The sequence below is a fragment of the Erpetoichthys calabaricus genome, chromosome 13, assembly GCF_900747795.2.
Source record: "Erpetoichthys calabaricus chromosome 13, fErpCal1.3, whole genome shotgun sequence".
Lineage (NCBI taxonomy): Eukaryota > Metazoa > Chordata > Cladistia > Polypteriformes > Polypteridae > Erpetoichthys > Erpetoichthys calabaricus.
Window position 1 is genome coordinate 37,994,494 of NC_041406.2, and position 72,089 is coordinate 38,066,582.

The 72,089-nt window shown below is 38.6% G+C and overlaps 1 protein-coding gene across 2 annotated transcripts; it reads right to left on the reverse strand.

Moving 5' to 3' along the window:
* Nucleotides 1–319: 319 nt before the first annotated feature.
* Nucleotides 320–52,245, reverse strand: LOC114664116 (fatty acid 2-hydroxylase-like). 2 transcript variants are annotated; one of them, XM_028818091.2, is made up of 6 exons: nucleotides 51,777–52,245; nucleotides 17,356–17,498; nucleotides 14,404–14,510; nucleotides 9,730–9,902; nucleotides 5,367–5,619; nucleotides 320–744 (listed from the first exon to the last, which is right to left on the reverse strand). In XM_028818091.2, the coding sequence occupies exons 1-6, from the start codon at nucleotides 52,230–52,232 to the stop codon at nucleotides 680–682; spliced, it is 1,197 nt and encodes a 398-aa protein (XP_028673924.1). In that variant the 5' UTR covers nucleotides 52,233–52,245; the 3' UTR covers nucleotides 320–679. The 2 variants fall into 2 exon arrangements, with proteins under 2 accessions (XP_028673924.1, XP_051791922.1); XM_051935962.1 differs by having other exon boundaries at nucleotides 51,756–52,245.
* Nucleotides 52,246–72,089: the final 19,844 nt, after the last annotated feature.

A 72,089-nucleotide genomic window follows, 5' to 3' on the forward strand; every position in this document is an offset into this window, starting at 1 on the left:
GATTAAGTGGAATAAGTTTTGAAATGTCCAAATCAATAATATGTAATACAACAAAGAGTATTCTGAATCAGATATTAAAAGTACACTGGATAAAGAGGTATCCTTTTTAATCATTCAAGTAGAACTGACATGACCCTCGTCTTCCTGAATATTCCCGTGCATTGTGCTGACAGCTGTCACCTTTCATATTCGGTTAAATTAGATTTTCTTCTTCTTAATTCTTCTCTTTGATTAAGAAAAAGTACAGTAATTGAAAACCTGAATAAATGGTGTAATGTTTCTCATTTAAAACAAAAAGTAAAAATATGTACAGACTCAATTATTTGTAAACATATTAATTTATTTCTTGGAGCATCTAACATTATTAGTAATGCACCTGTGGCCACTAGTTAAATAATATGATATTAAGAAGTTTTTCATCCCATAACATCTTTACAAAAAGTCTTTATGGCTTACATGTTTTAAGGTCAAACTTCCCTTCATGTAGAATGCTATTCATCCACTAATTTGAAATAATAAATATTGTTTTTTAATACAACTTTTTTTAAATATATAAATTAAGTTTTAAACAGTTAGCTTGAAAAAAAATTACCACTTCAGGAATCAAATTTGGATTTTGTGCCAAGGTGGAGTAGGTTAGTGATTTAAGATCAGTCTGACAAGGCCTCTCGTGAACTGCTCAGGATGTTTCGGGTATCAGAGTGTTGAAGGGGTAGTCCCAAAACCGACTTGTTATTCCAAATCCTAATGGTGAAAATAGAAATATAAAGAAACAACTGTTTAGATTTAGTGGCATCTGTTTCTTTATTACATATGTCTTATTTCTTTACAGAAAATACAGAGATTGACTGTATTTACTTAGAAGACTGTGAAATGACAGAGAAGAGGACTGCTTGCTTCTACTGCTGACCTGCCTGTTCAGGGTTTTGTTAACTTCAGGAGGTATGTTTCAATAAATGTTTGCTTAATTTCAGAGGGGATCCTTTTCAGAACATAAAACAAGTGGATGTGTACTTTGAGTGGAAACCTAGGCCTGTCTTCACTTTTCTAGAGGTAAAGCTGTGTGCATAGCTTACTAATGCAGTACTAGGGTGTTGTACCGTGTTAGCCATTATGAATGTAGAGAAAAGCCAAGCAAAATGACACCTTTTATTGGCTAACTAGAAAGATTACAATATGCAAGCTTTCGAGGCAACTCAGGCCCCTTCTTCAGGCAATTGCCTCGAAAGCTTGCATATTGTAATCTTTTTAGTTAGCCAATAAAAGGTGTCATTTTTCTTTACTAATGCAGTAAATTAAAGGCTTTTTCTTGGTGAATTATGCTTAGTCCTTACAGGTGGCGCAGTGGTAGTGCTTCTACTTTGCAGTAAGGAGACTGTGGAAGATTGTGGGTTTGCTTCCCGGTTCCTCCCTGTGTGGATAGCGCTTTGAGTACTGAGAAAAGCGCTATATAAATGTAATGAATTATTATTATGTAAATATGAACTTCACTGCCTTTGATATGCTCTTCTCAATGGCTCCATCTAGTGCCATTTACACTTAACTCCAAAGGAATATTTTTTGAAGTATTAATATTCTGGAAAAGTAGGACAAAAAAGAACAAAACATTTAAAATTTCAATTGCTTATACAGTAAGTAGGCCTGGGAAAGTTAACATGTTAATTTTTGTGATTAATGTGGCCAGCTTAACGTGTTAAAAATATTGTTGCATCCAGGGCAGGCAACGAGGCAGTCACCTCATACTGGTGTTCATTTTCTTGATTTATATATAATAACACAGATGCACGGGAATGGGAAGAAAGGGGGCAGGCAGGGGGTGGGGGTGTTGCGGATATGGCAGTCCTGGTGTAATGCTAGATAAAAGTTGTGAAGATAAAAATTGTGCTCTTTTTTTTTTATTTCACGTTTCTGTAAGAAGATTTAATCAATGTTATGCTACCTAAGTGCAAAGTTATCATTGAGTGGAACTAAAACAAAATAAGTCTCTAGTACCTCTGTATTTAACTTGCCAGCCTGTCAGGTAGCTGACTGTCCCAATATAATGACAAAATTCTACAAAACAGAAGTACAATGATTATCCCTACCCATTATTGCAGTTTGCAGTATCTTCTCTAATTTATGCAAAGTATGCAACATAACCACCCAAGTAATATACGGTATCAGTTTTCAGGTAGCAGCTACAGAGATCTTTTCGCGTGCCACAATCAAACATGTACAACAGTGTTTTCCAACCTTTTTTCTGTGGTGGCACACTTTTTGCAACCTAAAAAAATCCCATGGCACACCACAATTTTACCAACTACTTTAAAACATTAAATGTCATACATGTGCTAAACTGTCTGAAGGGTCTTGACTACTGGAGATGCCATCAAATAAATCAATATGGAGTGTAGATTTCGCAGGTACAGCACTTAGTGAGCACTTGTTTGCCCACTGTCCCTGGCAGCTTGACCCCCGACACGTCTCCTGCCTGCAAAACTGTGATTGTGTCCCATCATTCTCAGACAGGTCTCGACCACCTGAGGAATGTGTTTCTCTCAGTTCAAGATGCAAGGGTACCACATTAGAACTTCCACAGCATACCAACTGAAAAACACTTGTGTACTAAGTTGTTGATGATGATGAACAATTGAAGATGGTATTTGTGCAGTTTTAACACAATTTTAATGTATGCCCATTTAGGAGATGCTTATACTTTCAATTAAATCAGTTGCTTCGACCGTTTAGTTTTACTTCGACATGTCTGTGTTTTATATACTATGCCATTTTGAGAATTGACACTAGATTTTTTGTTGTTATTTTTGTAGGTGGTTATAATACACTGATCTCGTTTTCTTCCTGCCTTCTTTTCAAATTACCCTTTAGGAATGCAGGTGGGTTGGCACCCTGCCCGGGATTGGTTCCTGCCTTGTGCCCTGTGTTGGCTGGGATTGGCTCCAGCAGACCCCCGTGACCCTGTGTTCGGATTCAGTGGGTTGGAAAATGGATGGATGGATGGATGGAATGCAATCAAACTCAGATTGTACTTGCTCTAGTAGTATTTTGTTAAACGTTCAGGTTTAATGTCATTGTTTAAGTTTAAGCTATGTCATTAAAGTTTTTTAAGTTCCTTTGTGTTGATTCTACATTATGTTTTTGATTCAGTGTGTATTTACTTCATGATTTAAATACTTATTTTATGATTACGTACTTTAATATTAGATGCGATTAATCACGTACAATGATGAGATTAATTTGTTTTTTATCGATTCTGAGCCCTGCTTATAAGACATCCATTTAAAAGCTAGTAAGGTCTGCTAAGAAAGACTACAAGAGCTCTGTCTGATATCCATGCATCTAGAAGGCCAGGCGCACTTTGTAGCTCTACTTTGAGCACAAACCTTTGGCTTTACAGTTTTGCCTGTCTTTCCAATTCTTACAGTGCTTGTTTTGAGCTAATGCTTTAACTTTTAAAAATATCTAGAATGTTACTATCCAAAAACACTTCTGCATTTTTTTTTAATAGTAACTGTTGTTGTTGTGTTTAAAGATGTAAATATATTTTCTTTAGTACAGTAAAAAAACATCAGTATGGAATGATTCATACAGGACTTCTATGTAAATGTCACTTTAGTGATACTGCAGGAAATCACTCAAAAATAGATTTTACAATATAATACAATTGATTGTACCAAGAGAGCGGCGTTTGGGGCTGGCAAGTGGGGCGACCGCCCCAGGCCCTGCGCCTAAGGGAGCCCTGCTTTGGAAGTCTGCATGTCCCGTTCAAGCGGATTTGTCAAGTTATATTATCCAGTATGTATATATTTGAGATGCTTCATTATATCATTATATTTTGATAAAGTCTGCATGTAATGTTGCAAAAATTTCAGCTGAATGCTGTAATGGGAAAATCCGGTGTATGTTAACATTATTTTTATTAAATTTGCATGCAAGTTTATACAGTCCACACATACTAACAGCATTTGACGTAACTGGCTCCATGTGAGGTTGGTCAGCTCTAGGCCTCGCACACCCCTAAGGCCGCCTCTGGATTGTACTATATAATGCTATGCAATGGAATACATTAACTTAAATTTATTATGTTCACTATTAAGTATAGAGTAAAATGAACAGGATGTTGAATGAAGTGAACAGTATAAATAATATTTGACAAGGGGGCTCTGCCCCCTGCTCGCTTTGGGGATGGGTGGAGGGTGCTCCTCCGTTAGAGAAAGCGATTGTATTTAAAGAGATGGTATATATAAGAGTATGCGGGGCGTGGGAGGAAGAAGGTTTGCTCCTTAGTTATTATAGATAGAAAAATCAGTTACTTGAGTATTTCACTATAACTATTTTAAATATCAATGAATAATAAAACATAGTAAAAAGTAAAAATAAAAAAAGTAAAATATAATAAAACAAAATAAAAAGTAAATAGGCGGCACGGTGACGCAGTGGTAGCGCTGCTGCCTCGCAGTTAGGAGACCCGGGTTCGCTTCCCAGGTCCTCCCTGCGTGGAGTGTGCATGTTCTCCCCGTGTCTGCGTGGGTTTCCTCCCACAGTCCAAAGACATGCAGGTTAGGTGGATTGGTGATTCTAAATTGGCCCTAGTGTGTGCTTGGTGTGTGGCTGTGTTTGTGTGTGTCCTGCGGTGGGTTGGCACCCTGCCCAGGATTGGTTCCCTGCCTTGTGCCCTGTGTTGGCTGGGATTGGCTCCAGCAGACCCCCGTGACCCTGTGTTTGGGTTCAGCGGGTTGGAAACTGGATGGATGGATGGATAAAAAGTAAATAAAAAATTAAATGACATTAACGCCTTGTCAAAAATAATGCTATTAATTACTTTATCCTCCAACTTACATTCTATAAACGTTGCTTTTTTACATTTCTGTTTGCATATTGTTCGGGATATTTTTCTCTTTTTTGTTTATCGTTTGATCTTGAATCAATAGACAATTTTTGAAGCCATCGCCAAAACTTCCATTTACAAGTAAGTAATAAAAAAATACACACAATTGGTATGTGAGAAAATATATCCAGCCTTTTTTGTTTTAGGTTTAAGGAATGGTTTTGTTGTACTTGCCAAATTGAAAGACAGATGGATAAAACAACCAAGTGTAATTTGTAAAACTGAAGGAAATTAAAGTGGATTCACAAGCTTGACTTGGATCAAGCAATACAGAAACGTAAAGCTATCAGAATTAAACAGATTTTAAACAGGAAAGAATAGGTTATGTTTTTAAATATGCCTCAAAAGAAAACTTTTTAATACTAAATGAAATGTAAGCATTTTTTACAGCTACCAATACACAACTGCAATATATGTTTGTAAATTCATTAAATTAATTTTAATAAACATAAAAAGCCAAATTATTCCAGGTTTAACATACCTGATTTCTGATATTTAAAGTGATGTTTTATATGGTATATCTTCAGCTTGTAGAAGTAGTTGTCTTTCTTTGGCGAGCCATAGTGCAGGTAATAGTGAGTCAAATCATAAATAATGTAGCCAGACAAGCCTCCAACAAAAATGTTCAGGCCAACTGCCAGTGGAAGGAGCAACCGAAATATGAAGTAGAAGGAAAGAGCAAAAACTGAGGCTGGTACTGGAGGAAAGACGAGCCGGGACCTGTCAAATGGAGCCTGGAATAAAAGTAAAGAAAGAGAATTTTTAATACTCTAATGGTATACAGCAGAAAATTAGGTATCATTCTTTATTGCCTACAACAAATGAAATCAGACCAACTGTAACTCTGTCAAAACATGGAAAGACTGAGGTCTGAATTCTGTCAGATTTAAAAGTTGTAATCTTTCTAAAATAATCGCCAGCCACCTCAAAATGACTTAATGACTTCATGTTTTTAATATATATACTAGTAAATGTAGGGGGCTATACAATAATGTGGCCCCAACTTTTAAAACCCAATCTCCCACCTCTTGCTCGGTAAATTTATATATCAATGAAAGCTAAGAATGATCCAGTGATGAACAACAAATACATTTTTAAACTGAAGATCACATGAGACTCAGTAGTAGGTAAACTGTGGTGCTGATTTTAAAAAAATAAATAAAAATACAACTTTATTATACCTCTGTATCAGTCTTTTTTTCACTTCTTTTTTACTGTACGGAACAGTGTAATTGAGAAGATGTGTGGGATAAAAACAAGCAAAGCATGCTGTCATTTCCAGCTTATGGTTAGGGGAGCTAGATGGCAACATTCATAGCTGTTCATATCCTTATATCTGATAAGTTCACTCTTTCATGAATCCATTTACATATCAGCTACAATTTTTAATTTCTGGATAGTTCAAATTAAATGTTATGTTCAGCAGTGTTTTAGATAATCTAGATATAAAATAGAATGTTTGTCTGTTCCCTCTACAGTCCTACACCCTTTGACCAATCTGGACCAAATTTTGCATAGTTGTGTTCTAGGACCATACAGACAAGACAGACTACTTCGGAACCCAAATTTTGTACCCTATGGGGTTCCCAGGGAGGGTCCCAGTGGGTTTATTTCTTCAATATGTGCTACAGTTTGCACACCAGTGTTACTTGCTGCCTCAGAGCAAGTGAAGTATCCAAACAGTCTGATGACAGACTGGCAGACAAAATGACCAGAGTTTAACCTTATTTAGCATTATGTGCTTTTGCAGGGGACTGGTAAGTAAGGCTTGATCGAGAGTGGAGGTGCAGCACAATACCAAGAAGATGCAAAAGGCTGTTACTTAACTTCTGCTTTTTTGAAATTTTTTTCATAACTGAAGCACTATGAACTGTCCACCTTGAACAGCAAGGACGAGTCAGGCATGACAGTGTTCATGGTTACAACCCAGCAAGGAGTTACCGCAATGCTGGGATTCAATCAGACCCAAAAATAAACAATTATTGACTCATGAGAGCAGAGACATTAATAAAGAGTCAGTATGGATGATGGTTAAGACAGCTAGAAATAACAATATGGTCACTATTTAAAAAAGACAAAAAAACACGTAAAACTTTGCTTTCTTCCCTTAACCCATTCTACAAATATATCTGGGCAATGCTCAGTACTTTGGCTAGTAAAATATATATTTTGGACTGGCTGTAGAATATAACAACTGGATTGCTTTTTGATACAGTATGTGTCTTGGTTTCTATAATATTTTATATATGCAATTTTTTTAGCATGCCACACCCTTAACATCCATCCCATCCATTTTCCATCCATCCATCCATCCATCCATTTTCCAACCCGCTGTATCCGAACACAGGGTCATGGGGGTCTGCTGGAGCCAATCCCAGCCAACACAGGGTACAAGGCAGGAACCAATCCTGGGCAGGGTGCCAACCTACCGCAGACACCCTTAACAAGATTTTTTAAAAATATTTGGTGAATTACTGGAATTTCATTTAAAATTCAAAAATGTGCTCTCACATTGTTTGTGTTTATTTACAATTGTTTAATTGTCAACTGTAAACTTGCACCATGCGAGTGTGGGTAAGTGCCATTGTCTGGCTTCTTGTTCAGAGCTGCATCCTATTTTGTTTTCAGTGTTGCTAGGATAGGCCCCAGTCCTCCCTCAACTCTGAATTAGATTGAGCAAAGTTTCAGAATGTATGTTTATAAATTTTCTTGTTTGTAAAACTAAACTATGTGAATACAATATTTAATTGTAATTTATTAATATATTTTTAATAAAACTAATTAAACTAACTTTTACATAGTACATGTTTACCATCTGAGTGGCGCAGTGGTAGCGCTGCTGCCTCGCAGTTAGGAGACCCGGGTTCACTTCCCGGGTCCTCCCTGCGTGGAGTTTGCATGTTCTCCCCATGTCTGTTTGGGTTTCCTCCCACAGTCCAAAGACATGCAGGTTAGGTGGATTGGCGATTCTAAATTGGCCCTGGTGTGTGGGTGTGTTTGTGTGTGTCCTGCGGTGGGTTGGCACCCTGCCTGGGATTGTTTCCTGCCTTGTGCCCTGTGTTGGCTGGGATTGGCTCCAGCAGACCCCCGTGACCCTGTGTTCGGATTCAGCGGGTTGGATAATGGATGGATGGATGGATGTTTAACATCTACACAGCCTATATAATATATTCATTCCCCTTTGAAGTTTTCATATTGTTATTGTTATACATCTTTTGAACCACATTAGATTCTCAATGGAGATCACCTGTCTGTAGTCAAAGGGTTTCCAATGATGGTAGTATAAATGCTCCTTATCTGAAAGTTCCAAGTTTTGATGAGTCAGTATGATGGCCTAATCTACACAATGAAGACAAAAAAACACTCCTAGCAACTCCATGGTAAGGTGATTAAAAAGAACAACTCATGGGATGAATACAAAAAAATGTCCAAGTCACCGAATATCCCTTGGAGTTCAATTAAACCAGTTATTAAGAAATGGATAGAGTATGACACAGCTATAAATCTGGTAGAACAGGCCGTCCATAATCATGCAAGAAGCAGATTATACCAAGAGACCTATGATAACTCTGAAGGAGTTACAAAGCTATAGTGGCTCAGATGGTACAGATTGTACAGACATCAACTCTTGCCCAGGTGATTCACAAGTGGCAACTTTAGTGGACAGTGGCAAAGGGTAAGCCACTGTTCATAAAAAAAAATGCACATGACATCTCAGCTAGAGTTTGCCAGAAAGCACATGGAAGACTCTAAAGTCAACCAGAAGAAGGTTCTACGGTCTGATGAGGCAAAAATTGAGCCTTTTGGCCATCAGATTGAAATCCCATGTTTGGAGAAAGCTAAACAGTCCACATTATGAAAAACTCCACCTTCCTTACTGTGAACCTTGATGGTGGCAGCATTTTGTTGTGGCAATTCTTTTGTGCAGGAGGCCCTGGAAAGCTTGTGAAGGTAGAGGTTAAAATGAATGCAGCAAAATACAGGGAAATCTTGGTGGAAAATGTGAAAACCTGTTCCTTGGGAGATTTGTTTTCCAGCAAGACAATGACCCTAAGTATAAAGCCAAAGTTCACAGGAATGGTATTTAAAACGGCAATGTTAATGTCCCGGAGCGGCCAACTCATGAGTCCAGATCTTAATCCAACTGAGAATTTGTGGCTGGACTTGAAAGAGGTAATTCACTAATGACCCCTCATGCAACCTGACAAAGCTCGACTAAATTTACAAAGAAGAATGGAAAAAAACTGCAGTGTTCAGATGTGCAATCTTCATAGAGACACAGAATCAAGGTTGTGATGGCTGTCAAAAGTGCATCTACTAAGTAAAGACTTCAAGAGGATAAATTACTTGTGTCATTTTTTTTTTTTGCAAATAATTAAGACCGTTTTGCAGAGATCTGTTTCAACTTTGACTTTAAAGTGTCTTTTCCTGTTTATTGGTGTCAAACAAGCCAAATTCCATCCACTGCGATTCAATGTTGTCTGTCAATAAAGTGTGAAGACTTGTAAGAGGGTTATCAGTTTTTATAGGCACTGTAATCATGATATTCTAAACAACATGGCTCAACATTGTTCACAGCTTTCCAGGTCTAATAGGATTTAAGTACCTTGGTGGACTTCTTTGAAAGTTTTCTTTTTACCTTAGGAAAAACAGTGTAAAAATTGAAGGCAAAACAATGTACTAATTCTCGTACAGTTTATCTACAGTCTGCTCCAAATACGAAATCAAGATAAAATAATATTGGCTTTAAATGCTTCAGGGAAATTTATACTATAAGTGTAAAATACATTTTTGTAAATGTTATACAGTGGTATAAAATGTATATAACATTGTAATTTCCATACCTTGTGGTGCTGGCCATGCAGAAGAAAGTGTAGCGTTATCAGATAGTAGCTGTTTGAAGGTGGCATGGTATGAAATAGAAAGCGGTGGATGAGGTATTCCATTAAGGACCATGTGAACATTCCCAGTAGGAAGAGAAAAGGAAACCAGTATTCCTGCACTGGCACTGACCATGCTGAAACAACAGCAACATCAGGAAAAGTGTTTTCATAAGTTCATACATTAAAAAATACGTTGATATAGGTTTGTCTAAGCTGAGATAAGCCGGATTCATACCACATGCTTTCCAAAATTTACTAATATGTTTCTTATCATACATATAATGAAACGAATTGCTTTTCTAAAACAGGTGTGCCAGTTAACAAATCATATTAAAGATTTTCTTCCTTATTAGTGGATGGATAAATCTCAAAGTTGCCAAGGGTTCACAGTGAGAAGGAAAACTATTGAAAGTAATTAGAACAATATATACATTTAAGAGTAGAGCTGGACTGTTTGCATACTTGTGACTTCTGGAATCCCCTTTCTGCATCAGAACAAACAGAGTAAAAGCTCTGTTAGCAGATTAACAATTGCTGTTCTGTGCTGCCCTAATCCGTTATGTTCTGTGCTTCAGTCACCACCAGGTTCCTCCTTTCCCTTTAGCTTTGTTTCTAATCTCCTCACAGCTATTTTCTGTTTCTCCCTATAAATAGCAGCCCTGAAAACAAGTATGTTTTATAGGTTTTTACTGTTATAATTTTTAATTTTCTTGATAGGACCTTGGTGTGGTATTTAACTTTATTAATTTAACCTGGTTCCTATTACTGTATTCTTGTATTTGTTGACAATTAAACACATCAGTCAGTTCATCCACATGCAGTGCTCCATTTAGAAATTAAAGAATGAACATATGAATCTGTTCAATAAATTTGCTTTCCCTTTAATGCTAATGTCAGTAACAAAGGTCTTCAGTGCACAAAAGCTCTCATGCCAATTTCAGCAGTAATTTTATATTTGTAGGTAAAACAAGCTTTTCAAGAGTCAGTGTGATTCCAACTTTTGGAATTATGTTTTTTGTACTAAACATAAAACTTGGATTGTCAGATAAATGTTGTTTATCATTATTTCAAATTGTGCTTTTAAATAAAAAACAAGACAAAGTCTAACAAAATACTGTGTCGATTATATGAAAACAGAAGATAAGCTCAAATCTAAAGAGACTGCTAATAAAAATATTGAGCTGGGCTTGAGCAGGTGAGACATTCCCAACTTTCAGGATTATTTTTGATTTAGTAGACGGATTACTCATTCTTCAAGATGGACTTTGGGTTGATCATTTAAGCAAATCATTATTATGCCAACACATATTAAATTTCAACAGCCTGCCTGGTGATCCTGTCTTTCACAAAGAGTTAAACATCCCAGAAATTGAGCACAATTTCTAAAATCAATGGAAACATCCAAAACCTTTAGAAAAACATTAAATATTCAGTTCTTATTATTCAAATGTTTAATCCCAAGAATAATGTATCAGTAGAATTTATTTGGAAAGCAGCAAAAAACTGCACCACCACAAGGAAAAACAAATTTTCTTCTTAAAAATATAATGCATAACATACTGTATCCTTCTCATCTTCCTTAAATCCAGTTCTTGGTTGCAACTATGGCCTTAGAAATTCTAGTAAGTCAAAAATATTACATGTATGCATTATGAAAAAAATCATTATCATACTTTTAAAATACTAAACAAGCATTACAAGTGGTGTATAAAAATAAAACCTTGGAGAGAGGAACACTTCTTAATTGGGACATGCGAAGAAGGCCCTTGGTTATGCTGTTAATAGAAGGCTTTACAAACACAAGTAATAGCAGCCACCTATTTGAACAATTTCAACATGCTTTGCCTGTTTAACATCAAATATGAAAGTTTAATAAATATTATTAAAGATAAGTTATAGTCATCAGTGTCACACACACACAACAGAATCACACATGTAGCACCCAGAACATTTGCCTGACTCTACTATATTCAAACAAAGGGATGTTTTTGAAATTCAGCTCAAACTGAAATTGTTGTTTCAGAAGATTACCCTATTGACATATTACATCTGCAATAAGATGCTGTAGATGTTCTATCAGACGGTTGTGGCAAGCGCCCTCTTCTAGGCGGTGGTGTGCTGGGGAGGCAGCATAAAGAAGAAGGACGCCTCACACCTGGACAAACTGGTGAGGAAGGCAGGCTCTATTGTAGGCCCGGAGCTGGACAGTTTGACATCTGTGGCAGAGCGACGGGCGCTAAGCAGGCACCTGTCAATCATGGAGAATCCACTGCATCCACTAAACAGTATCATCTCCAGACAGAGGAGCAGCTTCAGTGACAGACTGCTGTCACCATCCTGCTCCACTGACAGACTGAGGAGATCGTTCCTCCCCCAAACTATGCGACTCTTCAATTCCACACGGGGGGGGGGGGGTAAACGTTAACATTATTCAAAGTTATTGTCTGTTTTTACCTACTTTTTTATTACTCTTTAATTTAATATTTTTTTTGTATCAGTATGCTGCTGATGGAGTATGTGAATTTCCCCTTGGGATTAATAAAGTATCTGTCTATCTATCTATCTACTATTGTTTTGCACACGCAATACACACAGAATAATAGTAAAACACACATATACGTACACTTTTATGTTTTTTCTGCTACACTATCTATCTATCTATCTATCTATCTATCTATCTATCTATCTATTGAGGATCAAACCTTTTGGTTTACTACCTGCACCCATAAAAAAAATCTAGTTGAATATGGGAATGTTTAATATTTTAACTACTAACATTTGTATGGAATTATTGCAACTCAGAACCCAAAAGTAAAAACATTGACAAATCATTTTCCATTAGTTCAAACCTTTTTGGTCAGCGCACAAACCTGATGCCATACAACCAAACACCTGTGATCAGAGTAACAAAAATTGCCTCCTCTCCAAGAATGCTTGCTCCCAAAATAACTGGCTGATTTACATCATGTGTTTTGACATTAATAGTTGCCAGGTTGCCACTATCAAACATTTTGAGGCAATTGGAAACCACTTTTTAGCCCTTTGTTGCCAAGAATGTCAGCCAAGTAAGTGATGCACCGTTTGTTTTTGGTTTTGCTCAATATGCATAATTGGCTGATCGAGACATAACTTGCCAATCACTAGTCTGTTTTATGATAAAAAATAAAATGTTAACATGCGTACTGCGCTTACTGGCTATCTTTTATGGAAGTAAAGCAAGGTGTAACATACTGTTACAACTGGACTCCATACAAAGGTGTGCATGTAACAGGAATGTTAAAAATATGCTGGAGTTACTTTGGAGAGACAAATGTGAAGGGCTGAAAAAATCCCACAGCCACTACAATATGTCTTCTGTGTGGAAGTAAGTTAAATTATGTGAAGGTGAAAGATACACTAACTGCTACAAAGTTGATTTCGGCAGAACAGGCAAACTTTCAATAACTTTCACTCAAACATCGTTCTTCTGACAAATCTGTTCACTTCTTTTTGATTGTTTCTTTAAAGCACTGCAAAGTTAATAGAATAATTAAACACCAGTATACATTTTGTAGTGATTATATTTCTTTTCCATCCATCCTTTATCCAACCTGCTATATCCTAACTACAGGGTCATGGGGGTCTGCTGGAGCCAATCCCAACCAACATAGGGCGCAAGGCCAGCCCACCACAGGGAGCGCACACACACACACACCCACCACACACTAGGGACAATTTAGGATCGCCAATCCACCTAACCTGCATGTCTTTGGACTGTGGGAGGAAACCCACCCAGACACAGGGAGAACATGCAAACTCCACGCAGGGAGGACCCGGGAAGTGAACCCGAGTCTCCTAACTGCGAGGCAGCAGCGCTGCCCAATGCACCCCTATATTTCTTTTCATTCAAATAAAAGATTGAAGGATTAACAAGTAAATGAAGGCTGTATTCCATAGCAACTTGTCGTCTTTTAAAAATAACCACCTTGCACTTGAAACTTAAACTGCTAATTAAGAAATGCTTTTAGCTGTGAAAATATTTTTAAACAATTGCTAAATAAACTGAATTAAACTGCCCGAATCCTTGTTGGGTAGGCTTGAATAACAATGAATGAGTGTGCAGAGCCAACAATTTTAACATATTGAGTGATAACACTTCAGAGTGAAATGTTGTAAAGTAGCAGGTAAAGCAAGCTTACATAAAATTGCGTTGGACCTTAAATTCTTCAAATATAAGCTTTTAAAATTAGCAACCATTTTTTCACTTTTGGCAACCTAGCCTGATTACCAAGCCTGGCAACCACTTTCAAAACTTTATAGCAGCATTTTATAACTGATGTCTCATTTTTGCACAGCAGAGAAGTTCTCCCCACCCCCCCCCCCCCCCCCCACCCCCCCACCCTCACGAGTGTTAGACTTTTCAGTCAATCTAACTTGCACATATTTAGGATGTGGGAGAAAATCCAAACTAAAATGAAGAGAATATGTAAATTCCACAAAGTTAGTGACTGGTATGGGACTTGAGCCCTGGATTCTAGAGCTATAAATTAATAAGCAATATCCAAGACATGCTGTAAAAACAGTTACAAATGTAACACCAGAAAGGCCTTAATGATTCCCAAAATTTTTAATAAAAACAGAAATTGCACTCCTTACCTTCTGTCATGCTTGCAAACAATTTTGTCTCTCTTTTCTCCAGTTCTTTGAAGCAAATGTAGCTACAACAGATGCCTATGGGAATCCAGACAGCTGGTATGACATACCTGAAATTTCAAAGCACAGTTTTTTCATTACTACGATATCCATTTATATTTAAACTGCCAGGTTACTGATAAACAAACTGGTCTTCTTGAAGCATTTTGATATGATTCCATATTACAGTATACAGTATGTAATGGTCAGTAAGACAGTTGGATTTGCTGCCTGGGAATATTTGAAATGGAAGCTTGTACCGGAGTTGTGCTACCTTCCAGATAAAAGTTACCGCGTTCTTACTGTGTTTCTAAAAACTTTTCCAGACATTGTTTTAACATATTAGTGACTGATGCTACAGAAGACTGTCTCAAAGTGCTTATGTGTAAACAAAAGAGTCAATTGTTGCTCTGCTGGACCGTAATTCCAAATTGATTCATCATCATATTTTAAAAATGAATAACTTGTGGGACAGTGGGTTACTCTGCTTTGTAAAGACACTACGCCACTGCAGCACTCCAACAGGAACACGTCACAGACATTTAACAGGATATCCAAAAATGTCAAAGAAAACAAATGTAGCAAATATTCTAAGTATATGGCGGCTCTTAATTGAAATAAAAATATATCTTTTTGTTATCTTGAAAACAATGTCATTTCTGGCATGGATATAAAAAGTATAGTTTTGTGGCGGGCGGCTATGCCCGGCCGGGACACCCCTTCTACACATGTTCCGGGGGAGCAATCATAGACTGCTCAATACCTCCCCCGGGACGCTTGGTGGCAGCCTCCCTGGCTGATGATGGTGCCTCTGTTTCATGCAGGGCTCCAATGGGTGATGAAGTTCTCCACAGCCCTGTTGGGATCTGGGGTGGCTGCCAGGGGGTGCTGCATGGGACCCTGAGCCAGCCTGGACAACTCTACAGCCGGGTGGGCTATAAAAAGGGCCTGCAACCACCACTCGGGGCCAGAATTGGGAAGAAGAGGACGAGTTTGCCTGGGAGGAGTGGTGGTGTCAGAGGAAGAGTGTTGTGTTGTTTGTATTAAGTGCTTTGGGACTGTGTATTGCCTGTGGGGTTCACAGGGAAGACGTGCCCCACAGGTGAAGAAAAATAAAAGTCCTCTTGTGTTTTACACGTGCCTCAGTCTGAGTCTGTGCCGGGTCGGGCGCTATACAGCATCCAAATGACAAGTTATAACTATGAGCCCTAATGAATTAATACCCCCACTTCTAATGCTTCTACATTGCTCTTCTCAGATAGTTTTCAAGAAGCTGATGCACATTAACAAATACAAGTGACTTAAATCACTCAAATTATTTTAAATGATATAACCTAATAGCAACAAACAGTCTTTGTTTTTTTGGCTCATTTACTTCTCTTTTGCATTCAATTAACACCTACTTTTTTGTCTCTATCTTATTCTCCTCAGAACCTCAGTGTTCCTACATGACATTTCAATCAGCCATTTTCCTGAATTCATAGTCTGCTTACACTGTAACGGTATAATCCAATATGACATTTCTGACATGTCTCTGTGTGTACTCATTAAGAGGTACACCAACCCTCGTACACAAGAACAGTACACTCTACATTTTCCTGTCAAGTGAGTGCTCAGGATGTGTTTGTCTTCAGGTAGCATGCTTTATGTTAAAATTACTAATAAAATTGTAACATAACAATCTCAAACCAGCTTAATCCAGTTTACAGTCAAAGAGGTCCAGCGCCTATCCCAGCAGTATTAAGTACAAGGCAGGAGCAAACACTGGATGAGGCACTGGTCCACTGCAGGGCCCACTAATGCACAAACACCCAAAAACACACACTGGGCCAATCTGGAACTGAAAATTGACCAAATTTCCAAGTGTTTTGTATGTGGAAGGAAACGTGGAGTATCTGAGGAAAGACCCACACAAAGAGCATCTAGACATGGGATTTGAATCAAGGACACTGGATCTATGAGGTGGCATATCTAACCACTGGGTTACATTATGCCAAATTGAAAACGTCTCCAGTTGAAAAGCTTGATTGCTTTTTGAACTTGCTTTTCTATCATGCACACATTGATTATCTAGAAATGGTTTATTTAACAATATTTTAGCTAAAATAGACATTTAGGACATCATGAGCATGCATCTGGATACCTGACATTTAGATTATGTAACGTTATTTTGTCATGAACATTCTGATATTGGTTGCTTTTGTTAAAGGTGCAGCTTTCCTTGTGCACGTGTGGTCATGCATGATGGTAAAGTTTGAACCTTGATCAGTCAGTTTCTCTTGTTGTTTTCTAGGAGTAAACACAAACACTCCATTTGCACCAAAGAACAACAACTGCTTTTTATGGGCTGAACATATACCAGGGGCCAAAATCCTCATCATTTTTTTATTGATCGATTTATTTATTCATTTCTGTGTTGATTTATTTTTTGTTACTTATTCATTATTATTTTTACCTAATTTCATTTGCTTTTTATTTCTTGTAATTATGTCTTTGACATTTTCTGAAGCACTTTGACTTGGACCTACATCCTGTGTTTGAAAATGTGCCACAGAAGTAAATGTTCTTTTTGCTTTTCGGCAGAATCATAATATGAACCTGTTCAGTGTTGGTAGTGATGTGGACTGGCATCCCACTCCTTTTTACTTAGCACTTGCCCAACCATTTTTAAACTTCTTAATCTATTTGTAAACATTCTGCTGTGGTAAAGCACTGTCTCTATTTTGTGCAGAAAGCCTTCTGTAAATTTCCTTTATCTTGCAGACTGGATTTCTTTTTTTATTCATTACGTTAGGTTAAAAGTAAATACACTGTAGTACTCTTTAAAGCTACTCCCACTACTGGGACTCCTAAAACCTTTCATTCAAAATGAACAAAAATGACATAAGATTACTACTGAAGATAAATAAAACATACCAGACAGTCTTTGAGCAATATTCCATGAAGTCTGAATGAAAAAGGCGAATATTTTTTTTCGTTGGCTGATGCACCCAATCAGTGTAACGCTCTCCAAGATGGCCAACTTGCCATAACAGTGGTTTATCAAAATCCACAAGATCCTGATGGAAAATGAATGTACATCAGTAGGTTGACTATTAAACTTATTTAAAGAAACATGTCATTCACACTGATACATTTAATTTTTGAACAGTACATTTTGTTGCACCTACCAAAAGAATACGTGCAGAAATGTACTCTTTTTGGTGGCAATGGAGTTGGACAAATACCTTAAAACAGACTGCAATCTATCAAACATCCATGTAATAAAAGAGAAAGCATGATGCTATTGCAAACCCTGTGTCAAATGGAGGTTAAGCAATGCTAAGTTTGAACTGGGTTAACACTTTTCCAGTTTGTAAAAGTACAAATATCTGTCCATCCATCGGTCCATTTCTACCATCCTATTTGTCTATTTCAGGGTCTTCAGGGACTGAAGCCTATCCCAGAAGTATGAGACAGCAACCATGGATAGGGCACAAATTAACTGCATTGGGACACTCACACATACACTTACAGGGCCAACAGAGTCACCAGGTAAGCTATTGTAACAAGTGCATATTCGAGTATATACAAACTCTACAAATTCAGTAGCCAGCCCTAAGTTTTAAACTTAGTCTCCAGGAGCTTTCAGGCAGCACTGCTAATGGTTTATGTCACCATGAACATTATTTTTGGCCTATATTTTAATTTTCAAATAATAAAACAAAATGCCTAGGCAAAGCTAGTTACCACAATATCTTGAAAAAAAAATAATGCAATCAATTGTTATCAGTGTACAGTATATTGATTGGTTTATTTACAAAATGTGTATATCTCCAAATTAATTAATTCAGAATGTCAATAATTCATTAAGCCACCTGCTCACCAGGATGTACAGATACCCTTCCTCAGTTTTAGTACATTAATAAATCAAAGTCTTTGTATTACTTCCTCCACTCCTCCCATATACAGTATCATGGGTTAACAAGCTTTTAGCTAGCATGCTGTAATATCCACTTATTTTCATTCTACTTAATCTCTAAATAAGGCTTTAAATTACATTACTCTATCCAATTAAAAATAAATAAATTAAAAATAAATTACCTTCGTTTGAAAGTATCATCCCCAATGTAGTACTATAAAAGTCAGCTAGTTATCAGAGCCAGCTATCTTTCTGCCCTTAGTCTTTGGGCTGTTACTCGGTCATGGTTCAGTGTTTACACTGAGTTTACCATCTGCAAGCCTCTATTATGTGCTTCAATCCACTTAACAGCAATAAAAGCAGAGTCCTGGCAAAAACACAATTAAACATTAATACTTGCCATTCTTATTTCTGCTTTACATGTAGTCTTCTTTATCTCCTCTTTAGAGTGCAATATCTTGGCCATTCTTATTACTTCCATGTAAATGTAAATTTAGTGATGCTGTCAAAAATTCTACACCGAGTTAAGTTCAGGTTAATATTAGCATCTTGTCTGTATGTGTGTCTGTAATATGCGTCACTGTATTGTGTACCTTTAATTTCCTCTCGCAGTAATACTGGTTTGTATTTCCGTAAAACGCCTCTAACTTTCTCTGACAGTAATATCACGCATCACACCGTGCCCCTCACATGCGCACTTCACCAGAAGACACCCACACACGGACACCTGGACGCACAAAGGGATTTTATTAAAGAGGATAAATCAACTCTTCTTTTATAATAATTATTTGTTCATCATTGTCTTTTCAGGACATTGGTATATGATCATCCTCTCCCCTACAGAGCATTTTTGTGTGTTTTTGAATATTTACACTGTTTTTGGACTTTCAAAGCTAGTGCCCCACTTTGGACCTGAGCAGTCTTTGGGGCCAGGCTCCCGAGGTGAGGACTAATTTGGGGTCACACTCAGTGAAGTCCTGGTTTGGCTGATGGTATTTGGAATCCTTCTCACACTTCACTATTTTGTGTTGCTGCATTATTACACTAACAAATTATTCATGAAGACATTCTAAACAAAATGCCATTTTCATAGAGGTGGATCTGCAAATAAACAGAGATAAGCATGAACAATATTTAAGTAATGTTGCAATTGGTGCGTACTTACTTTACTAACTTTACTAAGAATGCTTCAAGTCCACAACTCATCCCTCTCATTAGAACATCAGAATCTAGATGAGAACAGGCCATTTAGCCCAAAAATGTTTGCCAGCATTATCCACTTAATTCTTCCAAAATATTATGAAGTTTAATTTTGAAGGTTCTTAAAGTCCTACTGTCTACCACACTACTTGGTAACGTATCCCATGTGTCTGTGGTTCTCTGTGTGAAGAAAACCTATGTAATATTTATGGGAAATCTACTCTTAAAAAGTTTCAAATTGTATCTCCGTGTTCTTGATAAACTAATTTTAAAGTAACCATCTTGATCCACTGTACTAATTCAGTTTATAATTTTAAACACTTCAGTAATGTCCTCTTAATCTCCTTTTACTTAAACTGAAAAGGCCTAGTTCTTTTAATCTTTCCTCAGCCCTGGAATCAGCCTAGTCATTGTTCTCTGGACTTTTTCTAGCACTGCTATGTCTTTTTTGTAGCCTGGAGACCAAAAGTGCACACGGTACTGCAGATGAGGCCTCACCGGTGCGTCATAAAGTTTGAGCATAACCTCCTTTGACTTATACTCTACAGACCCGTTCTATTAGCCTTCTTAATGGCTTCTGAACACTGTCTGGCAGTTCATAGTGACAAGTCTGTTATGACTCCTAAATCCTTCTCATAAGGTGTAGTTTCGATTTTCAGACCTCCCATTGTGTATTCAAACCTAACATTTGTACTTCCTATGTATAATACTTTACATTTACTTACATTAAATTTCATCCGCCATAAATCTGCCCAAGCTCGTATGCCCATCTGTAAAGATCCAACAGATTCTAGAGAAACTACTAATCCACCAAGCTTGATATAATCTGCAAACTTAACCAACTTGTTGTTTATATTTCAATCCAAATCATTGACATATATTAAAAATAGCAGTGGAGCACTGGCCCCTTTCCATGAATCATCCACTTAACTTAAACTCCTGTGGCAATTTACAAAGTCTGGACGTGCTCTCTTCTTCAATAAGACTCACGTAGCATTGAAATACATGAATATAGTATGGTTTTCACAAACAGCAATAGAAAAAAGAAGGAAAGCAGACCACTTGTTCAAATGTTACTGAGGTTAATAAACTATCCTGTTAAGGTCATTGGCAAAACAAAACCTGAGCAAACAAAATCAAGCCCTTCAACGCAAATTGTCTTTGATGTCAAAGAACCAATCTGAGCACCACTAGTCCATTCATTTAATATTGAGAAATGTTTGGTATGAAAATCAAATAGATAAGGCAAAGTTTCATTGTAACATTTAAGTCTACTGGTCACTAAGTTTGCCTGTTGTCTTTTCTGGGAACCTTCCTATTGGTATATTCTTTAATCAATTAGTTATGGTGTGTAGAAACTTGTACTTACATTAACCATGAATGACTAGCAGCAAAGGGGGAGATGTTGAGTTAGTAAATTATTTGTTAACATGTAGAACATTCTTAATCAAAATATTACATTTGTGTTCTTTTTCCTCAAAATAAGTAGGGTTTTATTTTCAGACCCCCTTTAACTGCATGCTTTGTAATACTGACTGTAAAAGTGAAAAGGAGGCTAATCAGGAGATTAAATATCAGTTAAGAGCAAGACAACAGACCCAGAAGAGAGCAGACACTTTTAGAATTCATGACAGAAGGTACATTGCTGCTTCACAAGCATCTTAACAATGGTGGCACAAGTTTTACCATTAATTTTTAATGACAGCAGACTGTACACAGTCTACTGTGTCACTATAAGATGCTTTAGTACAGAAAAAGCAGCTGGTGGAAAAGATAAAATATCAGCCAAGATCCACATCAGTAACAAAAGATATAGTCCGTTCAGCATTAGTCATTGATGGCTCTAATGTCAGATTTGTTAGATTTGGAGATAACAAAACTACAGGCTGTTCAAAAAATTTGAAAATATCCTCCTGTGCATTTATTTTAATAAAACAAATAACTCACATAAAAAGGTATTTTCATGATTCAAAGCAGTGATTTTTCACCTTATTTGTTCAAATTGTTATTTGATTATTTGTTCACAATCATATAAACACTGGCCCAGATAACAGGCTTTAAAAATAACTACCTTTGGTTGCCTAAGTCTCTGGCATAGTAATATTTGTATTAATACAAAGTAAAAAACACTGACAGACATTATGGCTAACATTTAATAAAAAGTTTCAAGTTTTCATTATTGTCGTACCTGATTGCAGATGCTGTGGTGGGCTGGCACCCTGTCCGGGGTTTGTTTCCTGCCTTGCGCCCTATGTTGGCTGGGATTGGCTCCAGCAGACCCCCGTGACCCTGTAGTTAGGATTTAGCGGGTTGGATAATGGATGGATGGATGATTGCAGATGTTGTTCACACATCTAGTACTGTATAAAAACACGGGGGGTGCCAGAAAATATCAACAATGACATCTTAGTGTCAGTGATGAGCTCCGGCCCTGGCTCTGTGCAGCATGTGGTGCTGAGGCTGCACACTTCTGAACACAGTCGATCCCATTCTACCACCTGAAAGGTGGAATATCTACTTGTTGGATCATAATGAAGCTGGCAATGTTGTCCGGCTGGAAGGATGTATGAGAAACACATTCACCAATCCTCAAAGCAAGAGTGGTATGGCTAACCACTACCACCCTCACAGAGACCCAGCTCTGCCACTGCCTTCATATTACAGGCTTTACGTTTTTGCTTTCTAAAATTATAATGTTTTATGGAAATAGTTGTGTATGCATCACATTCACCAAATGAAAATCGATGGAGTGTTTTCTTTCTTCTTTAACGTGAGGATATATGCTCAGATTCCCCAAAGAATCCCACATTGTTCTGCCATAACTGTGGTGCGATTTTAAAAAAAAAAGTAATTTGACCTAAAAACATAATTTGTCTTCTCATTTTAGTGATGAAGTAATATCTGTCAGTGCTTAAATATATTCAAAATAATTTATGCTGTTGATTCTGCCAAAACTCTCTCTGACATCTGAATGGTCAAATGTGTGTCATTTTCCAGGAAGAAGGACAGCTACACTAATCACCAGGGCCCAGTTGTTTAAAAGTAATCCAATGGGATTTGGGATAACAGATTGGATTGAGTCTTGAAAATGGGTTGTTCAAAGGGAAAAGAGGGATTCTGGAATCAGATCAGATCACCTAATCCAATCTCAGTTTTAATCAGGATCAAACAGTCTTTTGTGTTGTTCAAAGGTTTGTGTATGAATTGGGACACATTTGATCCCAAAAATCAGGATAATCCTGATCCCAACACAGAGGTGGATTCAGTGTGGATTTCTGGCACACAATCAAATAAAACTTGAAAATTGATCAAAAAAGCTATGTTTGCAGGTGATGTATACATCTATTTATATTTTGTACAATTTTTGAACTAGGACAGTGACAATGTAAATAAAGTAGGGAATAAGACATGAAGCCTTTTGGTATAGTCAAAGGAAAAAAATCTCTGCGAAATATCAGTACTCAAACAAAATCTCAAAGCTCAAAAAGCTCTACTGTCCATTGTATTTTAATGAAAATGACAATTACTATTACTCAAGTCATCAGTCAGAAGTAATGTCTTACAATTGCATCCCTGATCACACGTCCAGTCTGGCCCTCATTTGGAGCGAACACTGGAGGTTGCTCTGGTTGCACTTCATCAGGCTCAGGTCCATCATATATGTCATCAAGAGGAACATTACGCCTGGTGGCAATGTTATGCAAGACAATACAGGCTAGTATTATATTGCATGCCACCTTGGGTTCCACCCACAAGTAGTTAAGACATTCAAAGCGCCTCTTCAGGACTCCATTTAAGCACTCAATTGCGCATCTTGTTTTGCAATGTGCAGAGTTGAAGCCTGCCTGCTCAGGTGTGTTTGCAACTGGAAAAGGGGTCATCAGCCATGGTAGGAGTGGATAAGCACTGTCTCCCAATATTATGCCATTTGGTCGGTTGGACTTGAGCTTTCTGTATAGTGCGCTCTCCCTCAGGATACGTGCATCATGGACAGACCCTGGCCACTTGACAACACAGTTTGTGATGATGAGGTCAGCATTGGCCACAAGTTGGACATTGATGCTGTGCCTCCCTTTTCGGTTCACATACTGCCACTTCCTTTCATGAGGCGCTTGAATGTGCACATGAGTACAATCAATAACACCAATAGTATTAGGCATGTTCCCCAAAAGAAAGAAACTTTGCTTAGTTTGCGCCATCTGGTCATCCTTGGGAAATGAAACAAATTCATTTACCAGACTGGCCAATTCAACTGAGACAGCTTTCACCACATTACTAACAGTTGATTTGTCCACTCCCATATTGTCACCAACAACCTGGTAGAAAGTCCCAGAGGCATAAAAGCGCAGTGCAATTAGGCACTGTTCCTCCACAGACAGAGCATGACTCCTTTTGGTTTTGTGCTGTAACTTTGGCCTGACAAGGTCTGCAATGTACTTGATATCATCCCTCCCAAAGCGAAAACGGGCATACAGTTCCTCTGTAGTGTATTGCGCAAGTGGTTTGGCACGCTCAGCATACATTCTTTCACGGTATTTTCTCCTTCCCAACCTGTGGTAGCGATGAACAACACCTGCCATGCCAATGCCTCTGTAAACCTATGACCGAGGTGTGTAAGAAATTGGTGATTTTATTTGGTCACATACCAATTAAGCAACAACGAGATGACTGGTTTGTCATGTGTTGAATTACCCCAATCAAGCACAGGGCCTATAAAATCAGTGTTAGCTACACAAAAGAGATGGAACCATGGACTCAAAAGGGCCTAATTTCACAGTGGTAGAAAACCATGCACTGTTGGAGGGTGTTAGGTGCCATTATTCCTCCATAGTAGGGTATATCAGTTCATTAAAGGGGAGAGAAGTGACCAAGAAATGCAAACAGAACATCTGGGAGGACATCACCAAGAATGTGAATGCTATAGGGGCTGGTCAGAAAAGGACCACGAAACAAGTCATATTAAGATGGAAGAACCTTAAAGCCAAGGCAACAAAGGACCTGGCTGAGGCCAAAAACCCCAAAACGGGTAACAAGCCTTTCAAGAGGGGTGAGTATACTGACATTGTCCTTGACATTATTGGTGGTGACAAATCAGAAGCTCTGCATGGAATTGATGGTGTTGAAGTCGAAAGTGAGCCCACAGTTACAGTGAAGGGTGGGCCTGATCCTCCTAATGGAGAGGAAATATTTGTCCTCAATCTCAGTCAAGTGGTTGAGGAAGAAGGTGGATCCTCACAGATAGAGCCAGCTGTTGTCACAGAACCTTTAAAAAGAAAGCGTAAGCATTCTCCAAACCTGGATGGTGATGCATATGAGGTGCTTCTTACAAGAGAAACTGAAAGAACAGAAGTGCAGATTCTTCTGGCAAAGGAACAACTCCTCCTTACCCAACTACAACAAACTAAAGTCAGAATGGAAATCCAACTCCTAAAAGCAGAAATTGATAGAGCTGGTCTCTGTACCAATGAGGAACTGTAAATGTTCCTTATTTTGTTGACTATTGGACTTTTTTGTTTTACAATTATATAAAAATAACCACAGTGCATATGTGGGGAAATATTTTATTCTTTCACTCATTCATTCATTTATTCTTGTGAGATTGAAATGGAATCTGGCTGTTTATAAATGAAATGGAAAAATATTTGTTCATTGTGGTGTTTTCTGTTTCTTCCAAGTAACACACATGATGGCTATTTGGCTACTGGTATTTTTGGTCCGCCTGTTGTTCTTTACATAGCCAGTAGGCTACACTGTGGGTTCCATTTAAAGCACTAGTAAACCGGATTTGGTAATCCTTGGTTGTATTTTTGACCAAGGCCCTTCTTGCCTAGTTACTCAAGTTTGGCCGAATAGTAAACTCAAAGAAGTCTTGGTGGTTCCACAACTTCTTCCTTTTCACAATTACTGAGATCACTGTACTCCAAGGAACACTCCAATCTTTAGAGATGGTTTTATACCTTTCAATAATCTATGTCTGCGTCACCACAATTTCTAAATGATGCTTGCTCAATCTAATGTGCTATAAGTGGACTTCAATCATGTTCTCAACACATCTCAAGAAAAATTAAAACAAACTAGGACTGACCTCAGCACAATTTGTAGTGCCAAAGCAAAGGGTTTGAACACTTGCATAAATGAAAGATTTCAGTTTTTGATTTTTAATAAATTTGGAAACTATTCTGAAATCATGTTTTAAGTTTCTTGTTATAGGTTATTGAGTGTAGGTTGATGGGGAGAAAATGGCAAATTATCCAAATTAAAAATAAAATTTACAACACACTAAAGTGAAGGCTTCAGAATAGTTTCTGAATCCACTGTATAGTTACTGCCATGAAGAAATTGTTACAGGTAACTCCACACTAGAACCACTAATCATGTCTTCATGGTATAATACACGCCTGTCTCCTCCACAGTTCAAATCCATCCATCCATTATCCAACCCGCTATATCGTAACTACAGGGTCACGGGGGTCTGCTGAAGCCAATCCCAGCCAACACAGGGCGCAAGGCAGGAAATAAACCCCGGGCAGGGTGCCAGCACACCACAGGGCCAGTTCAAATCCCCTATCCCAATAACTTTATTTTTAATTTGGAAGGACTAAATGGGTATAAACCATATGTGGATATGCCAGCTGTGATACTGTGATATAATTATTAGTTATTTATTGGGTAATAAGTGTGTCACTTTATATTGTTAATTTGTTTTTTTGCCAATGCTATATATTGAATGCTGTAACTACTGTATTTTATGTTACTCATTTTATATTTGCAGCTGAAACAACAAAGCTAATTTCTGGAAACTATTTGCATGGTAATTAAGCTTCCGTTAAGTTAGAAAGTGATGTAAAGATTTGCAGATTCAGATTAGACAGCAGAAATTTAAGAAATTTAGGAAAAGGTCTATCCTGACTAAACTAAAAAGGTCTCACCTGTCAGATCTTGACAGTAGTTTATATTAGCAGGTTGTTGAAAATCAGTTTCACTTTTGTTACAAATGCTGGACTTCTTTTTTAAAATGTCTGCATATCACTATAAATTCAAGTGTATTCATTAAATCCTTATAACTTCTCCACTGTGCTTGTAGCCTTTCATAATGAATTCATACAGTATATTTCGGAAAAAGGCAAAAATCATGCCTGAAAGCACTATTACACAGTTGAAAATGTCGCATTTCCTTATCCTTTTCTGTTGTATACAGTAATGACATTTATTTATGTTTTGTCATAAATAAATGTCAACATAATCATAGTTGTTTTCAAATTTCTAACTGTATAAATCTTTTTAAAATTGTATATTTACATTATAAAATTCTACTGTTGGTAAAATTTAAAGTGTAAACCCCATTTTTCGTAGTTGATGGGACTTTGTTCGTGGTTACATTGCAGACCTGCTTACATGATAGAACAATACAAGGAGATTTTTTTTAACCTCCATGCAGGTCCGTTTAATTGGTGACTAAATGTGACTGAGTGTATTTGGCTGATTCATTGAATCACTGTGCAAGGTTTGTTCCCTCTTTGCACAAAATGTTACCTAGGCTTACCATAGCCCTAAGCTGGGTTAATTAAGTTCAAGGAATGGCAGTCTTCAGGCTGCAAACAGTGTGGTTTTCCAGTCAAATGCAGGCAGTGTGGTGTAGTGATTATGGCCTTGGACCTCAAACCTTGAGGTTGTGGGTTCAAATCTCATTACTGGCAGTATGTGACCAGGATCAAGTTACTTCACCTGCCTGTGCTCTGATTGGAACACCAAAAGAAATGTAATAAATTGTATCTCCCAAATGTTGTAAGTTTCCTTGGAAAAGGGCATCAGCCAAATAATAAGTTTCTTCTTCCTTTCCCAGTTTAGATGCTCATGCAGCCACTATCTGGTTTGTTGGCCCTATAGTCACTAGCTAAGTACCAAAGGCCTCATTCTTCTTTTTAGAAAAAGCCATGTACCATATAGAACTTGAGCCTTTCTCCCTTTACATATATGTCGCAAAAGTCTGTGTCCTCTCTTGAAACACACAGGTACATGAAGAAACCATTACTAGGAGTAAGAATTTAGGATGTCTCAGAGCCTGTAATGCACTCTTTTCAGTTTAGGACTGGAAATGCATCATGAAGTACATATCCCAGAAGGAAGCCAACTCAGCCCAGGAAAATTGCAAAGAAGGCAAGAAGACTATCCCTTTCCGACACTTTTGTCCTGAAAGAATCTAAAAGCAATACAAAGAAGAGAAGGCTTCCAAATGCAATAATACACTAGCTTCTAGGTACATGCAGCATTTGTAAGAGCCCAACTGTTAACTGAAAGCTGATATAAAAAGACAACAAGTCCAAGTTGAGAAACCTACTCTGTGATTTTAAGGCTTGGATTACTGAGCTACCCATGCTGTCACACATTGTTATGTGTTGGATAATATCAGCAAGTCTTAAATGTCTATGTATCCATATGCTGAAGTACACTGCATAATCAGTGTTTTGTGTTGTAAAATTCTAAACATAATTTTAGAGTCCATTTCTTTTGAGTATAAAACAGTTTTATATTAAACGTCTAGTGCAAAATATATGATTATACTGCAGTCTTTTAAAAACAAGTTTAGTTTAACTTTGGCAATACACATAACTTTTGAAAATGACAGATTCAGTCATTCACTTACCTGTCGATCTTTTAAGTAGATAATTAGCTTTGGTTCCACTGGCTGCAACACAAGACACGAGGGTTAGAGGGAGCTCCCATGTCCTGTGTTGCAGCCCAAGGCCCCTAGAATATTCCAGCCCACCGGGTTCCTCATGCTGCTTTTAATCATGAGATATTAAAGAACAAATTGTTCAAAAAATGTATTCTCATAACAATTTGGTGCATAATTTTCATAAATTGTGACACAGTGCATCCATTTTAACTTGCTGAACCCAAATATTCACAGTTATGTTAAATGGTTAGTGAGGTGGTTAGTGTATTGGCGCTTTAAGTGTCTGTGGAAGAAAATGGGATGGACAGAGCTGGAACTGTTACGAGTCAAGAAAACACATTTTATTGACTCCTTTATATTTGAATGTCAATAGCTACCACTGTTAGTATGGAAAAAGACTAGAGGAGAACAGTATGTGGAACACTCTGTCAGAAAAGGTCTTAGGAAGCAGGAGGATTATTGTGGTATTAACTGGTTCATGGAGACAGTTGTGTGTTAAACTCAAGGCCCTTCAGGCAGGTTTTCACTGTTGTCAAGTCGCTGCTAGAAAATAAAACCTAATCCACGTTTCCTTCTAAGCCTAAGTATCATCACCTTAGCATTCACTAGGCATTAACTAATATTCTAGCAGATTAGAAAGAAACAAAACACAAGTTTAAGTAAGGCTGTCAGTGCGCGTCACAACTTTAAAGTCAAAGAAGCATGTCAAACTTAATGACAGCAGTTTCTGGATTTTGTCACCTGAAGGATATCAGATTACATGACTAGAAATGACGAGAAATCAGGAAGACAGATTACACAAATCTTTTAAATGTTTTTTAAGTACTTTAAGCTCCTCTGATTTTGGCAGCCAATTAAAGTGCTGATTGACAGCACTGGAAGATGTACAAATGTTTTACATGTATATGAGTTCAGACATGCCTCAGACTGACTTCTTCCTTTTTCAATTCTGTCATGGCACAAGAGACACAGACAAGAGTTTATTTTATTTGTGTAGTCCAAACTCCCATTTTCCTTGTTTTGGAGCATTGTATGCATTGTACTTCGAGCCGAATGTCCATATATTTAAGGTTTATATTAAATGCATACAGTCAAGTTCTTGTCAGATTGTGAGAGGTGCTCATTTCACGCAGGCATGACTATGGCTCAGCTCTACTTTTACTACTACTAATGAGGTGGGCAACTGTTTTGTCTGTATAACATTGGGTTGTGCTTTAACTGGCTTTGTTAAATGTTCTCAGGGTAACACTGTTTTGAAGTGGAAAGTGTAAGAAAGCAGGCACAACCCAAGAATAAAGCATAATTATTGTAGGCATCTTCTGCAAAAATGCCAGTCTGAATTCAGTTTTTTATCAATCACCAGGAACAAAACATTCAACTGTCAGTAAAATATGAGCTGTTTAGTCAAGGCTAAAAAAGGTGTACCCAGGCAAGATAATGTGTTTTTATTTTAATTAAAGTTTAATATCAGTTAAATGGTAGACTTATAGATTATAATTTAGCATTTGTTGTTTTTAACCATTAAGGTATTAATATCTTTACAGCTTCTTTTGTTATCTTTATTGTTGTGCAGCACTGGTAAGCACAAAAACTAAACTAAAAAGTTCTGATTATACAGCCACTGACATCAAATTTATGATGAGACTTGTATATTTCATAACACATGTTATGTATTTGAACTTCATCCTCTGCGGTGAATAACTTACCACTGAGAAGTCAGCACTGATCTCTTGACTCCAGATCACAGTACGAATGAGTTGATTTATTTTTGATTGGACTGTTGCTTGACCACCATGACAGGCTCACCTTTTGAGGATATGACTACAATGACCATTGTGTCCTCCATGTGCGGGAGTAAAAATCAAACTGAAGTGATCTGTACAACAATGATGGCTTTTGACATTGTTTTGAAAGATGTCACTCATAAACTCAAACATTAGAATGGACTCTTTATATTTTATATGTTTTCTGATAATCTGACATAATCAAACAGTTGTGTCATGTTTGTGATTATTATAATGGCCCTAAAGTTATGCTTAAATTTCCAAATAATAAGTGGGCACTAATTTGTGTGTAAGATTAAAATATAACAAATCATGTCATGTAAAGTGCCCATCCTCCTCTTTGGAGCCACTGGCCACCAAAATGTCTGTGCACGTCACTGATGTTGCACGTCTTTTAACTAAACTATTCTGTCCCAGAAGGTGCTACAAAGTCGCACAAGGCTGATCCAGGCACAGAACTTCATTATCTCAAGTCAGATGAATGCCAAAAACAAATATCTGAAATTACTTTATAGCACACAGGGTTGTTAAGTAGTAGTGCACTTAGTAAGAAAAAAAATATTTTTTTTATAAAGAAACATGATTTTAAAAATTCTCATAAATCAGCAACAGCAATTTCTTTCCCAAGTGCTCAGCTTCAATATAATGTCCCAGTGCCAGCTAAAATCTGTTTCATTTTAATTTATGTACTATTTAAATTATTGTCTTCCAACGGGCATACACTGTGCCCTTAATAACTACAGTTAAAACTTTCACAATTTAGGAATAGTTATTATACATTCCTTTAATCTTTGTTTTCAGGGTGTAGGGATAGAAACAGTTAAAATTACTTATCAGTTAGTAACGAATATTATGAGGTAAGACAAGGCTTATAATTTTTAGTATACAACTGGAAGATTTTCCATTGGCCTGACGGGTAAACTGTTAAATCTGAATAAATTGGGTTATAATATAATTTTGAAAATGCAGCATTGTTACTAAAGTGTGTTTTTCTCCTCAAAAGAGGCTAGAAATGTTAAGTTGTGTTTGAAGACATAATGCAATGCTTGTATCTCCATCCAGTTTGCACCAGTTTAATCAGCAGTGGGAACATCTGCCCACAGGCCTACAGAAGATATACAATAGCCCCATACTGTCTGTTTTTGTAACAATAGACAGTTTCGTTCACTATTTGCCAGTTTAAAACAGAAGAAGGAATTCAAGGCCTCCTACATCCGTACCAGGACAAGCAGAGAATAATGTGCAACTGAGAATCGCCTTTAAAGTCAGGCTGTGCCATTCTCCTAACAAATCAACTGGCATTATTTACTGGCACTTTGACCTACTGGCTAAGGAGCTAGATTACCACCTAAAATGTCTTCAGTTGAATCTGCACCAGCGACTCATTATGTGATCCTGAACAAATGACGTCTAGTATCACAGTCAGTGCTCCAGCTTTAGAAAAAAAAGGAAAACAATCAGAATATTTTTGATAAAAGAGTTGGCTAAGCATATATAAATAATTTTATGATGCTTGAGTAACATTTTATTTTCTTGTTATTCTCACTAAAAAACAAAATATTTACTTTAACATCTATAAATTGTATTTTCCTTATAGCAAGGATACAAAGTGGCACACATATTGGAGTCAGGCCTCATAATTCCAGGAACTCATCTAGGTGGGTCTTGCATGTTCTCCCTGTGATTTTACTAAGCGCTTTCCACTTTCCTCTTCCATCATAAAAAGGCACATATATTTGTGAATTTCCCCTTGGGGATTAATAAAGTATCTATCTATCTATCTATTACATTCATTTTTGATTCAAAATTATACCTGTTTATATCAGTGTTGGTGTGTACATGAGTGTGCACTACAATGGTCTGGCACAGCATCCACAGATGGTTCCTGCCTTGCATGCAGGGTAAGCTCTAACACTCGGTGACCTTGTATATCATTCTGTCTGCATTTTGATTAGGAAGCTTAGGGTCCTGGTTATAGTAACGAAATTTGCTTTCTACATTAAAAGAGGGAAAAATCAACAGAGTGGACAATTTAACAGTGAATGGCCTGAAAGATGCTTTTTTTGTACCAGATGAAATGAAGCTCATGTGTTTATTGAACAATGGCAGCCTGTCAGTGACAAAGGAATATTAACTTCCATTTCAAGACAACAGGTTGAAAACTTTGTTTCTTAGTGTGAAGAGAATTACCTGCATCTTAACATCAGCAAAACCAAGGAAGTGGTTATTGACTTTCACCACACCAAAGAGCCTATATGTCCGATCACAATTCAGGGAGTGAATGTAGAAGTGGTCCACAGTTGGTGGTCCACATTGATGACAGGTTGGACTGGGCTTGGAACATAGATGAACTATATAAGAAATGGCGGAGCAGGCTCTTCTTCCTTAGCAGACTGTGTTCTTTTGATATGGGAAGTGACGTCTCTCTGTGATGGCCAGTGCAGTTTTCTACGCTGTGGCGGGCTGAGCTGGTAACATCCCTTCAAGAAAGACCCACTGAGTCAACAATCTAATTAAAAGGGCTAGCACAGTTATAGGACACACTCTGGACCCCCTGGGGGTAGTAGCAAAGGAGAGAGTTAAAACAAAGCTGAGTGCCATTATGAGCAAACTGCCCATCCGCTCTCTGACACACTAACACTGAGGACTTTCAGCCAACAAGTTATTCAGAAAAAGTGTGTCAATTAACACTACTGAGGCTCCTTTATACCTAATAATAATAATAATAATACATTTTATTTATACAGCACCTTTCCCATGCTCAAGGGAATTATTACCTATGGCAATATGTCTGCATGACTGCCAAGTCAGAAGTTTTCTTTCTTTTCAATTTTCTTTTCTTAACATGTGTTCAGACCAAAGTGGGTATATATATTTATTTATTGACTTACTTATCTACCTATTTATGTATATATAAATTTAAAGAGTTTCTCTAAAAAAACACATTTCCCTCTGGGGATAAGTAAAGTTCTATCTGTAATTTTTATATAGACCTTCCAAAGAGCCCCGATGCTCGCTGAATATTCAGGAGTTAGGCAAGGGGGAAATTTCCTCAATCAAGGAGGTTGGGGCTGTTTACCTTAGTGCTATTTGGTTCAAATTATATACGCAAGCTCTAGCATTCTCACATATGAAAGCCATTAAAACAAGTAATCACGAGTTCTGCACTGGCCAGCACCTGCATTATATTATGATATCTTACAGACCTCCTCTTATTGTTATTATTAGATAAAAAAGGTGAAAAATACAACATTTGTGGCTATGATAAATTAAAAATTACCAATCTGCAAACATTTGAGACCTACGTTGAAATTTATCAGATCAGATTTGATTTTGGTCAACTAGGTTTATGATAGGGGAACCAATATATAAGCAAGGGAAAGGCATTAGTATCTTTGTGAGAAATGGATCAAGTCTACTGTAGTGCTCTAAGGAGCAAATCTGTGACTTGATTGTTTTAGAAGAGTTTTTAAGGAAATTAAATCTACCCAACATCCATTTATTTTTAATATATTTGGAAATATTTCTAAATTCTTGTTTATGCTTTGGTATTAAGTGTTGCTTGACAAGGGAAAAATGGATTTTAGAAACTTTTAGCAGAAGACTGCAGCATAACAAAATTTGTAAAATTAAAGGGGTCTGAATACTTGCTTCAGGGACTGTTAGGCAGTAGGAGGAAACAAAAAGGAGACAGGCTGTACAGAGGTGTATTTCACAACCTTTTTGAAAATGTTTGGCCTTTGGCAATTAAACAGGGTTATCCTTTGGGTCAACAACACATTAAAGATGCAGGTGTATGCTTTTGAAGCATCACTGAATCACAGAATAAAGCCAAAGAAAACATAAAACTAATGAATATGTTTATTAGATAAAATTAAGCATAAGGCAAGGACAAACAAAATGGAGACAAAAAGTAATAACTGAACAGAACAGCTCCTCTGCGTTGTTGGAACTCTATGTATCTGTTCTGCCACAAGTTCAAAATCAACAAGCCACAGGCCAAAAAGAGAGGGAGAGATGAAATTGTTAATTTTGAAAGTAGGAACTGCCTGAGGGCGGCATGGTGGCGCAGTGGTAGCGCTGCTGCCTCACAGTTAGGAGATCCGGGTTCGCTTCCCGGGTCCTCCCTGCGTGGAGTTTGCATGTTCTCTCTGTGTCTGCATGGGTTTCCTCCCACAGTCCAAAGACATGCAGGTCAGGTGAACTGCTGATACCTAAATTGTTCTTGGTGTGTGTGTGCCCTACAGTGGGCTGGTGCCCTGCCCAGGGTTTGTTTCCTGCCTCGCGCCCTGTGTTGGCTGGGATTGGCTCCAGCAGACCCCCGTGACCCTGTAGTTAGGATATAGCGGGTTGGATGATGGATGGATGGAACTGCCTCATATAAAACAGGAATTACATAATGAGACAGCTTGTCATATGTATAGTATGCCCCTATGGCTTCAATTTGGTAGTAAAGCCCTATCACTTTTTAATATACCAAGTAAAAATGGACAATCTTCAAAATGGAAAAAATACTTTTAATGAAGTAAAGTGCAGAGCGTTACATACAGAGAGCTAATATATTAATCTATGTGCAGTAGAAAATTAATAAATTAATGAATAAAAGGTAGACAACAGAGAATTTGCAGGTTTATGTTGCTTTCATCCTCCAAGCAATGTACAGTTCCAAATAAAAACCAGAATAAAATGTTTTAATACATTATAAAACTATTGAATATGAATTAAACAACATCAAGGACAGTGAGCTCAGATTCTACTGTAGAATGTTCCACTGAGACAGTATCAGGAGTAACTGCATTCACTTCTGGTAACCAATGGACAAAAAAGTCATATTAGGCAGATAACAAGTGAAGAAGGATAGGGCAACTGTCAACAGATTTGAAAATATGATGACTACCACTAAATGTTTTCTCAGCAGGTAGAGTTAATTAATAACTCTGACTTGCTCTAATGTTAGTGGGTGTATGTGGGTGTGAAGTTCCATCAAGGCTGTCTCCTGCCATGTGCTCGATTCTGCCAGGAGAGACATAAGTCTCTAACAACCCTGAATTGGAAAAATAGGTTTAGAAAATGGAAAAACTGATAAATAATCATCAACAGAGAAAGCTATAAAACAGGAATCTATTTAAGGTGTACAAAATGCTCAAATACATTAAATGCATTGCCAAATGAACATTTTCATTAAATAGTGAATTACAAAGTACTTTCTTCTTACAAAGGGTTGTGGGACTCTAAAACAAGTTATTGGGTCATCGAAATGAAGCAAAAGCTCTGATTGCCTTATAAAAACGAATTAATAGAGTTCCTGGGTCAACTTAGCAAATAATTAACCAAAATAGCATGATAAGCTTTTCTATGTTCACAGCTGCAGCATAAGTAATTGCATCTACTTCAAGTCAAATATTTAAATGTCTACCTTGGCAGAAATCCCTTGAGGCAAACATTTTTTCTTAGTCTTATATAAACTTGCATATTCAAAGAGAGCAGAATAATGCAAAAAAGAGAAACATAAGTCTGAAATGATTCAGTGATGGAATTTTAATTTCCTGACCTACAAAATGGTAAGAAAGGTAACTTCTTCACCCATAACAATTGATATTTCTCATCTGTAATATAAAAGTATGTAATTACATTGCCAACCATTTCTCACTATAAACACACTTTCAGTTGGCTGGTATTTTTCTTCATAATAATGCATTCATTTAACCCAGCCACAGGGGTTGCACAAACTGGTGTGTTTCTTAGTGCTGGTCCCAAGCCCGGATAAATGGGGAGGGTTACATCAGGAAGGGCATCCAGTGTAAAATTTTGCCAGATCAATATGCAGACAACAATACAGATTTCCATACCAGATCGGTCAAGGCCCGGGGCAACAACAGCCACCACCAGTACTGTTAGCCAACAGGGTGCTGGCGGAAATTGGGCTACTGTTGGCTGAAGAAGGAGAAGAAGAGGCAGGAGGAGAGGAGGAAGGTAAAGAGAGTGGAATTGAGGGTAGGAACTTTGAATGTTGGCAGTATGACTGGTAAGGGGAGAGAGTTAGCCGATATGATGGAGAGAAGGAAGGAAGGTTGATATATTGTGCGTGCAAGAGACTAAATGGAAGGGGAGTACGGCCAGGTGGATCAGCGGTGGATTCAAATTGTTCTGCCATGGTGTGGATGAGAGGAGAAATGGGGTAGGAGTTATTCTGAAGGAACAGTATGTCAAGAGTGTTTTGGAGATGAAAAGAGTGTCAGACAGAGTGATGATTATTAAGCTGGAAATTGAAGGTGTAATGATGAATGTTTTTAGTGCATATGCCCTGCAAGTTGCGTGTGCGATGGATGATAAAGAAGATTTCTGAAGTGAGTTGGATGGAGGAAGTGATGGACAGTGTACCCAAGGTACACAGTGTGGTGATTGGAGCAGAATTCAATGGACATGTTGGTGAAGGGAACACAGGAGATGAGGGGGTGATGGGTAGGTATGGTGTCAAGGAGAGGAATGAAGAAGGTCAGATGATAGTAGATTTTGTGAAAAGGATGGACATGGCTGTGGTGAATATGAATTTTAAGAAGACGGAGGTACATAGGGTGACGTACAAGAGTGGAGGAAGATGCAAAAGGGTAGATTATATCCTATGCAGGAGCATCAGTCTGAAGGAGAATGAAGACTGCAAAGTGTTGGCAGGAGGAGGAAAGTGAGGGCAGAGCCAAGGATCAAATGGTGGAAGTTGAAAAAGAAAGACTGCAAGGTTGAGGGAGGAGGTAAGACAGGCACTGGGTGACAGTGAAGACTTATGAGATAGCTGGGCAACTACAGCAGATGTAGTAAGGGTGACAGCAAGAAGGGTACTTGGCATGACATTTGGACAGAGGAAGGAGGAAAAGGAAACTTGGTGGTGAAATGGGGAAATACAGGAGAGTATACGGAGGAAGAGGATGGCAAAGAAGAAATGAAACAGTAGACAAGAATACAAGGAGATAAGGCACAAGATGAAGACAGAGATGGCGAAAGCTAAAGAAATGGCATATGATGAGTTGTATGAGAGGTTGGACACTAAGGAGGGAGAAAAGGACATACAGAGGGACTGAGGTAAGATAGATGTGTAGCAGGTTAGGGTGATAAAGAATAAAGATGGAAACATACTCACAAGTGAGGAGAGTGTATTGAGCAGATGGAAAGAGTACTTTGAGAGGCTAATAATGAAGAGAATGAGAGAGAGAGAAGGTTGGATGATGTGGCTATACTGAATCATGAAGTGCAACGGATTAGCAAGGAGGAAGTAAGGACAGCTATGAAGAGGATGAAGAACTGAAAGACTGTTGGTCCAGATGACATACCTGTGGAAACAATGAAGTGTTTAGGAGAGATGGCTGTGGAGTTTTTAACCAGATTGTTTAATGGAATCTTGGAAAGTGAGAGGATGCCTGAGGAGTGGAGAAGATGTGTATTGGTACCGATTTTTAAGAATAAGGGGGATGTGCAGAGCTATAGTAACTACTGGGGGATAAAATTGATGAGCCATAGCATGAAGTTATGGGAAAGAGCAGTGGAAGCAAGGTTAAGAAGAGAGGTGATGATTAGTTAGCTTCATGCCAGAAAAGAGCACTACAGATGTGATGTTTTCACTGAGGGCGTTGATAGAGAAGTATGGAGAAGGCCAGAAGGAGTTGCATTGCATCTTTGTGGACCTGGAGAAACCATATGGCAGAGTGCCTCATGAGGACTTGTGATACTGTACGAGGAAGTCAGGAGTAGCAGAGAAGTATTTAAGAGTTGTACAGGATATGTTTGAGGGAAGTGTGACAGTGGTAAGGTCTGCGGTAGGAATGCCAGATGCATTCAGCGAGGAGGTAGGATTATTTGCAATGGCGATGGATAGGTTGACAGATGAGATTAGACAGGAGTCCCCATGGACTATGATGTTTGCTGATGACATTGTGATCTGTAGTGATAGTAGGGAGCAAGCTGAGGAGACCCTGGAGAGGTGGAGATATGCTCTAGAGAGGAGAGGAATGAAGATCAGTAGGAACAAGACAGAATACATGTGTGTAAATGAGAGGGAGGTCAGTGGAATGGTGAGGATGCAGGGAGTAGAGTTGGCGATGGTGGATGAGTATAAATACTTGGGATCAACAGTACATAGTAATGGGGACTGTGGAAGAGAGGTGAAAAAGAGAGTGCAGGCAGGGTGAAATGGGTGAAGAAGAGTGTCAGGAGTGATTTGTGACAGACGGGTATCAGCAAGAGTGAAAGGGAAGGTTTACAGGACGGTAGTGAGACCAGCTATGTTATATGGGTTGGAGACGGTGGCACTGACCAGAAAGCAGGAGACAGAGCTGGAGGTGGCAAAGTTAAAGATGTTAAGATTTGCACTGGGTGTGATGAGGATGGACAAGATTAGAAATGAGGACATTAGAGGGTCAGCTCAAGTTGAATGGTTTGGAAACAAAGTCAGAGAGGCGAGATTGCGTTGGTTTGGACATGTGCAGAGGAGAGATGCTGGGTATATTGGGAAAAGGATGCTAAGGATAGAGCTGCCAGGCAAGAGGAAAACAGGAAGGCCTAAGAGAAGGTTTATGGATGTGGTGAGAGAGGACATGCAGGTGATGGGTGTAACAGAGCAAGATGCAGAGGACAGGAAGATATGGAAAAAGGTGATCCGCTGTGGCAATACATAACAGGAGTAGCCGAAAGAAGAAAAAGAAGAAGAAAAAAGCATTAATTTGTGAGTTTTTTTATATCCAATAAACAAATTATAAAACCAATTGTAACTACATATAACACTTTGTAAAGTGTAATTGTTTTTCTCTTTTGAAAGCAAATTCTTCTTTTTTTTGCACTGAGACCTCTGAGCTACATTATACACTCTTAAACCTTCATGTTCAAAATAACAAAAACCCTAACAACAAATAGAAAAGCACAGTTTCAGGCATTCAGAGAGATGTTTCAAGGTAAGAAAACAAGTATGAAATTTTGAATTTTGGGTGAAATATTCCTTTAACATATTCTCCTTCAAAGTCACTTGGAAGATGATGCTAAGTCGGCTATTTAAATCTCTAATTACAGTGCCAAGTTATTGCACTGTACTTCTTTGCTGAACATGTCAATTTTGAAAAGCAACCTACTCCAGATCCCCTGAAACCACACACAGTAGTAATCTGACCGTGACCTGAAGTGATATAGTCGGCTAGAGTGATTCCATTAAACACTCATAAAATAATAGCAAGATCCTTTAGAATATCAGCATCTTATATCAGAAAATCTGTATCTTTCTTTCACCTGAATAAATAAAAACTGACATACATAAAGCTTCTCACCAAGATTTCTGGGGTTAATTCTTGTGGTATTGTGGGAAATCTATCAATATCAAGCAACCTCCAAAGACACCAACTGCTCATTGAGACTAAAAAGGCCAGTAGGGAAATTTCAAACATGTCATATGAATGAGCACAGCCACAAGACAAATATCTCTCGTCCGACTTATGAACCAGGGATACGGACTGGGAAAACAAACTGCTTGTGTAAATGGATGGAGAGCAAGTCTGTATAGTGAAGCTTTCAGGTATTAAGAACAGAATTGAAACTTTAAAAAGAGACATTCTGTCTACATGATGAATTCAGAGCAATTAGAGAAGTTCTTTATAAGTTGTTAATACTCATTAGGAAACACAATTAAAAATATTTTTTAAAGATATAGTTGCTGAAAAAGACTTTCTGGATTATGTCATCTTTCTGAGAGTAGAACTGGTTAGATCTTTTATGGTCCTATACCATTATGCAATGAAGAATCTTAGAAAAAGTCACATTAAAACTGAAAACAAATAAAACAATGAATGTGTTTGAACTGGCACATTATCAGACATAGTCTCTTCAGCTCTGAAAACGTTACTGCCCCCTTAGTGAGCTCAACCACCTTAAACAGATAAGGTATCTTGTTAATATGTTTAAGGAGACTATTTCTTTTCTTTACTTGAGATACTGGATGCATTATTTTCTTTAATACATAGCAAATCGATCTGCTATTTGTTCACTCTCTGCCTTTTTTATCAACAGTCAGTCAGTCATTTTCCAACCTGCTATATCCTAACACAGGGTCCAACAGTCCTGTGGAAAAGTATTTCCTTCTTCTTGGTTTCCTCTTCAACCAAAACCTAATATTAGATAAAGGGTACTTGAAACTGCACATGACATTTTTTACTTATTTAATTTATCCATTTGACAAAGTTATTCAACTCTAACTGGCATCATGTGAAAAAGTTACTTCACCCTAGTTAAATCACCCCCAGTCAATTACAGTCAGCAGAATGAACACAGCCAGACACTTTATTTTGACACTTAAATTACCATCAGAGTCAAAATGCAAGCACAAGATTCAATAAGCATGTAATGACACAATAAAAATAAATTCTTGAACAGATTAGGGAAAAAAGTTTGAAACCTATTTGTCAGGAAAGACCTACAACAGTATTTCTGAGGCACAGTGACTTCACTGAGTCTCACTGAGACCCATAATCTCCAAACAGAAATACTTATAACAGTAGTGAATCTTCCAAGGAATGATTAGCCGGTAAAAATTACCCCAAAGATGCAAAACAAAATCATCCTGGAAATCACAAAGAATTCTTAAACACATCCAAAGAACTGCAGACTTCTTTTCAGCAAAGTTCAGTGTTCGTGGTTGAACAATAAGAAAGACCTGGGCAAACATGGGCTTAACTGGAGAGCAGTAAGGCAGGGAAACATATAGACACAGGGAACATAAATGCTGTATCATTTACTAGGAAGCACCTAAATATCCCTGAGCCTTTGGGAGTATATTCTATGAATGGATTGGACAACAGTTGAACTTTTTAGTAGGGATGCTCTAAACTCCGATGTCATGTTACTTGATCAGCCGATTCCCATACCAATTTCTTATTTCTTTATCCCTTTAAAAAACATTTTACACTAATCTCCCACATAACCAGACAAATAGAAATTTTATATCCTATACTAAAGTGTATTTTTATGATTAAACTATAGTTCACAGGTGTTAACTGATACTTTCACTAACAAAATGAAATTATGTAGGCTTATTGTTCAGTGACCATAAAATACTAAAATAAATACAATTTCCTTAAAATACATACTTTAACTAATAAAATATGTACAAAAATATTTATCCATAATACAAATGGCATAAAGAAAAAAATATGGATTACCATTTTAATTATGTAGTGGTTGTTTTTTACCAAAATGTATGACACACAGCAACAAATAATGAACACAGTACAAATCTATTGTTTACTAAGAAGCCATTTCAAATTTGTCTTTATCTTTTCCTTTTCCAATTAAAGGTGTCAGCTGCTGCATTTGAAAAAAGCATGATGTCCAAACTCAAGTGGTGTCTGTTTTAATTTAAAGGACAAAAAAAGGTCTGAATTCCTTAAAGTAGATTTTCTTGCCACTTGGCTAGTTGCACAGGACAACTTCTCTGATTTTTTTTTCTTCAGTTTTTTAGTCCATTTTCTGTAACGTATTGGCTAATATACCAATCACCTTTTGTTCACTGATAAAACAAGCTTCCACTTGCTGCTCTTTGTTTACACTGCAGGAAGTTTGCTGTAAAAGAAAAAAAATACAAAACATGTGCACTGGCTCAAGTACTGTACCACTTTGCATAAAAGAGCACTACAAATAAGCTACCATAAAGCTTGGAGAAGCAGAGGCTGAATATACTGATGTTTGTGATTTGCCTTTTTACCGATCAAGTCTTTTGTTTGTGAAAATCATCTGATTTAGATTGGCGACTGATTGACTTTTTGGACAACATGGATTCTATTTTTTCAGTGTAAAGCAAAATATTATTCCACAGTATAATTCCACAGACAATCATGCCAATATTGAAACATGGAATGGGGTTTTGTGTAACTGTGGGGATGCTTTGCTGCCTAAGGACCTAGACATCTTTTTATAACTAAAGGAACAATGAAGTTTGTAACAGAATTCAGTATCAGAAAATCCCTAAAAAGAATGTTCAGTCACCTGTCTGCAAGCTGATGTTGGATCATAGTTAAGCCATGTAGCAAGACAAGGATGCAAAAGACAAATCTAGTCAACAACAGAGTGGATAAAAAGAAGCAAAATTACTGTAACTTTGGACTGTCCTGGTCAAAGTTTACTCCATACCCAATACAGATGCTGTGGCAGAACCTGAAACCGGCAGTTCATCCTTAAAAACCTACCTTTGTTTCCAAAGTAAAGCAGTTCTGCAAGAAAGAGTAAACTAAAGTTCCTCCTTTGCGGTGTGAAATACTTATATTCATTATACTGATTGCAGTCACTGCAGTTAAAGATGATGCAACAAGTTATTTAGTGTAAGGGAGAAATAACTTTCTCACACAGTGCCACTTGGTGTTGGATAATTTTCTTCAAACAACAAATAGCATAGAAGAAGCTCATTCAGGTATATTTATCTAATATTAGACTTTGGTTGAATATCTATCAAAATTTAGTGTCAAACATTTATAGGTAGAGGAAATCTGGAAGGAAACAGATACTTCTTCCTAGTACTGTAATATCAGAGTTGATTTATGAAATTATAAAATGTACTGTGACATGTAAAAATGCAGAATACAACAAAACAGGTTTTCAAGACAATTTAGATTTTAGGCAACAAAAACATTCAACTTTAGTCTTATTTCCACAAACCATTTTAGTATAACGTCATCATAATAAAGTTCTAACTTTAGTAACAACTTTACCTACATAGCAAATGATCATAACTTTTGTCACATAGTGAATGCCCCAACAATCATATCTTATCACGAATAAATTAATATATCCAATCGTTCATCCTTGCTAATTACATTTCAAAGTCTGGGAGCCATGCCTTATTCTGACATTAGGCTCAAGTCTAAATTCAATCCTAATAGGGAGGAGCAGTCCATTACCAGATGTATTCCGTTAAATCAGACCTATGAGGATTCGCTAACCACGCTAATCCACATGTTTTTCTTATGTAGGAGGAAAAATGAAGTACAGAAACAAAAATTCATGCAGACACAAGAAGAATGTGCAAACCTCACACAAACCATGACAATGCCATTATTCAAGCCCAGTCTCCTGCAGCTTTACCTCTATGCCACAATGCAACTCCATACTGAAATGTTATAGAGAAGAAGACTACTGATAAAGCTCCGAATATGTAAATTCACAATTAAAAGGGAAATCAGCACAGGCCGTATACTTCATACTTCATGCTTTGCTGCCATTGTGGAAGTGTGCCAATGAATTTTATTAGTATAACCGCATTAGGCAAGGTAAATCAGATCTGTGGGGAAATTGTGAAATGTTTCTCTTTTGAATTAGGTAGTATGTTTAATGACACAAATCTACATAAACCTTTTAAAATAATGTACCTTCTTCTGGTAGAACTGTATGAATAAGTAGGTAGGATAAAAATAAATAGCTGTGAATGTTTATGTAAATTCATTTTTTACATCATCCAGTGTTGATTGATATCTTTTACCTGAAACTCCAGGAATTGGTTCAATCTCCTTATGATCTTGTAATTGAATTAAGGATGTTCAGTAAATTAAGGATCTATAGCATTTGAGCAGCTACAAATATGACATTCAGAAGGTGGAGGGAAATTAGAGAAACTGGTAAGTGAAATTATTGAAGCTCAAAAAAATCAATAACTCAACAAATAATACTGCATCATAACATAAGCAAAGCTCTATTTGATATTTACATAAGAAAGGTCACAATGAAAATACAGTATAACTTATAAACATACTACTGTGTTGCTTAGCTCCAGTCGGGAAATGGGCCTCCGTTATTGTAACATCAGCTAACTTTAGTTACATCAGTTTTCATCAGTTACATCATACATCAGTTAATGTATCAGAAGTACTATGCAACTAAGTACTTTTCTTTGTACAATATTTGTAGGTTTTAACTTTTTTTTTTTGCTTCCATGGGCTAATATTATTGGAAGACAGTGTGGTGTAGTGGTTAAGGCTTTGGACCTATGACTCCAAAACATGAGGTTGTGGGTTCAAGTCCTGCTATTGGCACTGTGTGACCATGAGAAGCCACTTCACCTGTCTGTGCATCAATTGGAACATCAAAAGAAATGTCATCAATTGTATCTACCAAATGTTATAAGTTGCCTTGGATAAAGATGTCAGTCAAATAATAAATAATAACACCATTTGGTCACTTGACCTGATTACTCTTAAACATGCTATACACAATTGGGAATGATTAAAATATTCCTGCATTAGATCAGTTTCTGCTTTTTCTAGGGACTTGCTTTTGTTGGTTGTCATCTCAAAACACAAGTTTACAGGAAACTGTATTCTTTTGAATTGAAATCGGTAATCAGTACAATTATTATTATAATTATTATTTATGTTTTTCACTTGTTTATGTTGTTCACACAAGTATTTTGTGTTCAAGCTTGTATTATTTTATCTTTGTCACAGCCATAGGCAGACAATAAAGTGCAAATACTAAATAGTGTTGTACTTTAACTTACTACAAACAGCAATGACGTTTACTGGCTGCACATTTAGACAGCCCATGCACTTAACTTTTTTTTTAGGTTGTTTCTGTAGTGATGAAAGTGGAATAAAATAGCTGTCTGTACTATATTTTTAAGGCTTACTAAACGTTCAGACATGCCACTTAAATGTGTTGCATATCACAATGGAGTAGCTTGTGGGGGACCCTTTAAGTTTAACTTAAGCTGTTGATCCTAGCTTGTGTTGGATCCAAAGATACCACTTCTGCCTCTGCTTCTCTCTCCTTCACCTATGCTTCAAGTGAGGCAGCATCAACACTTGCAGCCACAGCGGCTGGCACCCTCACTGGGAGCTTCATAGCACACTTGCCATTAAGGTTTACATCTTCTTTTAGCCTCACCAGACTTTCTCCTTCCATTTCATACCTGACTACAGTAATCCCTCGCTATATTGCACTTCGCCTTTCGCGGCTTCACTCTATCGCGGATTTTATATGTAAGCATATTTAAATATATATCGCAGATTTTTTGCTGGTTCATGGATTTCTGCGGACAATGGGTCTTTTAATTTCTGGTACATGCTTCCTCAGCTGGTTTGCCCAGTTGATTACATACAAGGGACGCTATTGGCAGATGGCTGAGAAGCTACCCAGCTTACTTTTCTCTCTCTCTCTTGCGCTGACTTTCTCTGATCCTGATGTAGGGGGATTCAGCAGGGGGGCTGTTCGCACACCTAGACGATAGGGATGCTAGTCTAAAAATGCTAAAAGATTATCTTCACGTTGCTACCTTCTGTGCAGCTGCTTCCTGAAGCGACATGCTGCACGGTGCTTCGCATACTTAAAAGCTCGAAGGGCACGTATTGATTTTTGATGTTTGTTTTTCTCTGTCTCTCTCTTTCTCTCTCTCTCTCTCTCTTTGTCTGCTCCTGACGGAGGGGGTGTGAGCTGCCGCCTTCAACAGCTTTGTGTCGCGGTGCTTCGCATACTTAAAAGCCAAACAGCCCTATTGATTTGTTTGCTTTCCTCTCTATCTTTCTGACAGTCTCTGCTCCTGACGCACACTCCTTTGAAGAGGAAGATATGTTTGCATTCTTTTAATTGTGAGATGGAACTGTCATCTCTGTCTTGTCATGGAGCACAGTTTAAACTTTTGAAAAAGAGACAAATGTTTGTTTGCAGTGTTTGAATAACGTTCCTGTCTCTCTACAACCTTCTGTGTTTCTGCGCAAATCTGTGACCCAAGCATGACAATATAAAAATAACCATATAGATAGATAGATAGATAGATAGATAGATAGATAGATAGATAGATAGATAGATAGATAGATAGATAGATAGATAGATAGATAGATAGATAGATAGATAGATAGATAGATAGATAGATAGATAGATAGATAGATAGATACTTTATTAATCCCAGGGGGAAATTCACATACTCCAGCAGCAAAAAATATTAAATTAAAGAGTAATAAAAAATGCAGGTAAAAAACAGACAATAACTTGAATAATGTTCAATGTTTACTCCCTCTGGTGGAATTGAAGAGTCGCATAGTTTGGGGGAGGAATGATCTTCTCAGTCTGTCAGATGGAGCAGGACAGTGACAGCAGTCTGTCGCTGAAACTGCTCCTCTGTCTGGAGATGACACTGTTTAATGGATGTAGTGGATTCTCCATAATTGATAGGAGCCTGCTGAGTGCCCGTTGCTCTGCTACGGATGTCAAACCGTCCAGCTCTATGCCAACAATAGAGCCTGCCTTCCTCACCAGTTTGTCCATATAAACCATATAAACATATGGTTTCTACTTCGCGGATTTTCTTATTTCGCGGGTGGCTCTGAGACGCAACCCCCGCGATGGAGGAGGGATTACTGTATACACGGCACATTATAATGACTCTTTTATATTTACAGTCATCCATCCTTTCTATTCGCTAGTGCTGCTATTCACACACCCATCAATCACTTCTTCTGTGTTCTTTGTTTGCATAAGGCCACCTGAAAGTGCAGGACTGAGCATATATGTTGGTGTAATAGCAGTAATTATTGACAAATAACAAAACATGGATTGGCTAATTTTCGATAACCTCACAAACATTCAATTAAATTAATTAAAGCATTTTAGCATATTTAGTTTTTCTATTGGGTAAGGCTAAATATTGATATAGTGAAACGTCCTTTCTTAACGAATACCAACTAACATAAATGCACAATCCTGACAAATTTCAGTTTTCTAACTAAATTGCCATTAACATTGGCAAAATGGTATCCCTTTAACTTTTCCTCCCGCCACTAATGCACAAGCGATGTGTGCACGTCGGCAAAAAGAATCCTCCTAGGAGAGAGACACCCAGAGTAGTTCCTTTCAATTACCTGACATCTCTACATTTCCATTTTTTTTCTGACGATTTCAATAGTTTTCTAGGACCCTGGGCTTTTTACAGCATGGGCTTACACAGCTAGTACGTTATATAAATATATATATATTGTGGAGACTGGCTCGGACACAGACAGGCAGACACGTTCATGTCACCCAACACACGTTTATTATACATAATATTTACAGTTCTCTTGCACAAACCCAGTGCACAAAGCACCAATCACCCCTTAACAGTCCTGGCCACAACACAATGCCTTTTCTCTTCTCGGTCCGCCTCCACTCCTCTCCAACACGCTTGTCTTCTTCCTCCCGACTCTCGCCCTGACTGGAGGGAGGCGGCCCCTTTTATATGTCCCGGATGGGCTCCAGGTGCATCATTAGGGCCTCCGTGGCCACACCCCTGTGTGGCGGAAGCTCCCAAGGTGTTTCCGGAAGTCCACCATGTGCTTTCAGGTTTCTTCCCCCCAGCACTTCCCGGTGTGGTGGAAGTACTGAGGGCCAACACTCCCAAGGCATTGGGGCGCCCCCTGGCGGTGACCACGGGCCCCTACAGGGCTGAGCTTCCAAGCTCCGTACCCGTGGTCCCCAAAGTCACCAGGGAGGACGCCCCCTCGTGTCCTGGAGGAGGCACAAGCCCTCCTCCACTCCTCCTAGGCGTCCCAGCCGGGCATGGATGCCCGCCGGGCACCACATTATATATACATATATATACACTCACACACAGAAATATTAAAATATATACAAGCATCATAAGTGCAGAAAGAGTACAGCTTCTCAAAAATATTTCTACTTCTAAAGATATTTGCAATCATTGATGGAGTATTTTGGAGTATTTTAAACATTTGTAGTACAATATACTAAATCTATTCGATTTCATATTAGAATTTTTTGATTACAATATACACAATATGTTGCCTTAGGAATTTTTTGAGCATCTTTAATAAATGTCTGCTGAAATATGATCACATCTTTCAGATTTTAATTGTAATTATAAACAGATAAAGACTGACTATTTGAAAAAACTGAATAAACTAAAATATACATTGTCATTGGTTTAAATGGGACAGCCTGGTGGCATAATGTTAGAGCCACTGAGTCGCAGCAAGGAGACCAGGGTTTGTGTCCTGGGCGCTCCCTGCTTCGAGCTTGGATGTTCTTCCCATATCCTGATGATATTCCAGTTTTATACTTAACACTTGCCTGGATAGGCTCCAGCTGCCCCATGAGTCTCTAGATAAGCGAGTTTGGAAGATGGAGAGTTCGATATATATTTTTTAAATGTTCAAGGTAAAGGATGGAAAAAGTGTGGAGCTCTTTAGAAAATGGGCTAACTTGCATGGAAAGATTAGTGTTCCATTCAGGTATGGGTTTGAAGTGCCCTTCAAAGAACAAACTACAGTTCTCCAAAAAAAATTAACTTTTGAGGCCCCTCTTCAGTTTTCACGTTTGCTAAACACCACTCAGTGGCACCACAACAATTATGCAACATAATTCTATAGAAGAATCAGACAAGAACTCTTGGGTAAATACACAATATTATGTCTAAATAAAACATGACATTGAATACCAGCACTGAAACCTATTCTCTGCTGTGAAGACTAGTGGAGTTAGCATCATGGTGAGGGGCTGTTTTGCCATTTTGGCCTGGGTAATTTGCTGTCATTAAGAAAACCATAGATTCCTGGTTTTATCAAGAAATTCCAGAGGAGAATAACAGTTTGTCTATAATATGTAGGTAGAAAAAGTGGAAATAAATCAGCAGCAGGGTATTTTAATCAAAACAATTCCACATTTTGAAAATGGCAAAGTCAGAGTCTTGACCTCAGTCCAACTGAAATGCTTTGACATGCCTAAAGCAACAAATTGCAAGATATTTTGAAATTATAAATGAACTGAAACAGTTCTGTAAAAATGAATTAGACAAAACACCTAATAAACGATGTGCAGCTCTGGGTCCTCATTTATAAAACTCTGCATGGATTCAAGTGTTAAAATATGTGCACGCTAAAAAAACAGGAAAATGCGTAAGCCAAAAAATGTTTGATTTATAAAATCTGACATACACACATTTCTACGCAATTTACTGTTTAAAAATAAGATTACCTAGTAAGTATGCATATGTGAACTCATGCCGAGCACGGCCCTGAAACATCCATATAGTTTATGGAGCATGCTAATCAACCTAATACATATGCAATCACAATGCCACAGAACTTCCTGAGGCATCAAGACCACCTCACCTGCATTCAAGAGTTTTAGGCTGTGCTCCACAACTAAGAGCAGAAGATTATGCATGACATTATAAGCACCTTTTCTCTGTGTTCTGGGGTTTGGAGAAAGGCAGAAGGCACCAGTGTCTAAGTGGTTATCCATTATTACCTGGCATATGTAATGACGTGATTGCTGTTACAATGAATAGTACAGACCATATGAAGCACTGAGGGTTCGGCCAGTTACCTTTCCAACAAGCCAGCCATCACATGCAGCACCCTCTCACCTGCCAAAACTACTTGCCACAAAATAAATTAATCAGAGGCTGACCCAGGCCATGAAGACACAGTGTTTCTCAGCCACATCTTGGCATTACAGATAACTTGTGCATTAATACAATGAAACTGCTCACACTTAACAAAAGCAGCTTCATTCTCATTAGGTTCCCTTATTGCAATACGAGAGCACTAAATTGCTCTGATTATGTTAGGAGAACCATACACAGGTACAAATTGCCTTTTTTTGTTGGCAAAAACATGTTATGTCTTATGTATGTGCACCCACACCATGCGGAAACTGGATGCAGCACTTTGTCGGTGGATTAATGGTTTCCAGCATAACAGGAACAATGGAGATGAACATGCTGAGATATTCTTCATGTGTCAGCCAGTCACCTGAGAATTGACAACAGGTAGTCAATATAAACTGACGAATACCCAAAAAAGTTCACTGGTGCAAATACACAGCATTGGCCCCATTTAAAGGGGGGCCCCATTTAAATGCCCATCATATACAACACATTTGAGGTGTAATATGTTTGTCACATCAATGCTCATAATAATAATAACGGCTTTGTGATATGAATTATTATGCATATGAGTTGTCATTTTGCTGGTTTGCTGCATTTGCCTACTTGATCAAGGGTGTCGTCATTTCCCAGTTTATCCCAACATATGCGTGAAAAGTTATATACACACATTTCGCGCCTCTTTTTGTGCATACACAAGTTTTATACATGAGGCCCCTGTTCGGCAACTATAAGAAGTTTTTGGTGAAGGTTATTCTTGCTATTAAAGAACACTTAATCAGTTACTAAATCTAAGAGTCAATGTTGACCTTGAACATTTAAACAATTACATTCAATTGTGACAACTTTCAATTGAGTGTGAGCTACTGGTTCAATCCCCCCAAACATTCCTTATTTATTATTACTCCTTAAAAAAAATCAATCGTATTTTATGGACCACTCATGTATTAATCTTTCTGAGTTCCAGAGAGTTCACAAATTCTTCTTATTGCCTCTGAGGTGAATGTCCTGATCCTATTTGGACTTTAAAAAGGTTGCTCTGATAGCTGTGTATGTCCTGCTGCTATAATCTAAAATTTCACATAGTGCTGTTCCTTGCATATTAGAAGAAGCTTGTTTAGAAAATCAAGGAGCATGTTAAATTAACTCATATTCTGTTAAATTAAACCCATTTTCTTCTTTAGATTTTGCTGTTAAATTTACTTTATTAGATAAGGTGATGGGGCTGGTTGAGCCAAATCCACTCCCTGATCTCAACAAGTGTGTAACTGAGCAAAAGGCAGTGATAAAACAATTCTGTTTCCCAAAAGAGTTAAAACAGGGGACAACATACAATAAATTTAAACTTTACAATCTGCTCAAAAGTATAGAAAGCTGCAGGTAATAGAGACCACTAAACACCATTAATGACTTTGTTTAGGTCTGATATAGGCATTGAACTGGAAGCTACCAGGCAAATTAAACCCTCTGTGTACAGTATGGGAACACTGTTTTCATATTATGAACTGTCAGGTGTTAACATAACACTCTCTGCTCTGTAGTAGTAACCTCCTCATGTCAATGTGGTAACTTTACCTAACCTCAACATCTTGCCATTGAACATATGCGCTCATGTACAAATATTTCGTTTGTGCCGCTTTAATTCAAATTCATAGGCAATTGCACTTGCACACATATCCAAACTATGCGTAATTTTACCGGATGAAAGGCATAATCCCGGCTCAAGAAAAATCTTTGATAACACTTTGGATTAGAACGTTTCAGATATAGTAAGCCACCTAACAGAAAAACATGTATATAATTAAATACAACGAAAGGTGACATTTAAATAATTAACTGGACGCTTTATATTTCAAGTAGCCCGAGTTATTTTATGTAGCATCCAGTATTCTAGCTTTGAAAGGCGCTCGCTGAACGATATTTAAGAAAAAGATTAAATGAACTGCACAGGGCACATGGCAGTCAGTGTATTGGCTGCAAGCAAACTAAATCATTAAGCATTTCCATAAAGTGACCTAAACGCAATGATTTACTGAATTACAGTATACAATTACATTTATAAATTAGCAATCTAGACAAAACAAAAAAGTTAAACAAGGCTATTGCTTCATTTGTTTTAAATATGTTTGGTACTCACTCATTCCTTATCTTTTTTTAGTCTGTATATAAAAATGTAAGAATGTCTGTTATATATTTTTGGAATATGCAAAGTATTTAATAAAAATATTTGCTTAAAAAATAAAGTGACGTCCTTTGTCGCTTACATCACACGAGTACAGAAGCCTGTGCTCTAACACTCAAAAAAGTAAACCAGGCACAAAAAAGAATAGACACGTGCAGGTGCAATACGGAAAACGGTACCGGGTTGTCATCCTTCGTTACCCGCAAGCCTTCAGCCGCAGGGAGACGCCGGTTTCCACTCCGCGTCCTGTGCCCCAAGTTTGACATCAAACGCCGTCCTCCGTCCTGTGCTCCAGCAACCTCCACGCCACAGTTTGGCTCTTCTCCCCGCTGCTCTTGGTCCGTTATATGCATCGCCTTCAGTGGCACCCTTGCCGCCTCTTCCATGGCACGGTGTGGAGAATCGTCCTCACAGTTCTCTTCCAGTTCCCCGATGCAGTAGCTGCCCAGGTAGGTTAGGGCATTGCTGCTCTGATGGCGAGGCGCTCCACTTTGTTGGACGCCACTTACATCCTCTCCAGAAACTTGGAGCCGTACGAAAGGAGTTACGTCAGGCACTTGACGGTGGCACACCAGCTTCCACGTCTCGGATGGATTTTGCCGAGTCACCTCCAAACGGACGCTTTTGACCTGTTCGCCGTCACCTTTGCTGCCCATCTCTCTCTCTCTCTCTCGCTCTCTCTCTCTCTCTCTCTATCTATCTTATCTATCTCCCCGCCCCTCGAGTCACATTCAGTGCGCTTCTCTGCGTCTCATGAGCTTTGCAGCGGGCACTGCGCCCAACTTTTCTTCAGCGGCTGAAGGCATTCGTTTAATTTTATATAGTAGAACACATTGGACACATTGGACACATCCATCCGGAACAGGGGGTTTAGGGTCTGTAAAACCGCTACAAAGTCTACTCCGAGGATTCAAACTTACATTTTACAGATAGGTAATACAAAAATCTGTAATTCGTATTCGGACTGCTATGACTGTAGATATAATAGGTGTGTAGGGTCATTGCTGTCACATGTGCAGAGTAATGAAATTATTACAGTACTTGCAAGTGCTAATGCGAACTGCGATGGATTTGGGGTTATGCCCCGACACTCACCGACCCAGAACTGGATTATATTTTTACCTGTTTATCTTTAAATAAATGTGGATGTGTGCACGAGGAAACTTTGACGGAGAACTGGTGTTCCTTTTAGGGTTACTGCTTGCCTGCTTCGTGTTTTGTCCGAATGGATTTTGGATTCCTTCAAACTTCTGTTTACATTAGTTCAGAATAATTATTTTCAAGAAACTATTTGTTGTAATAAATGTCAAAAAGACCTAAATCTGACATAAATGGGACTAAACTGAATCCTGACTTTTTTCATAATGGCGTTAGCTATATACCTTCTGCCACAGAAATCCAGTTAATAAATGATGTACGCAAGTAGTTAACATGGGTTCAGATGAGGAAGATCGTGTTTCATTAATATATTAATATTCATATTTTATTAATATGTTGGAATTCTGTGCGGTACCAATAAAAGATTATGAATAGAGAGGGGCATATGATATTATTTATCTTAACTTCCAGAAGGCTTTTGATGAGGTTCCACGTGAGAGGTTGGGCACCAAACTAAATAAAGTGGGAGTTCAAGGTGTAGAGCAGTGGTTCTCAAACTGTGGGGCGGGCCCCCCTAAGGGGGCGCGAAGTAACAAAAAGGGGGGCGCAAAGATGTGGAAAAAAAGAAAACAAGAATCGAAAATATAAAAATTACATCTATTGAGACCAAAACAAATTAACTTAAACTACATTCTGATACTAGAAAAATAAATACAGAGTTTGATAAATGTCGATAAAAGTTAATTAAGTATAATAAAATATGCATCTATGATATATCATTAATTAAAAAAGAACAAATTGGTATTAGTGGGCTCCTTTCAAAAAAGCATTAGGGGGGCGCGATTAAAACTGTTATGAAAACTCGGGTCACAAATACTTAAAGGTTGAGAAACGCTGGTGTAGAGTATAGATGGGTCAGGGTGCAGAATTGGCTTAAACGCAGGAAGCAGTGGGTGATGGTACAAGGTCAGTGATCAGCCTAAAAGAAGGGGGAATTCAGGGTGTTATCCATAAGTGGACGGAAAATTGTTCATACTTAGGAACCAATGGGTTATGGTGAGGGGAAATTTTTCAGAATTAGGTTAGTAGTGTTCCTCAGAAATCAGTGCTGGTACTGCTTCTCTTTTTCATATACATAAATGATCTGGACATGAATATAATCAAAAAGCTGGTTAAGTTTGCAGAGGATACCAAACTAGGTGGAAGGGCAGATAATGTAGAATTATTTAAATGGTTACTGCAGGGACATAGACAGCATACAGGCTTGGACAGATTTGTGGCAAATTAAATTTAATATAAGTAAGTGTAAAGTTTTACACGTACAAAGTAGAAGTGTTAGATTTAAGTACAGAATGACAGGTTTGAAACTTGAAAGTACATTTTATGAGAAGGACCTGGAAGTCATAGAGGATCCGTCACTATCTACAGTACATCCAGACAGTGGACAGTAGCATTCAAGAGGAATTGCAAGATGTTAGGTCATACATCACGGTGTGTAGAGTACAAGTCAAGGGAGGTTAGACATCAGTTTTATAATTGTAGTTTTGGTTTCCATATTACACAAAAAGACATAGTGGTAGAGAAAGTCCTTGGTAGAACAACTGGGGTGATTACAGCAGTAAGAGGTACAATATGAGCTATGAGGAGAGATTGAAGGAGTTGAATCTTTTCAGTTTAAGCAAATGGAGATTAAGAGGGGAAATGACTGAAGTTTTTAAAATTATGAAAGGAATTACTAGAATTGATTCCAGTCATTACTTTAAAATACATTTTGCAGCAAGAACACGGAAACTACAGTTAGAAACTTGTTAAGGGCAGATATTGTACAAATGTTAGAAAGTTTCTTCAAGCAAAGAACAAGAGACAAATGGAATAAATTACCACGTAATGTAGTGGAGAGCAAGACTTTATGGAACTTCAGATCTCTACTTGATGTTATTTTGGACAATCTTGGTGAATAGGATGGATGAGCATGTTGTGCTGAATGGCCTGTTCTTGTCACAGTTTCCTAATGTCCTCATGTTCTAATGGGAACACTACCAACATTTTTTACATCCCATCTAGTTCTTGGTGGTTTTCAAACACTGAATATACTGTACCATATCTCCATCTACAACTAATCTGGTGTATATAGTGTTACAAACTTCTTAAATATTTTAGTTCACGACATATGACATATATGTTGCTTTGGACATAAATATCCACACATCCTGTATCTTAAACCATATGGTTGTAGAATTGTGACCTTTTCTGACAGCATCAGGAACCAAAATTGGGTGGGACACTAGTCAGTTACTTGAGACTGAATATCAGCAAATGCACTTTATTGAGTGAGTATTTTTCCTAATTTCATTTTTTCTTATTTTTACTTTTAATACATATAAAGTACTGGCTGAAATACCTGGCACTGCCCAGGTATGTGTGTATAGTGGGTTAAGATAAGAAAGCAGATGTTATTTTTTTTAAATGTTGAACCTTTTAGATAGATAGATAGATAGATAGATAGATAGATAGATAGATAGATAGATAGATAGATAGATAGATAGATAGATAGATAGATAGATAGATAGATAGATAGATAGATAGATAGATAGATAGATAGATAGATAGATAGATAGATAGATAGATAGACAGATAGATAGATAGATAGATAGATAGGAAATGTGCTATCTAATGAATAGACAGGTAGTGTTGAAGTTAATCTTAGAAAGTTAATGTTAAATCCACTTAAGTGTCTGCTTAATTTCAATAGAATGTCAGTTTTTCATAGTTACTTAGATTATGATATAGTCTTTTACATCCCGTAAGTTAACATGAAATAGAACTTTCTTAGCTATACCTGTAAAACAGAGTGTTAATTAAGCCTGTTAGGAAATAGTCTTACTGTTAGCATGGACTGTTAGATTAGATTACAAATAGAGCTTCTTGCTTTTGTCTTTCTGGGCGGAACCATGGACTGGGCTTTACTGGCGCTCCTTCTTGGAGAGAGACAGCCCTCACATGACAGGTAGGTTCGCCCTACAAACCTCAGCTGATGGAGAGGCAGTGTGGCAGATGGCTGGGGGCCTTGCCTGGTCAGGACACCCTTCTGATAAGAGGACCGGGGGAGAGAACATATCAACAGCAGTAGCTCCCCCAGAACACAAGAGGACAGCCCCCCTGAATGGCATCAGGGCCATGGGCTTGAAGCTTGGAAGCTCAACCTTGCTGGGGCCCATGGCCACTGACAGGGGGTCCCTAGACAGCTCTGGAGCCTTGGTCTGCAGCACTTTCGCCACACCCGGAAATGCTGCCAGAAGAAGATCTGGGTTCCCATGCAGCACTTCCACCAGACCCATAAGTGATGCCGGAAGATGATCAGGGAGCTTGCGGGAGAGGAGTGGAGGCGGCAGAAAAGAAGAATAGAGAAAGAGAAAAGGACTGAGTATTATTTGTGAGAGCATTGTGGGCATTGTATGTGGAGCTGGAAAAAAGAAGAAAAATAAGCAGTGTGTGCTTTGGGGACTTGTGAGTCTGTCTGTACCAGAGCTGATTTGTTCACAGGCATTATTGCCCTTGTTGTCAGGCTTTCACCAACAAATTATAAGGCTCGGCTCTAGCTGTGGATTAAGGTCAGTTTGTGCAGGAGCTCCAGGGTTACTCTTGCCAAAATGATGCTTCCTTCCGGGCAGCCAGGGTTTTTATGGCTGGGGAACTGGAAGGGGCAGGGCTAGGTGCCCTCACTTGGCGTTTTTCTTGGTGCTGCAGGGAGATAAGGACAACGTTAGTGATAGCACCCCCTCACATCCCAGTACATACCTCGACAGAGCCCATAAGGAGATTTTCCAAAGCACATGTGTGACAGTTTGTATGTGTTAAGTTAAATAAAGAGAAAACTGAAATCTTAGTGATTGGCAATAATGGATACAATGAGGCTATTAGAAATAAACTGGATACATTAGGATTAAAAGTCAAGACGGAGGTAAAAAGCTTAGGGGTAACTGTTGACTGTAATCTAAATTTTAAATCGCACATTAATCAGATCACTAGGACAGCATTTTTTCACTTAAGAAACATAGCAAAAGTTAGACCTCTTATATCATTGAAAGATGCTGAGAAATTAGTTCACGCGTTTGTTTTCAGTCGACTAGATTACCGTAACGCACTCCTCTCAGGACTACCCAAAAAAGACATAAATCGTTTGCAACTAGTGCAGAATGCAGCTGCTAGAATCCTAACCAGGAAAAGAAAATCTGAGCACATCTCTCCAGTTTTGATGTCACTACACTGGTTACCTGTGTCATTCAGGATTGACTTTAAAATTCTGCTTATGGTTTATAAAGCCTTAAATAATCTCGCCCCATCTTATATATCGGAATGTCTGACGTCTTATATTCCAAATCGTAACCTCAGATCCTCAACTGAGTGTCTCCTTAGAATTCCAAGAGCAAAGCTTAAAAGAAGTGGTGAGGCGGCCTTCTGCTGTTATGCACCTAAAATCTGGAATAGCCTGCCAGTAGGAATTCGCCAGGCTAACACAGTGGAGCACTTTAAAAAACTGCTGAAAACACATTACTTTAACATGGCCTTTTCATAACTTTACTGTAATTTAAATCCTGTTACTCTGTATATCCAATTCATTATAATAACTATTCATGGTGGCTCTAAAATCTGTACTAACCCCTACTCTCTCTTCTGTTTCCTTTTCCGGTGTCCTTTTGGTGGTGGTGCACCACCATCTACTCTAAGTACCATGATGTTCCAACAGTGATGGATGGATTAAAAGCCAGAAGTCTTTATGACCATCAGCATTAAGTGACTCAGTGAGAACCCTAAATACAAAGAGGACTATTTCATTTATGTTAGGTAGAATGCCCAGAGGGGACTGGGCGGTCTCGTGGCCTGGAACCCCTACAGATTTTATTTTTTTCTCCAGCTTTCTGGAGTTTGTTTTTGTTTTTTCTGTCCCCCCTGGCCATCGGACCTTACTCCTTTTCTATGTTAACTAATGTTGCCTTATTTTAATTTCTTATTTTGTCTGTTATTGTTCTTTTCTTCATTATGTAAAGCACTTTGAGCTACTTTTTGTATGAAAATGTGCTATATAAATAAATGTTGTTGTTGTTGTTGTGTACTTATTCTGTATTTAGTAATTTATAAAATCTATACTTGCATTTTACCTGAGAACTTGTCACAACACTTCTGTGTCTGCACTCAGTGAAGAATGCTATACAAAAATAAAAAACTGTAATAATAACTTAATATTGTAAGTACATAGTGTGGCCTATAGGGGACAGTTTTCACCCATCCATGAATCCACAAATGTTCAGGAGAAAAATAAAAATAACAAAAAGTCTGAATTGGCATAAGTTGTTCTGATTTGGGGTGTTCGTAAGAAATGTAATGATATCCTTCATGATGCAGAAGTACATAATAAACAAGAATAGCTGTGTCAAGTATTCGTTTTATTAAAATGTGTGCTTCAATTATATTGTTTAATTCTAAATTTTCTCAATTGTAATAGAAATACAAGATCCATAGAGAGCTAGGTCCCTAGAAAATGATCAAAAATCAAAAATAACATCATATTCTTAATCACTGACCTTGAAATAGACTAAAATGATACACCACATGCTTATGTTTGAAATTTGTCATTTTTAACCTTCTGGTATTGGCTCTTAGAGGGCAAGGTCACCAGTAACGAATCAGATATCAAAATTATTATCAAATTCGTGATCAGCAACTTCAAAATAGCATACAGCAACACTTCACATTCCTTCATTACCAATCCCAATTTTTTTCTAAGTTTTGTGGGAAGGAATAACTTTGATCCCTGTCATACACATGCGATTAGGAGGAAGCTGAGTGGACCAAGTGAAGGTAATTACCCGCCAGGCCAGGAGGTGGCAGGGTGCGCTAAACCTACTTCTGTTGACTCTGCAGGTCAAATACGGGAAAACCTATCTGATTTAATATCGATGATGTCACTTACGATTCCGGTGCCAAGACTGACGTCACTTCTGGCTCTGGCACCTAGAACAATGTCACTTCCAGTTCCAGCCATAAATGACATCACTTCCAGTTTTGGCTTTTAAAGCCACCATCTTTTTACAAATCAAGTCAGTTCAATTTGGAACTTAACCCGTGCACTTCAGTGCTGTTTTCAATACCCTTTTGCAGCCAGGGATAATATATGGGTGGCTGCCCCAAATCTTTTTTGTGAGTTGAGACTGATTCTATCCCTTTTGGGCATGAATTATGTGGTCAAATTATATTCCAAGATGCCTAAAACAGGTAAATCTGTTGAAATCTCAAAGTTGAAAGTTTGATCCTGCCAATACAATGTCCCTATTACTGTATTTACAGTGGATTCAGAAATTTTTCAGACCCCTTCAGTTTCTGCACACTTCACTCTGTTGTAGATTTCATTTTACATGGATAAATTTGCCATTTTCTTTGCCATCAATCCACACTTACTAAGCCATAATAACAAAGTGAAGACGTGTTTTTGGAAAAGTTTGCAAATTTATTAAGGTCAAAAACTGAAATCTCTCATTCATATAAGTATTCAGACCCCTAAATCAGATCTTTATAGAAGCCCCTTTGGCAGCAATTATAGCTTTGAGACTTTTTGGTAAGTATCAACAATCTTTTAAATTATCCATCCATCCATCCATTGTCTCCCGCTTATCCGAGGTCGGGTCGCGGGGGCAGCAGCTTGAGCAGAGATGCCCAGACTTCCCTCTCCCCGGCCACTTCTTCTAGCTCTTCCGGGAGAATCCCAAGGCGTTCCCAGGCCAGTCGAGAGACATAGTCCCTCCAGCGTGTCCTGGGTCTTCCCCGGGGCATCCTCCCGGTTGGACGTGCCCGGAACACCTCACCAGGGAGGCGTCCAGGAGGCATCCTGATCAGATGCCCGAGCCACCTCATCTGACTCCTCTCGATGCGGAGGAGCAGCGGCTCTACTCTGAGCTCCTCCCGGATGACTGAGCTTCTCACCCTATCTTTAAGGGAAAGCCCAGACACCCTGCGGAGGAAACTCATTTCAGCCGCTTGTATTCGCGATCTCGTTCTTTCGGTCACTACCCATAGCTCATGACCATAGGTGAGGGTAGGAACATAGATCGACTGGTAAATTGAGAGCTTCGCCTTGCGGCTCAGCTCCTTTTTCACCACGACAGACCGATGCAATGCCCGCATTACTGCGGATGCCGCACCGATCCGCCTGTCGATCTCACGCTCCATTCTTCCCTCACTCGTGAACAAGACCCCGAGATACTTGAACTCCTCCACTTGGGGCAGGATCTCGCTACCAACCCTGAGAGGGCACTCCACCCTTTTCCGGCTGAGGACCATGGTCTCGGATTTGGAGGTGCTGATTCTCATCCCAGCCGCTTCACACTCGGCTGCGAACCGATCCAGAGAGAGCTGAAGATCACGGCCTGATGAAGCAAACAGGACAACATCATCTGCAAAAAGCAGTGACCCAATCCTGAGCCCACCAAACTGGACCCCCTCAACACCCTGGCTGCGCCTAGAAATTCTGTCCATAAAAGATATGAACAGAATCGGTGACAAAGGGCAGCCCTGGCGGAGTCCAACTCTCACTGGAAACGGGTTCGACTTACTGCCGGCAATGCGGACCAAGCTCTGGCACCGATCGTACAGGGACTGAACAGCCCTTATCAGGGGGGCCGGTACCCCATACTCTCGGAGTACCCCCCACAGGATTCCCCGAGGGACACGGTCGAATGCCTTTTCTAAGTCCACAAAACACATGTAGACTGGTTGGGCAAACTCCCATGCACCCTCCAGGACCCTGCTAAGGGTATAGAGCTGGTCCACTGTTCCGCGACCAGGACGAAAACCACACTGTTCCTCCTGAATCCGAGGCTCGACTATCCGACGGACCCTCCTCTCCAGGACCCCTGAATAGACTTTTCCAGGGAGGCTGAGGAGTGTGATCCCTCTGTAGTTGGAACACACCCTCCGATCCCCCTTCTTAAAGAGGGGGACCACCACCCCGGTCTGCCAATCCAGAGGCACTGTCCCTGATGTCCATGCGATGTTGCAGAGGCGTGTCAGCCAAGACAGTCCTACAACATCCAGAGCCTTGAGGAACTCCGGGCGTATCTCATCCACCCCCGGGGCCCTATCATTTAAATTACTTGTTGAATAATTGAGTCATTGATGTGTCATGTAAGCTGGGCTGCTTCCTCTTTTGAACCTCTAGTTGTGATGAAACATTTGAGCCCTATATGTTAAGTTGGTTCATCACACATTTTAAACCATAGAGATTGTATTAAGTAGATGATAAGAAGTGGTTGGTCTTTGGGATGCATATTTGGAGTTCTGCCCAGAGATCAAGTTTTGTATCATTAGACCTGAGAATCTTTTTCCTTATGTCCTCAGAGTCCCTTAAACTGTTATATGCCGTTTTGAGCATGGGAAAGGCAATATATACATAAAATGTATTATTATTATTATTATGACTCAAGAATGGCTTCCATCTAGCCATTCTACCATAAGTGCCATATGGCAGTAGAGTGCTGCTGAGATGTCTGTCCTTCCAACGGATTCTCCCATCTCACCCAAACACTTTTGATGCTCAGTTAGAGTAATCACTGGATTCTCGATCACCTCCCAAACCTCTTCCATTTCAGTTATTGAGGCCACTGTGCTACTGGGAACACTCAAAGCTTTGGAAAAGGTTTTTTTCTCCTTGTCCTGATCTACTGTATGCCTCACCACAACTTAATCATGGAAATCTACAGAGAGTTCCTTAGACTTCATGGCCTGGTTTTTATTTTGACATGCAGTGTGAATTGTGGGACCATACATACTTGGGTGTGTGCCCTTCTAAATGATGTCCAGTCAATTCAGTTGGCCGCCGTTGTCCAATCAAGTTCTAGACATATTTCAAGGAAAATTAAATGAAAGCTTGTTGTATTTCAGCAAGGGTTCCTTCTTTGGCTGGGGTTCAAATTCCTGTTTAATGTCTTTTTTGTTAAATTTGAAGGGTTTTCTTTATGGTAACACAAGCGATGCTACCTGTCAAAGACAGGTAATAGAATAATTTAAAAATATTTGGTATCTCTTGCTTCACATATACCTTCAGCACCTTTCCTCTGTATTTTCATGTGTTTGAACCTCTCTTCACTGCCACTCCTTCTTTCAAGTGTGTTCAAGTGAAGCACCATTCTTGGCTTCTGTCTGCCTGGAGCAGTCTGGTTTTACTCCTAAGAAGTCTACCACTGACCGCATCCTAGCACTGAGGGTCCTCATCAAGCACAAACGGAAGTCTCAGCAGACTTTCTTTGTAGTCTTTGTTGGTTTTCGTAAAGCATTTGACTCAGTTGATCAGGCTGTCCTGTGGGACATCCAGAGGCTTCGCAGGATGTCCCTGAAGTTTCTGGATATCATGGGCAGCCTGTACACTGGTACTGTGAGTGTTGCTTTTCTGTGTTTTTCTCAGATGATTCTGGGGTTCGTCAGCATTGTGTTTTTGCTCCTACCTTGTTCAGTGTTTACATGGACTGGGTGTTGGGCAGGGTCGTGGGTTCCATCAGTAGTGGGGCATCTGTTGGTGAAGAAAGATTCACTGATCTTGACTGTGCCGACAATGCTGTGATCTTTACAGAGTCAATGGAGGCTCTGATCGGGGTTCTCAAGAGACTAAGTGAGGAGTCAGAGTGTTTGGGTTTGCGAGTGTCCTGGATAAAAACCAAGATCCAAGTCTTTAATGATCTCTTGAGCACGGTCATCAGTGATGAGTTTATCTGTGGAGAGAGAGAGTTGACCGTGTCAAAGGTTTACTTACCTCGGCAGCAACATTCACGACTCTGGTGACTTTACCTAAGAAATCATCAGATAGATTGAGAGAGCATAGGGGAGTCATGAGGTCACTGGAAAGGGATTTGTGGTACTCTTGATATCTTTGCAAAAGGACAAGTGTCCAAGTCTTCAGAGTCCTGGTGCTTCCTATTTTGCTATATGGTTACGAGACATGGACGCTATCCAGTGACCTGAGACGAAGACTGGACTCCTTTGGTTACTGTGTCTCTTCAGAGAATCCTTGGGTAGTGCTGGTTTGACCTTGTGTGAAACAAGCAGTTGCTTACGGTGTCAAAATGATGCACATTACCTGCATTATGAAGGAGCATAAGTTACGGCACTACGGCCATGTAGCACAATTCACAAAGGGTGATACATCTCACAGGATCCTTATTGCTGAGGACCCGAGTGGCTGGAACTGTCTATAGAATTCCCATGTAACACCTGGCTGCAACAGATAGATAGTTATTTCCGAAGCGTGAGAGTGGTCCCTGTGTCTGCCTGGGCAGATGCCACTTGGGATCCTAAGCTGTTTTGTTGTGTGGTGGGTGTGCCAACACGCTGTACCATTGCATGCTCCCCAACCTGACCTGACCTGATTCTTGCCTTCTGTCTACTTTTAAACAACCGGTCTTTGAAGGCAACTCTTTCAGCATGCCTCCTACAGTATGTTGTGTCTCCTCCTCATGTATGTAACACTGGAATTTCTTCTTTTGATTGTGTCACCAAAACCATACTGACCAATCATAGTGCTTTAAGGGACAGGATACTGTAAGAGCGCTAGGGATCACTGTTGCCACGTGAACCCAACAGACAGATACGCAGACACAGGGTAAAAGCAATAAGAAAATCTTTTAATTATTCTTCCTTCAAAGTGCCTTTTAAGCACCACAGCATCCATATACAAATAAACCAATAACAATTAATACAATTTTCTCCTCCACACCTCCCAGCAAGCTCTGTCAACTACCTCCCAACTCACTTGCTGGGTCTCCACCAGTCCTTTATATAATTCTTAACCCAGAAGTGCTCCTACTCTTCCTCCCACTTGACTTGCCAGCACTTCTGGGTCAGATGGAGAATCCCAAGTCTTTAATCAGCCCAGAAGTACTGTGGGGCATGACTCCCCAGGTCCTTTAATAGCACCCCCTGGCTGCACCCACGGCACCCAACAGGGCTGAGAAACCGGACTCCAAATCCCAGGATGCCCTGTGGGAATCTGGGACACAGCTACACTCCAGGTGAGCTGCCATCTAGTGTTTTGGGGAAGGAAGTGTCCTGAAAAAGCTGTCTGCCTGCCTGCCTGCCTTCCACTTCAGGGGCATTCATCACAATACGTACACTGATCTTAGTGTTTCATTATATAGTAGATTGACTATTTAGTTTATTTGTGTTTATGTATCTTGTGTTATGTGCTATGTGTTTTGTGGGCGGTTCCCCAAGAGGCAGAGCCACCTGTCCATCACCACAAAGGACTGCCCTCAGTCCTATAAAGGTTGAGGCAACCTACAGACCCTTGTGGCTCATTCAAATGCACTTGGGAGTTGGTAAGTGTTTCTTTGAGATTTTCCTGTGCTTTTTGTGATTTATTGGATTTTTTATTTTTTGTTTTTGGTTTCGCTTTCTGGATTCTGTATTGGGACTTTGTTCACTTAGATTGCCTTGTGTTTCAGACAACTAATTTTTGTCTTTTGTGCTCCATTGCACTTACTTTTTATTCAGAGCATTTTTGTGAAAAATAAATATTTTATTCAATAAAGAAACAGTATTTCCCCTTATTATTAATTGGGTTTGACAGTTTTCTCCTTCTAGTGGGCAATTTTGGAATTTTTCATAACTTTAGGCTTGGGAACTCTCTAGTATCATAATAATATATACATTAATGAGGGATTTCAGTCTTTGATTTCTAATAAACTTGAAAACAGTTTCTGAAAATGTGTTTTGATTTGTTATTATGGGTTATCTGTGGTGGGCTGGCGCCCTGCCCGGGGATTTGTTCTTGCCTTGCACCCTGTGTTGGCTGGGATTGGCTCCAGCAGACCCCTGTGACCCTGTGTTAGGATATAACGGGTTGGATAATGACTGACTGACTGACTTTTATGGGTTATTGAGCATAGATTAATGTGCAAAAAATGGCATATATACAGTATATAATGGCAATAAAATCTACAACACAGTAAACTGTGCTGAAAGTTAATCAGTCTGAATACTTTCTGAATCCTTTGTTATCTAAGTTTTTTGTAGGAAAAGTATTGAAAATTAAAAATAGTATTATTGACATAACATTAGCCTGTTTTATGAATAACTGGGTATGTTTAAAACTTTCAGTTGAACATCAGGGGAGTCAAGTAATATAACAACCCAGCTGATTGCCTTCCTAAGGTGTAGGGTTCAGGGTCAGATTTAATTTGGCTATTGTACTAAATGGAACAAATTAAAACCTTATTTTTGTTTATTTCATTAACAAAAATATAGCCACAACAATGCAGAGTTACTCAGCCTCAGCATTCTTGTAATACCATAGAGCAGTGGTAGTCAACCTGGTCCCCACCGCCCACTAGTGGGCGTTCCAGCTTTCATGGTGGGCAGTAGCGAAGCAACCAAACAGCGCTGCGATTACATACTAATCGACTAATTTAACTATAGTAAGTTGTTTTATAAAGATTTATTCTGCCAAACTTAGCAAAAATCCAACATAAAGTACTTGGTAAGTAATTATTATTATATGCTTTAACTTGCTGTAACTCTGCTTTATAAATGTTATAAAGTAAAGTTACTTCCCTACTTTATAAATCACCATTACTGTGAAAAAAGTGGGCGGTTAGAAAATTTTACTACTAACAGAGATACAAAAGTGGGCGGTAGGTATAGAAAGGTTGACTACCCCTGCCATTGAGGGTAAGATCATTGTAACATTGAGTTCAAGAAATAAAAAAATGAACATTGTATGATTATAAGAAAGGAAAATAGGAATTCATTTTGCAGCAGAACAGAAATGAACAAATGCTTTAATAATAAAAACTATTTATACAGCACCTTTCATACATAAAAATGCAGCCCAAAATGCTTTTGATAGATTGTGCAAAGGAATTAATGTGGTAATAAAAGACAAAGACTTGATCAAAAAATATTTTAATGAAACATTGTATAATATAATATACTGTATATTAAAATATAATACATAACATACATAAAATCAAATCATTAAACAGATATTTGTGACTTGTTTTTTATATATAAATTGCAAAGGAGATAGATATAGTTGTGAACAAAAGTCCAGTTGTTGGAGTACTGTTACAAGCAATAGTAGAATTACGATAAATCCTTGTGCTTCATTGGAACACAGGGACCATGAATATGATAACAAAGATTACTGTAATGAAGGTAGTTATGCAGTGAATGTGTATTTTTATCATCTAATCATTTTCTGAACCAGGTTAAGTTCCTGATTCAGTTAATGTATAAAATCCAGACTATCCCTTCAAACCTCTTCTGCTGGATCTGCTGGAGTCTGGCAGTTTCACCAATATGCCCACTCTGCCATAAGAGAGGGTCCCTGGAACATTCCTTTAGCTGCTGCCCACAGGCATTAGTAGAGGGGAGGTATTGTTTGCATCATAACCAAGTTCTAAGGGCAGTGGCAGATGCCATTTGCAGAAGAATCCAAATTAAACAACAATATTCAGCATAGAAGGCTATTGACTTTGTGAAAGCTGGAGAGAAGCCACATCAAAAACTTAGGGCATCAACTGGCCTGCTGACAACAGCACAAGACTGGCAGCTCCAGGATGCTGTCAATAGACAGTTGGATTTCTCCAACACCTTTGTGGCAACCATGTATAATAAGCCAGGTTTGGTTCTTATATCTCAATCAACTGAGCAGGTGGTTTTGATGGGGCTAACAGTCTACAGGAATACCGGATTGAAAAAACACATGAAAGGAAGTGGGCAAGGTATGAAAGGCTGGTGCCAAAGTGTCAGGGCAAGGGATGGAAGGCCTGGTGTCAGCCCATGGATGTAGGCTGTAGATGCTTCACAGGTATGTCACTTCATTGAACTTCACAGTAAAAGAGCCATCAAAAAGATTCTAATAGTTTTGGAAAAGGCTTCTTGGTGGCTTTGGATCAGGAGGAATGAACATTTGTGAAGCATGCTACTTGGACAGAAGTAGGGGCTTGAACATCCCCTGCTGGGCCACCCTGGTGAGATTGTCTGATGGTCAAAGACCTGAAACCCCATGTTCATTCCTGATGATGTGTCCAAGTTGCAAGGTGTATTACAAACCCAATATCATGGTTGTGAGAAGATGGAGTCAACCGCAAGGACCAAAATGTGATATTATATTCTCTTTTACAGTAAATAAATAGAATTAGAATTGCAATTTTAAAATGAACTCATGTAAAGATTTTAATAAATAGCAATATTTTTTTGTAGAAGGAAGGTTTAGACACATGTGTTGTTACCGTCATATTTTCTACAGTGTTGTTGATGACAGTCAAATGTAACAGCTGATTTTCTTTTCAGTGCCTCTCATGCTTGTAGACATTTCTTTAATCAATATTTCTAAATAATACCTATCTATATAAAACAACAAAACATCTATGCCCAGGCATAATGTTGCCCATTGTCCACAAGAGGGCTGCAATGCCCAATGAATAACAAGTTGCACATATAAAGAGGGGCAAAAGGGCTGGCATGTCTGGTGAACAAAGGGTTCCTAAATGCACATCATGATTGAAGCAGACAGACTTACCCTGTACCAATGTGCCTGTTTTGCTATTCTAGCAATTTAATCCAAATAAGTATAAGAATATCTAAATGTTATGTTAATTTAAATATTGAAATGATCTTTTGAGAGTACAATATTTTGTCAGGCAGTATAAGGTTGCAGGGACCTGCCACTCACGTATCAACATGAAACCAGTAGGAAAGAAAGACTTACTATACAGGGGCCAGGGTACTGCATGAGGTTCAAGTGTTCCAAAATTAAATTATTCTGTGGGTGCTGAAGTAAGAAATATGTCATGGATGATAGGCAGAATTCCAAGAGATGTCCCCCAAACAGTTCTGTGGTAGCTGGTAGTTCTCCACATGCAAAATATACCTATCATGTGTCACAGTTTGGTAAATGTAACTGTTCATCCAATTGTGTTCGTACTTTGTATTTGTGATTGTTTTCGCTATTGTAAAAAATTATTTATACTTGCCAGAAAAAAAAAAAAACAAGAACCAGCTACACTCCAATTCGCTATAAAATTCCTTGATGAACATTCTGCACTGTAGGGGCACCAAGTACTTCCTACTTTGTGGACAAGCTTGTCATAGACTAGTCCCAGGTCACAGTGTCAAAGGGTGGAATGTAGGCAAATGTTGTAAGTGTGCCACTGTGATCTGTGAGGTTTACTAGAAACACGTTATTTTATTAAGAATAGTCACATAAACTAGCTGACAGAGTGAACCAGACCAGGAAATGAGATGAGTCAAGTGTTATACCATGCTGATGTGCTGATGTGCCCTGTTTGGTAATGATCATTATTATGGCCTGGGTCGCCAAGATCACTGTCAACTATTTCAAGGTTTCCCAAACTGATACTGCCAAGCAAGCAACCTGAACTCAGGCAGGCCATTAAAGGACAGCAGGTGGGCTTGTGTGCTATTCATGCTGGACGAGAAAGAGATTGTTTCCATGTTGGTTGTGGCATGTTCATCTTTTAGGACCTTTGATCTGTAGTGAAAGCATAAAATATCTTGGACAATTGTGCATTGGACAATTGCGCAGAAACACAGAGCTCACCTACAGATGGAAGACATCTTTCCTACCTGTGCCTATGACAAAATCGTTTCCCGCACTCTCTCTCGAAGTTGGACAAGCAATGATTGCAGGAAACCCCGGACTGTATCATGCTTTGGCCAAGCATAGCTCTCCTTCAAGTATTATATTATTGTGAGTGTTAAGCCGAATTAAAAACAGAAGCTAAGCATAATCTTCCTTTCGTGTTATTAATTCTTTCTACCTTTTAGGTCACTGTCTACCACTACAGAATAATATCATACTTTATTTCATATATATCTTTATGTATATTTTTGGTTTAGAAAAGGCTGCAATCTCTAATGACCTCTTCCCATATGCCCCCTGCCAGATATATGGTGTCTGTTCGTTTAATTGGGAGCTTGGAGTTCAGGGCCACAAGCACATCTGTGGAGGTCAGATGGGGCTCTTGGCAGAAGGACTCAGGACTTTTAGAGGCTGTTCCTGATGCCAAAATGATTCCTGGGGAAGGGTTTGAAAGGTCACTTTCTGCTGGTGACTTTTTGAATCATTTGTTGCCAGCCAAATGCAGTGACAGAGGAAAAACCACCATAGTTTGAGAGAGAGAGCTGGAAATGATTTTTAATACTGGAGCAGTGGATAAGCTATTAAGCCACTGCAACTTGTGTGCAGATTCAATAGTAGTGAAAAGTAGTCCCTGACACCTCAGTTTTTACTTTTTCTATTTTTTTGTGTACTTTTGTGGCTTCCTTTGTTTGTACCTATTATTTAAAAAATCAAGCAGTTAAACTTTAAACACAATTCATGTGTTTAAGAATGATATGCAGCATTTCATCTTTTACATGTAATCAAGTAACAATTAAAAAAAGGGGATGGAAAGATGCAAAGTATTTCAAATAATTGTCTCTTTGCGGAACATCAATTTTCTCTAAGAGCATCTTATTGTATATAATATGTGAAACTGAATGTGTTATTTCCTTGAGTTATATATATTCTATCAATCAATCCTTTAAATTTGAGGAGCTTGTTCTGATCCCTTTTAGTCAAGGGCATAAACCTTGACCTGCCATGCAAATCACAGCAGTCCATTGTAGGGCACATTCAGATATGACATTGTGCCAAATTAGAGTCATCAATCCTCCCAGGTGTGTGTATTTGAGCTGCGTGTTGTGGTAGGATTTCAGATAATTAAAAGATACAAATAGCACACACACACATCTGTCCCCATAGTGCACCATCACCTCAGGACTACTGCAGAGTTAGAATTTAAAGGCCATACTAGATAGCTGTAATTGTTACACTGGACAGAAAATATGTTCATATTTTTGCTACCTGAAATTTTTTGGCGATTATGATAGCTTCAAGCTGAATGCAAAATAATTTCATATTGACTTTATCACATAGGAATTTGGAGAAGCATTAAATTAACTTTTAATTTAGCATGTTTTATTGGTTAATGATGCTGACACATTGAATTAGTTCAGATGAGCTAAAAATGTTTTGCTACTGGTTTTTGTACTCGGCACTTAATGCTTCTTATGTCGGTGTCTAACAACAGTCATCCAGCACTACTAGAATCCACTTGTTCTGATACCACCTTTTCCATCGTTGTCCTAGTGAAACCTTTCACCTTGTTCATCATTGACTGCACCAAGATTAGCAGGGAAGTAGTTCAAATTTGAAAGCAGAAAATGAAACTTTAGTGACATGTTACACTCCATGGTTTTGTATGCTTGAAGAAAGTTTTCAAAAAGTTGGGTGTAATCTGTTGCCCAGTAGTTGCCAAGAAATTTCTCGACATTGAATGCCTTTCATGTGATTTTCTCCGGCACCACTAGCAGATATTCAAATCACTTGTCATTGATGACATGTCTGATTTGTGGTCCAGCAAACATGCCTTCCTTAATCTCGGCATCAGTTTGGGGACACATCCATCTCAAATGTCAAAATCCTTCACCTTCCTATTTCATCAATTTCACAAACTTTTTTATCAGTCAAAATTTTATTTTATTACAATCTGTCTGAAGAAGGGGCCTCAGTTGTATGGAAAGCTTGCATATGGCAATCTGTTCAGTTAGCTAATAAAAGGTGTAATTTTGCTTGACTTCTCACTTTGAAGAGGAGACAAAAATATCTTTGTTAGGTTTCTGCCCTGGAACCAAAACCTTATGGAGCTTCCAGTTCTTTTTAATGTAATGACACTCTTTAACACGACTGTCCCATTTACAAATGAAACAACAGTACAGTGGAACCTCGGTTCACGACCATAATTCGTTCCAAACCTCTGGTCGTAAACCGATTTGGTCGTGAACCGAAGCAATTTCCCCCATAGGATTGTATGTAAATACAATTAATCCGTTCCAGACCGTACGAACTGTATGTAAATATATTTTTTTAAAGATTTTTAAGCACAAATATAGTTAATTACACCATAGAATGCACAGTGTAATAGTAAACTAATGTAAAAACATTGAATAACACTGACACAAACACCCAGGCTCCTTGCTCAGCTGCACACGCAGGCTCTCTTTCTCTCAGCAGCACGCGAGCCCTCTTTCTCTCTCTGTAACATTGCAGCAGTTCGTGCTATAGCCTTACAATCCGATTGTTGTATAAACACTTTTTTTTTTAAATGAGTTTTAAGCACAGGGGGAAAAGAGGAACATTTGAACAAATCCGAACTTTATTTAAAAGCCAACCAAGACAGTAACATTGCAGGAGTTCACGCTAATAGCATTACAGCCCGATCGCTGTAAACACTCTTTTTAAATGAGTTTTAAGCACATGAAAAAAAGAGAAAAGTAACATTGCAACACTTTCTTCTCACCACTCTTCACTTGCTTAGAAGCCATGGTTAACTGCAAAAGCACACGAAATACTGTAGAGCACAAAGAGTTCACAGGTAAAGCACGCACGTCTGACTGAATACAATGAACAGGGAGAGGCTGAACACGTGCTTAAATGCAGTAATCGGCGCACACGAACCGGAATGGAAATGAAATAGGGCACAAAGAGTTCACAGTGAAAGCACGCACGCACGTGCAAGCACACACGTCTGACCGAGAACAATGCATCAGGTGCGGAAATCATCGGCGCACACAAACCAAAAGGGAAACTGGCTTGTTCGTATACCGAGTGTGTGGTCGTGAACCGAGGCAAAAGTTTGGCGAACGTTTTGGTCGTAAACCAAGTTGTACGTGTACCGAGACGTTCGTGAACCGAGGTTCCATGTATTTGGAATATCTAAGCAGCATTCCTAGTCACAGCGCCACAACTTTTACATCACCAGTTGTAGTTGTTTTACTGTATATTGTAGCCACCAGGGGGCGTTCCAGCTTCCCAAACACCTGTCACGGCATAGGCTTGGACACAATTTGCAATAAACAAGAGAATTTTACTGTTGTGAAAACCCTTCGAGTAAGCATTTCCCAACACAGCCACAATACAACAAGCAGCCCACAAAAATGCTGTTTTTTGTCATCTTCTTGTCTCTTCTTGCCAGACAAAGTAGGACTTGCCCAGTCCCACAGAACCCTCTGGTTATATCATTTACATACTGTAATTATAATTACAGAGCTTCTTTGTTAATGGACACTGGTGTCACACACACCAGGATTGGGACTTGTGTCATTAAGGGGTTGAGGGACACAGAGAACACTGCCACCATCATGTGGCACAATGTGCTTTCTGCAGGTGTAAAGTGGCCAGACTGCATGGAGCAGACCACTATGTATTTTGCAGGAGGCACATGTTTTCTAAAGAAAAAGAAATATATTTATGGTGTAACATTAAGTAAGAGGTCAAAAATAAAGTGTTGTGGTGTCAACTGACA

Coding starts and splice junctions, on each gene's coding strand:
- LOC114664116 (XM_051935962.1), bottom strand. CDS start 52,232: ATGGGCAGCAAAGGTGACGGCGAACAGGTCAAAAGCGTCCGTTTGGAG. Junction 17,499..51,755: donor TAACGAAGGATGACAACCCG/GTACCGTTTTCC, acceptor ATTTTCCATCAG/GATCTTGTGGATTTTGATAA. Junction 14,511..17,355: donor TATTGCTCAAAGACTGTCTG/GTATGTTTTATT, acceptor TTGAAATTTCAG/GTATGTCATACCAGCTGTCT.